Source organism: Vigna unguiculata, chromosome 8, assembly GCF_037176805.1.
Source record: "Vigna unguiculata cultivar grain cowpea cultivar isolate G323 ecotype 2 chromosome 8, ASM3717680v1, whole genome shotgun sequence".
Lineage (NCBI taxonomy): Eukaryota > Viridiplantae > Streptophyta > Magnoliopsida > Fabales > Fabaceae > Vigna > Vigna unguiculata.
Window position 1 is genome coordinate 3,886,635 of NC_140799.1, and position 72,089 is coordinate 3,958,723.

Sequence of the window (72,089 nt, forward strand, 5' to 3'; positions counted from 1 at the left end):
CATGAGATGAATGTTCCTATAGTGCCTCTCCAACTAATTTGACCTCCTCTATGGGCACTGGAACTGGAGTTGTGGCATCTCTAACATCTTCAACTACCACTCTAGCCAAATCATCCGACATTTGCACAATATGTATGGTTGATCCCCCTGGATATAATCTTCCAATGGCAACTAAACGAGGAGGGACCTCTCCAACATACAACTTACACCTAATTGAGATATTCATCTTTGTGACCTTCTCTTCATCGTCCTCTTGTACCACATTATGTTGCTGCGACATTATTTGAGATATTCACCAAACAATATTGTAACCTTTTCCAGCCCCTCGACATTATCAATGAGATAGCATCATTTTGGAATTTAGCATTTAGCATTTAGCAATTTTCCTCAAAGCATTTAGCATCTGAAATTTTGGAAGTTTGAGAATTATCAACGAATGTCTATGTAGAAGTCCAATATTGTAGCTAACCTTTGGCGTATGAATATTTGGTGTTGTTTGTTAGGTCCCCGACATCGGCAGCATCAGCGACATCAAGGTTCGTGGTGCGACGACAACGACGCTTCGTGGTGCGACGACAGCGGAGGCTCGTGGTGCGGCAACAGCGGCACTTCGTGGCGTGAAGGTGGTCGTTAGTGGCGCGAAGGTGGTGGTTCTGGTGTGGAGGCTAGTAGACCAAAATGGAAAGGGTTCGTGGTGTGGAGGCGTGTAGGCTCGTGGTGCGGTGAACGAAGAAGAAAGCAAACGGCGAACGGAGCAAAATGGCGATGATGCACTATGGAGAAAAACAGAGAAGATGAACAGTGCAAACGGATGCACAGTGAGGCGCGAGAGAGAAGAAGGGGTTCGCGGGTTTGTGCAAAAAACATTACATCGGTTATATTGCCAACTGATATAATATTTAAAAGCATCATTTTTTAATTTTAAAAAATAACATTAGATCGGTTCCCCGCTGAACCGATCTAATGTATACATGTTAGATCGGTTCCCCACACAACCGATCTAATGCAAATGAAGTTATTTTCAAAATTGCCATCGCGTGAATTGTTAGATCAGTTCCTACACAACCGATCTAATATGCCTGATCTAATAACCCATTTTTGCACTAGTGGCATGACAAACAACAAATCATGCTGACCTTTTAAGATGTTAATAGAAAAGAAATTTATAGACTACATTCAATGTGATTTGTTGTCTGCCTCCAAAAACATTTAATATCATTGGACGAAAAAGATTACATCCATGTATTTTTTGAGTATAGAAACTTACCCGGATTAAAGTTGTCATGAGAAAATTCTCAATTATAAATCAAAAGTAGTTAATGACCAATTTAGATATTAATTTACAAACATTAAAAATTATTGGTTACTATAATAGTCATTATTATAAATAAAAAATGATAATTAGGATTGATCACTAATTAATTAGAGACTAATTTAGAAACTAATTCATTTTTGTAGTCAAAACCTACGTAACTAATTTCTAGTAACCAATTTTATTTGGTAGGGGTGATCATGGATTGGATTTTTAATGATCCAACCCACATCCATTTTGGATCCAAATAATTGGATTAGATTTTCGATCCAAATCCATTTTTTCAAAAAAAGTAGATTGAAGTTTTTAAAAATCTAGATTCAAATATGTAGATCAAGTTTAAATCTAGATCTAAATATTTGGATCAAGTTTAAAATCCAAAATCCATTTTTCATAAAATAAATTCAAATTAAATTTTTTAAAACTTGTGTCCATAGGGCTGACGCTATAGAATTTGACAGATTTTTTGTCAGGGGCAACGAGGCCAAATTTCAGCATGGGATGAACTTGGATGACTTTTGAACGAATTTCGGTCGGGGACGACGTGACCAAATTTGGGTCAAGGTCGACTTGACAAAATTTCAGTCGAGATCGACTTGACTGGACTCGACTGAATTTCAGCCAGGGCCTATTTTGCCTAATACGACCAAATTTTGGCCAGAGCCGACTTGGCCAAATATGGCCACATTTGGGTCAGGGCCTGATGAGTCAAATTTTGGTCAGGGTTGACTCCACTAAATTCGTCGGTCGGGACCGACTTGACTGAACATGGCCAATTTTCGATCACAGTCGACTAAGTTGAATATAGTCAAATTTCGTTCAGGACTTACTCGACCGAATACGGCTAAATTTGGGCTAGTGCCGACTCGACCAAATTTTGGTCATGACCAACTCGACTGAATTTGGCCAAATTTAGATATCTTTCATTTTCTTTCAATTACTCTGTGTTCTTATCATAGATATAATAGTCTCACATTGCTTAAATGTGGAGACCTAATATAATTTAAATATTTTTTTCTTCTTTAAATTTTTGAGACATCTCCAAAAAAAAGGAAAAAAATTATGACAAAACACATATTTTAAAACACCCAATACCTCATATGTATAATCTAATAAAAGTATAATTTATTATATAGGAATAAAAAAATTAAGAATTAGTTAGATGTGTGAACAAGTGGTAGATGATTATACGGACGAGAGGTGTTGGGTCCTCCTAAATTTTTTAAAATTTGGTATATATATATATATATATATATATATATATATATATATATATATATATATATATATATATATATATATATAATATGATAATTAAATGAAGAGTTTTTTATTTTATTTTTTATATGCATGTCTTTAAATTTTAATAAATTTTAATAAATGTTGAAACATAAAATTAAATATAATAAAATTAAATATAATAAAAATAAATAAAAAATTGATGAAATATATATAGGAAAAATTAAGACATTTTTTTTTATATTCTCTTTTCTTAATTGTTAAGTTCGTTTTTTTTTCAACAGTAAAACTTATTATTTGTATTATTTTCTCACGGATTTTGTTTTATTTACGAAGAAAAGAAAGAAGTAAAACACAAATTTATTGTTTATACTCCTTTCCTTATATTTTTAAAAAGAATAAATATATCTTTCTTGTTTCACGTAAAATATTAATATTAATTTGACGTAAGGCCATGCTTTCGTATATCGAAAGATACAACTAATATATTCAATTATTAAAGTTTTTTATTGCATTATGATACGGACTTAGTTCATTCTCCTATGTTATTGTCATTGTGAAAAGAATATTGAAATAACTATTGCTTGTATATGTTTAAATTTTGATCTTGGATTAGTTTTTCTTAGGTTTTCATATTGATCTTCAAGTTAATTAATTAATTAAGGTTTTATCCACTAATATTAGAAGCGATCAATAATAGTAGTTGGGAGTTTTATGGCCAATAGTGTTTTTTACTAACGTAAATTAGAGTTAATATCAGTACAGTTATTTTGTAGTAAATATCAACAACATTTTTTAGTTAAAATTAGAAGTTATTTTTTGATGATCTTTACAAGATTGAATTAATGTATTTATTTTTTTATTTGTTGTAATTAGAAAATCATGTCCAGAAAAGTTTTAAAGCTTAACAAATTTGTTTTTTTATGCAAATAAAACATAATGAAAACAATTCAACCTCTTTTAATTTCTTGAAAAAATATATATTTTTCTCTTCAAATACACGGTCATAACACTTTTTTTAAAAAATCCATCAACTCTCTTCTTATCTAACTTATACCTTCATTGTCTCTTCTTGTCCACAAAACTAAAATGTATTAGATATGGTCAATCGGAATCTTGGATTCTAGAAGTATTTTTTATATATGTATTGCTGCTTTTATTAGTTCATTTTCTATATAAGATAGTTTTTTTTTTTTAAACAATAGCTCTGACAGCATGTTAAGAAGTGAAATTTAAGTTTAACTCAACTTTTATCAAATTGGCTTGTTAGGTGAGATTTGCACTCACTTATATACTATAAAATTGTCTTATCTATGGTCGACGTGGAACTTCCAACAATACTTATTAATATATATATATATATATATATATATATATATATATATATTATTGTGTTAAAAAAAATTCATATTTTCTGTCAATTTTGTTTTGAATTTTTTTTTTTGTAAAAATACTTATAAATTTTATTATGAAAAAAAATTTACAAGAAATTCCTGTCAATTTTTTTGCAAAATATTTTGTATAAAACACTTTCTGCAACAAATTTTGTAAGACATACTTGCGAATTTTATAATTTTGTAGAAAATAATTACCCACAGAAATTACCTGTCAATTAAAATTTTTAGAAAAAATAGCAGGAAAAAGTTTTTTTTTTTGCAAATTTTTTTAACAAATTTACAGGAAAATTCTCATGTAATATGAGAATTTTTAGTAGTGTAAGTTCAGTGGTGTTATATATGTTGTGGAATTTTCTTTTTGTGAAACATTGGTTGAACTTCAACATTGAAAATGATTACATCCTTCTTATGATTCAAATTTTCACACTTATAATATTATTTCTTTGACAACTTAATTAGGACTTGGTGGTAGAATATAAGATACATAATATGAACCTCAATTGTTCTCGTGTATAGAGAGAATAATTATGACGAGACTAAAGTAGCTAATTAGGGTAATTGATAGTTGTAATAAATAATGAGGCTTTATGGCAAGGTTTATTTCATAAGACTTCTTTTAGTAATATATATGTTTATTTACTTCATTAGTTGCTTTAGCTAGTTCCCTTTTATATATATATATATATATATATATATATATATATATATATATATATATATATATATATATATATATATATATATATATATATATATATTTATTTATGTTATATTGTATGCTGGAAATAAATTACATAACTTGGACTGTTAATCTAGTTAAAGATTCCATGTTATGCTTTTGCATTTTTTTTTTGTGTTTCTAAAAAATTGAAATCCCCATTAGGTTTCAGAATATGAAAAATTAGTGAAGATTTGAGTAAAATAAAATTGAAAGAGTAAAAAATATTTAAAAATAGGTTCCTGAAACATTATATTTTAAACATCCAATTTGTTTTATGAATATTTTTTTTTAATAAAGCATCTGAAAACAAAGATGTTTTTTTTTTTTCAAACATGCCCTTGATATCACAATTATGTTTGATGTCACATTATGTGTCACTTTCAGAAAGACAAAGAATATGCTGTGTCTGTAAGACGTATAGCTGGCTAAAGCTAACCTAAAAGCAAGCTTTTGTGGTCTTTGACTCTTTGTCACCTTCAATTTATCATTTTTTTAATTTTTTTTTAAATGTGTGTGGATCTTAGCCAAAAGCTAGAATTATCTTAATTTATTGCAGCCTTTATATGAATATTTAAACACTTTAATTTGTTGAATATTCTAAAATATATACAAATTTTATACACTATTAGTTATTTGGTAATGTATAAAAAAGTTTATATGTGTATTAAGTGTTGTACATAATGGTTAAATAACTAATACTTCATTAGTTGGAAATGGAAAGATAGTAGATCATCTTACATGTTAAGAGGAAATTTTAAATTAATGAATAGTCTAAAATGCATATTATTTGCTTTCAATAGTAATAGAATATAAAATATCGATTTAAAAATATATTCAATTTGGTCTTAGTTCAGAAAAAAATTAACAAAAAAACTATTATAAAGTAATATATAGCATTATACATTGATTAATATTTTTTTATCATTATGTTTTAAAAAATTATTTATTAGTTCTATTGTCAATTACTCATAACACTGTTATTAATTGTAAGAAAAAAATTATAACCCATGTTAAAGTGTGTATGGATAGAGTTAATCGGAAAGACAAGATAGAAGATGATCTCCTTAAAGAATTTAAGAAATGTAAATAAAATGAAGTAACAAAAATATGAATAAGAGGAGAAATTAATTTTATTTTACATGCTTATATTTTATTTTGCTATATTTCTTTATTACATTATATTTTCATCCAATATTTTTATTACAAAATGAGTAAAGAAAATAGGTATTACTGTAAACAAAATTTTAAGAACGGTTAAAACAGATTTTTATAGTGGTTCATAATTCGTTGCAAATCAAAAGTAATCGGCAAACCGTCGACATTTAAAATATTTATAATTTTAATTTTAATTTAATTTGTTGTTATAAGTATAAAATATAAAAGAAATTAGAAAATAAAAAAAAATAAAAAATAATAAAATTGAAGATTTCAACGTATAATATAACTTCAAATTGTATCAAATTTCAATTAATAAATATTAAATAATATAATGGGAGAAGGTTTGCCAATCAATAAAAATGGTGATAAGTGAACGACAAAAATAAATCATAAACATAAGTGAAAATGATAACACAGGAAGGTGTGAGTTCATAGAGTCTTCATCCATGTTTTTATTGGTCTCTTCATTAGCGTGGAACAACGACAAAGACAATTAGAGAATGACAACAAGATGAGAAAAGAAGCGAGAGATAATGAACATTTATATAAAAGGAGATGAGAGCACAAACAACGACGGTTCTATAACTAATCATTGTTGTTTCTCACTTTAAGAACTTTTAATGATGTTTTCCTTTTTATATTTTTTTGACTTTTACTCATAATTCTTTGTTGAACTTATATCATTTCCTTTTTTTGACTTTTAACAACGGTTCCTATAGAACCTTCGTCAAAAGATTTATCTTATTTACAAATTTGTCAGTCTATTCTTCTTTGTGTCAATGACTTCTCACTCATCATTAATAAATATTATTTTGCAAAGGGAAGTTTGATTACAAACTTCTTTCTATGTAATTTGTAATACTATTCAATAAATTAGTTCCATAAAAATTAAAGTATATTTACATAATAAAAACACACATATATATATATATAATATTTAAATTTGCAACAACTATATATTTTATATATTAAGTACAATTATGTGGAGAAAATAAACAATCATATAAGAATGTGGATTTATTTAGCAATTAAATCTACAATGAAACCATCACAAGATTAAATAATTTTATTTGGACCAAATTTAAAAACGTATAAAATAGAGTATAACATATACTTGTCTTTCATAATATATTTATTCACGTCCTATTGAAAATTAAGACCTAACCTATTTTAAACACTTCAAATTTACAGTCTTCAACTTTATAGGTTCGGATGAATTTGTTGCACAAAATTATATACTAATGTTTTTTTTTTTGACAAATTCAGTGATTTTTTTTTTGGAAATATTTACATAACTAATTAATTTTCATACATTGAATTACTAATTTTAAATTATTCAAAAAAATATAAAAAAAATTGAATAAAGTTAACTAAAATTACATGTCATTTTCTTCTGTTTTCTAATATGTGCAAGAACTTTTTCTTGATTTCTCACTATATAATGTCTTAATTTATATAATTTACACTAGATACATCTCCTTATAGAAATAAATTCTAGGTTTAATAGTTCAAGTCATATACGCTATTTCAAACTATTTGAATCAACATATAATACATCATTTCAAACATAATTATTATATATGAAATATCAATTTTCATAATTAACAATTCTAATAAATTTGGAATCTTATAAGTAAATTAAATACGTGTATATAAAATTTATTGACCAAATTTAATTTATATTTTTCCTTAATTCTTTCGAATCAAAATTTGTTAGATAAATTCTAATTCGTTGAGCAAATTTTACCTATCAATGTATCTTTGGATGAAATCTATTAAACGTTCCATCCTAAAATATATTAAAGTATTCAATTCCATTGGTAAGTCAATTTTTTTTTAAATTAATATAAATTTTACAAAAAATACCCAATTTTCAAATAATAAAAATAAATGTAAATGGACTTTTATAAAATTATAGATTAAAGTGATTGCTTCATAAAGTAATATCATTCTTTGAAATAGACTCTACATCTTATTTTCTAAATTATGACTAATTAAACAAAATTAAAACAAAAGAAATAAATTCAAATGCCAACTTTGATATATAAGTTTGAATCTGAGTCAATTAAAATAATTGGAAGATAATCCTATCATAATTTTACGTCTCCATATGTGCAAATTATTAGAGAGGAGATTGATAATGACAATTGAAACCAAGAGGGATGATCTTCATGATAGAATGTCCAAATAAAAAAGAGAAGTTGAACAAAATAACGAAATGTTGCATCTCTTAGAAAAATAATGAACTTTTAATCTCTTCTAATGTGAATTGAAATTTTATTTTCCTTAATTAGAATTCATCTTCTTATTACTATTGTATTAAATCTTAACTATGTAAAAATATTTACTTCTAATGAGGTATGCACAAATTGTGATATTGACTTTTTTGGATGACTTATTTTGAAAAATATTTATGGAAAAATAGTATCATGATGAAATGCGAAACATATCATGTTATATTATATACTTATATATATATATATATAACATTTATCAACTTTATATTATTTAAAAAAAAATTTAAAACTCATAAAAAGAAGAAAGCATCAATGATGGACTTAGTGACATAATAAGGATTTTAAAATCGATCATTAATTTCGATCATTAAATCAGTTACAATTTGATCATTGATTTTGATCACAAATTTGATCACTAATTTGGATAATTGATTTCACTCACAAATTTGATTATTGATTTCAATCACAACTTCGGTTACTAATATCGATCACAAATTTAGTCACCAATTTCGATCATTAATTCAATCACTAATTTCAATAATAGATTTTGTCATTAATCTCAATAACAAATTCAGTCACTATGAATGAATGAAGAACATTACAAAAATAGATTTTTTTAACCACTAAATTGATCATTATTTCTATTAATGACCGATTTTAGTCATTTAATGACTGAATTTCCTGTGTTTATTTTTTTCATACAAGAATTTATTAGAATTTATATTTTAATATATTTTTTTTAAAAACTAGTTACACTTACGCCACATATTTTTAAGAAGTCTACATGGTACTAGTTAAACTCATATAAGACTCGAATTTTATATGATAATAAATATACACTACAAGAAAGTTCTCAATTAGAAACCAATTTTAGAAACTAATAATAGTTCATCACTATATTGACAAATTTAGATACCAATTTATAAAATTAGAAATTATTAGTTACTAAAATACCTACTATTATAAATAAAAACTTATAATTGGTCACTACATTAGTCACTAATTAATTAGAGACTAATTTAAAAACTAATTCATTTTGGTAGCCAAAACCTAGATAGTTATTTTTAGTTTTGGTAGTTAAAATCATGGTAGCTAATTTTAAAGATCAATTTAGTTATCAATTATAATTTTTTTATTTATAATAGTGACTATTTTAATAACCAATAACTTTTAATTTTGTAAATTAGTATCTAAATTAGTCATTATAGTTACCATTAATTATTGGTTATTAAAATTTGTCACTATTTATAAGTTTTCTTGTAGTGATATATCAATTTGTGCATACCAAATACAAATGGGAACTACCTAACCAATTTTAAACCTTCTACCAAATATTTAAACTCATCTTAAACCCTATATCACAACTCAAACCAAAAGTTCACATCCAATATTCCAATACTTGTTTAAACAATTGAACTTAATATTTAAAAAATATAAACATTCATTTTAATTTAAAAAAATATTCTACCATTAATGACACATAGTCATAAGAAATTTCCCATTTCACATTGCTTCAAAGAAATAGTTCTCCTTTACTAATGTTTACTTAGAAGTTCAAAACAGAAATTAAAATTAAAATTATCTAAAAGCTCTAAGAAAAAATAATTATTCTTAAAAGACAACTACCACACTAATTCATTTTAGGTTTAGCTTATGTTTATTCTATGTTACTCTTATGCTATGATGTGTTTCAATTTCAATGAGATAACATTGTTAGATCAATCACAACATCAAATATATTGTAAGCTTTAGAGTTTAGAGTTCCATCACAATTTTATCTTCAAAAGACGTTTCAGAAGAAAAAGGTAATATTTAAATTATTTTTGATATCGACTTTTAAGATTTGTGAGATTATTGAGTGTTCCAAAACATCATATATTCCAACTTATCTTATGTCCTTTAATAAGAAAAGTAAGAGGACATATCTTAAAGTTCTCCAAAATAAGTCAAATTTTAACGCTCACAAAATTACAATAGTACAATTAATCAATGATTAAATAATGATTTTACCTTACGACTTAAATCTGGATGCTTCCTAAATGAATTTCTTATTATTTAATATACTTAACCCTCATTTATCTTTGATTAATTACGATTAGTAATAATACTTTTCGGTGTCCAAACAATTCTTCCCAATCTAACTTGTGAAGAACTCAAACTCCAAATGCTATATGCAAGTGGGAGGAAAAAATTAAAATAAAGTTAACCATGTGGGACATAGTTAACATATAATCTTATCCACTAATTACGTGATTATTGGTCAATCTTGCTCATTTATATAAAAAAAATAGACATTTTAAAATTAAATCTTAAATAAATTTCAAAACTCACACAAATTAGTTTTTGTTCAATTTATTGGCAATACCCCAATTAAAAAAAAAGAAGCTACTATAACTTTTTTTTTTCCGATGAATCAACACCCTAAAAATGTTAAGATAGTAGATTTCGAATTCCCCAAAAAATAAATCATAGGGCAAGTACTTTAAATCTCTTTAAATATTTGTTTGCCTTGAAGACTTTGTTTGAGTCTTTGAATAATATTTTCTCTACGCAACTATTTAGAAAATTAGATAAATTTTTGATTACATGACAAGTCTCTTTTGTTTTTTCTTCTTTTCTTCTTCTTAAAGACTTCCATAACATAATAATAATTAAACAAATAAGTGGATTCTGGGATACTTCCACCTTCTGAAATTTGAATTTGTCTTTTGCGTGTTAACCATGATTATGTAAGAACAACAAATATCAAAGATTGTATCTAACAAGTAATTTACTAACAAATAAAAAAGAATGTAATTTGTGGAGACTTTGAAAATCAAGTCATCAATAAATATATTTTCTAGCTCCAAAATTCTCAAAGTTGGTGTATATTAAATCCTAATAATATAGGTTATGGATTTATGTGGTGATTCATGTTTCTTAACTGTGGTGTTGTTTCCACAAGGAGAAAGATCCATAGTGTGCATAATTGCAAATATTAGCCATTGATCAAACTAAGTTATTATACATTTGTTCTTCTTGTTCTTCCAATAACTTTGGTGCTATCATCAATGGAGACCAACGCATCTTCTGACAACATCAGTTCAAACAAGTACATGGTACCTGAAAAACAGCCTTACCGAACCTGGTACCACTTTCAACCCCCACAAAATTGGATGAATGGTACTATCCTTGCCACTTTTTTAACTTGTTCATCAACTTCTACCACACATGCTTGTGTTCTAAATCACTGTTTTTCTCTGTCATCTGCATATTTTGCTGATGAAAATTGCAACTGGTTGCCTTCATCATGCAGATCCAAATGGTATGTATGTGAACTTCTCACCAATGTTAAGTTGAAATTTATCTCTTGTATCCATTAGAAATTACTTGAGGTTCATCTAAGTTTTACTTATGATATTATAATATTTGTTGTTGGACCTATTGTGCCACCCGTTGTTATTGGAAGATTTTGTTATTTATTGAATCTATCGTGTTATCCATTATTAATCACTTGTTAATGTCTAGTTCTACACCGATGTATATACTTTGATATCAATCACTCGTTAATGTCTAATCTACATTGATCTGAGGGAGAATGTTGAAAATCCTACGTCGACTAAAGATAAGACATGTTTATAACATATAAGCAAGAGCAAACCTCACCTTATAAGTCAGTTTTACATGGTTGAGTTAGACTTAAATTCAATTTATTAACTGTTAGAATTTTAAATTTATAAGAAAGAATTAAGAAATTTTCTTCTTTAAGACAGGTGCTAATGCATTACTATTTCATCTAATTGTCAACTCTTGATTCAATAAAACACATGAAATGAAGATCTTTTGACAAGTGTTGGTTTGATCGTCACAGGACCAATGTACTACAAAGGGGTTTACCACTTTTTCTATCAATTCAACCCTTATGCACCAACCTTTGGTAGTTATATGGTATGGGGTCATTCTGCATCCTATGATCTCATCAATTGGATTCATCTAAATCATGCTCTTGAACCAAGTGAATCCTATGACATCAATGGCTGCTATTCTGGCTCAATCACAACCCTCCCTGGGGAAAAACCAATCATTATGTATACAGGGAGTGATTCCAACAAACATCAAGTTCAGAACTTGGCTGTGCCAAAGAATCTATCAGACCCCTTCTTAAGGGAATGGGAGAAACACCCTCAAAACCCTATCTTGATTCCACCCAGTGGAGTTGAAGTGGATGGTTTTAGAGACCCTACAACTGCATGGAAAGGGAGTGATGGCAAGTGGAGAGTGGTTATTGGTGCCAAAAATGGTGATGAAGGGAAGGCTCTTCTCTACTACAGTGAGGATTTTGTTGATTGGAAACTGTTTCCTGATCCTATGTATGCATCAGAAAACACTGGCATGTTTGAGTGTCCAGATTTTTTTCCAGTGTACATCAGTGGCACAAAGAAAGGGGTGGATACATCTGTCAACAACAGCAGTGTTAAGCATGTCTTGAAAACCAGCTATCAGAACAAACAGCTAGAATACTATTTTCTTGGTGACTATTTCCTTGACCAGGAAAAGTTTGTTCCTGATGCTGATTTGGGAGGACCAAATCTGAACTTAATATTAGACCATGGAATGTTTTATGCTTCCAAGTCATTTTTTGACTATGCCAAAAACAGAAGGATATTGTGGGGATGGTCAAAGGAGTGTGACACTACGCAAGATGATTATGAGAAAGGATGGGCTGGTTTACAGGTACTTATTTTAGTTTTATGTTGAATCTGGTTTGCACCTGTTTATATATTGTGAATCTCTAACATATTATAAATTCATATCATGTTGATGAGTGTTCTTTTCTGTGTACTATGTAGTGTATTCCAAGGCAAGTTTGGCTTGATGAAAGTGGGAAATGGTTAATGCAGTGGCCAATTGAAGAGGTAGAAAAGCTACGTGACAAACAGATTAGCATAAAGGGAGAGAAACTTGCTGGTGGATCAATTGTTGAAGTCTCAGGTATCACTGCATCACAGGTAAGTAAACCTATGCTGCATTTTCTCACATTCTTTTTTCTTTAAACCGTGTTCAACGTCAATGATGAGTTTTTAGAACTTTACTTTTGAAGGCTGATGTAGAAGTGTTGTTTGAGGTTCCGGAAATAGAGAATGCAGAGTTTTTAGATGAAAGTGAAGTTGATCCTGAGTTACTGTGTAGTGAAGAATATGCATCAAGAAGTGGCACAATAGGGCCATTTGGTTTGTTTGCTTTAGCATCTGAGGATCAAACAGAACACACTGCAATCTTCTTCAGAATATACAAAACCTCCAATAGATATGTATGTTTGATGTGCAGTGATCAAAGCAGGTAATTTCTGACATAATTCTCTGAATTTAATCTGTGAATTATGATGCTAAGAACAAACCTTAACAGTGATTTATGGTTGAGACTTAAGATTCTGAAAGTTGTGTACACTTCACAGGTCTTCATTGCGGGAAAACGTTGATAAATCCTCGTATGGAACCATCTTTGACATAGATCCTAATCAAAAAACAATTTCACTCAGAATCTTGGTATGTTTATTGCTAATGATAAAGATTACACTTTTTGTTTCATCTTTTGCTTGCTAGTGTGATGCATATAGGTTCATATTATGCAGATTGATCGTTCCATTATTGAGAGTTTTGGGGAGAAAGGGAGAATTTGTATAACCAGTAGAGTTTATCCCTCATTGGCTATAGACAAAGATGCACATCTTCATGTATTCAACAATGGAACACAGAGTGTGGTGATCTCAGAACTGAATGCTTGGAGCATGAATAAAGCAGAATTTGTACAAGAAGAGAGCATAAAATAGAAACAGTAGCTAACAAAGATTTGAATAATCATACAACATTTTATTTTATCTGGTTGTTTCATATTGTATGTTTTCCTATTGAAACCACAATCAATTTTCTCAACAAATTTTTAATATTAAAAATTGATTTCATGATGTGGTGTGCATTTATCATATTGTATACAATGTGAAGGTGACATGTAACCAAATATGTTTAAATATACCCCACGTTATTAATAAATTTTGATAAAAAAATATTTTTTAATTTTTTAAAGTTTATAATAAACGAAACTAACAAAAATATTTGGAAGATGAAAAATAAAGTTCAACATATTTAAAGACAAAAACGTATTTTATAATTTTTTATCACCTTACCCTTTGTTTCGACAAGTTGAAAACAACAAAATAAGACTAGTAATCAAGCTCAGGATGCAAAATATTAAGAGAAAAGTTAGTAGAAAAAAGATTGTGTCAAAAATGAGTTTAGCATTTTTTGTTAGACTATATCAGTTTACCTTGTACTTTTTAAGGCTTTCTGTTTTTATATTTGGTAAAAAGAATAAAAAGAAACAAAAAGTAAAAAAAAAAAACAAGTGAAAACAATAAACGATTTACAGAAAAAATAATAAATAAAATTATCTTAAATATAGAGGAGAGTCACACAAAAATTTCCTTACAAACTCTAAAAAAAATCGTGAAACATAATAATTAATTATACCACAATTCATTTATTTATTTTCTTTATAAATAAAATGTGTCACAATCCATTATGATAAGTCATCATAGTCACATCCAGGAATGTCAACGGGGCGGGTAGGGTACGGGTAGTAGCTTCCCCGTATTCTACCCGCTGGATAAATATCTGTCCCGTATCCGTACCTATATTTGTCGACTATTCGTTATGCGGGTACCCGTCTATTTTTTTTATATCTACGGATATCCACGGGTACCCACGGGTATTTGAAAAATTATTTAAAAAATAAATATTTAATTATAAATTCAAATAAAATAAAATAAAATGCATCACTGTCATAAATTTTGAATAAAGTTCAAATAAACTCAAGTTGATACAAGTCCAAATAATTGTAAAAGTAAATTTAAAATGACGTTCAACATAATAAAAATTCTTTAATTAGTGTTTTGATCAACAAACTCACTTTCTTCAATTGATTCCTGAAAAATAAATAAAATAAACAAATAATAAAAGTCAAGTATTCTTATTTTGATTCTATCATTTGACAACAAGCATACCATAAATGTCATTGTCTATATAAGGTTTGATGTATATGCTCAATTTCAAAGAAAGGAATGAGAAGAATGTCAAGGGGTGTAAGTTTAGCGGGTACGGGTATCCATGGTACGAATACTATGATACCCGTACCCACCCCGTTAACATGCAGGTATCAAAAATATTCATACCCGCAGGTAGCGGGTATCCATTTTTAATATCCATTTTCTACATGTTGCGGGTTTTATCCGCGGATACCCGCGGGTACGGATTTTTTTTGACATCCCTAGTCACATATGAGACACTTTGTTCAGTTTACTTTTGTTTTCCTATTTTGATAATAATAAATAAAGTATTACTAATAAGATGAATAACAATGCTGATAAATATTAATAAATAATTAGAATATTTATTTTTAAAATTAAACAATTTTGAAATGTAAATTTTCAGTTCATTTGGATTAACTTCTATTTTGATTATATATATACTTTTTCATTTATTCATCTATTTCATTTGTCTCGACCCAACAAACCACTATTTTTGCTATGCTAACCGCTTTAAAGAATACTTCTTTTGTGTGTGCATGGATAATATGAGTCTATGTTTTATGTTATAATTCTTTCAATGATTAATGAGAACATTTGTTTGGGTATGTCTACTTGACAGTTAAGAAAGAAACAAAATAAAACATATAATATAATGAGTGCATTATAATGAAATGAACTAAAAAGAAAAATTCCTCATTTTTGTAATTAATAATATATATATATATATATATATATATATATATATAAAAGAATTTATTTACGAGTCTAAGTTATACCTTAAGTAAATATAAAAAAGTTGAATATCATATTAGTATAAAGACACACAAATCCATTACATTATTTAAGGGATGAGAAATCGATTGATTTAGATTAACAATACGATCCAAAAAAATCACTTATGATATAAAGTATCTATATATAACTGATGTATGATTATCCAAATCGTTCTTATCTACTACTGATATATGCTTTCGTCTTGGCCAAATTCTGCATGCTTCATGCTCCAAGCATTCAGTTCTGAAATCACCACACTCTTCCTTCCATTATTGAATGCAAAAACACGAGCATCTTTCTCAATCGCCAACGAGGGATAAACTCTACTCGTAATACAAATTCTCCCTTTCTCCCCAAAACTCTCAATAATGGACCGATCAATCTGCATAATATGAATCTATACATTTCAATTTCGCAAACACTTGATGAAACAAAACGGGTAATATTTATCAGCAGCAACAAACATACCAAACTTCTGAGTGAAATTGTTTTTTTATTAGGATCTATGTCAAAGATGGTTCCATACTTGGATTTATCAAGGTTCTCCCGCAATGAAGACCTGTGAAGTGTACACAACTCTCAAAAGCTCAAGTCTCAACCATAAATCACTATTAAGTAAATTGTTAGCATCATAATTCACAGATTAAATTCAGAGAATTATGTCAGAAATTACCTGCTTTGATCACTGCACATCAAACATACATATCTATTGGAGGTTTTGTATATTCTGAAGAAGATTGCAGTGTGTTCTGTTTGATCCTCAGATGCTAAAGCAAACAAACCAAATGGCCCTATTGTGCCACTTCTTGATGCATATTCTTCACTACACAGTAACTCAGGATCAACTTCACTTTCATCTAAAAACTCTGCATTCTCTATTTCCGGAACCTCAAACAACACTTCTACATCAGCCTTCAAAAGTATAGTTCTAAAAAATCATCATTGATGTTGAACACGGTTTAAAGAAAAAGAATGTGAGAAAATGCAGCACAAGTTTACATACCTGTGATGCTGTGATACCTGAAACTTCAAGAATTGATCCACCAACAAGTTTCTCTCCCTTTATGCTAATTTGTTTGCCACGCAGCTTTTCTACCTCTTCAATTGGCCACTGCATTAACCGGTTTCCATTTTCATCAAGCCAAACTTGCCTTGGAATACACTACATAGTACACAGAAAAGAACACTCATCAACATGATATGAATTATATCCCTCGTCGGAAGATATGTGGGTGTAAACCTTAATTCAGAAACCGGTTTTATGAGACAATTTTTATCATAATCCTAAAGTAATTAACCAAAAGAAAAAGTGTAACACAGCTAAAATTAATACCTGAAGACCAGCCCATCCTTTCTCAATGTCATCATGTCTAGTGTCAGATTCGTTCACCCACCCCCATAGTATCCTTCTGCTCTTAGCATGGTCAAAAAAAGACTTTGAGGCATAAAATTTACCATAGTCAAACCTTAAGTCCAAACTAGTTCCTGTGAATTTTACATCAGGAACAAAGTTTCCATCACCATTGGCATATTCACCAAGAAAATAATAGTCCTGATGTCTGCGTAGATAGCTTATCTTCAACACATGTCTAACACTTTGATTTTGGACAGATGTATCCACCCCATTTGTGCCATTGACGGAAACAGGAAAAAAATCTGGACACTCACAAACTCCAGTATTATCTGATGCAAAAAAAGGATTCAATTTCACTTTCCAATCTGCAAAATCCTCACTTTGGTAAAGAACTACCTTCCCTTCATCACCATTTTGAGCACCAATGACTACCCTCCATTTTCCATCCTTTCCCTGCCATGCAGTTGAAGGGTCTCTGAAATTATGAACTTCAACCCCACTTGGTGGAGTCATGACAGGGTTTTGAGGGTGTTTCACCCATTCCCTTAAGAAGGGGTCTGATAGATTCTTTGGCATAGCCATGTTTTGAACTTGATGCTTTTTATCATCAATTCCTGTGTACAGAATCACAGGTTGTTCTTTTTCTGGGATCACAGTGGCTGAGCCTGACCAACAACTGTTCACATCAAACGGCTCACTTGGCTCAATAGCATGGTTCAGATGAATCCAGTTTATGAGATCATAGGACACAGAGTGAGCCCACACCATTTTCTCACCGAAGGTTGCTGCATCAGGATTATGTTGGTAGAAAAAGTGGTAAACTCCTCTGTAGTACATTGGTGCTGCCACCACAAGTAAAATTAGCTTACACAACAAACTTTTGGAGAAGTTCAATGATATAGTGCAGAAACTGATTTAGTTTATATAAGAAGTTCAACTTTTTTAACTTGTAAAAATTTATTCAAACATGACAATGATGCTGTGTGCAATAAGAGGCAACTAAGTAACGTAAAGTGTGAGAAATTGATGAGCATACCATTTGGATCTGCACAATGAAGTCAACCATTCCCAGTGTTTTTGTCAGGAAAAAACATGTCATAAGACCAAGAGAAAAGAATTAGACACAAACATGTGCCAAAATCAAATAGACAAAAGAGTGTTTATTTAGGATAACAATACCATTCATCCAATATTGTGGTGGTTGAAAGTGGTAGCAAGTTCTGTAAGGTTGTTTCTGAGGTAGCTTGAACATGGTAGAATTGAGGTTGTGTGAGGATGCAACCTCTCCATTGATCTCCATGATGATAGAGGAAGGTCAACACAAATATTAGATGATGAGGGTACCTTATACAATGAATATTTCACTGTTTGGAGAAAGAAAAGGCATCACTGATATAAAATGAATGGTGCTGATAATAATCTGAATATTCATAGACTTTAAGAAAATTGCAACAGAGAAATTATTTTTATTCATGACTTGACTTCCGTAGTCAATGCAAATTGGTTTTATATATATACATTAATATTTTTTTAATTTACATATTATAGATCACCTAAAACACAGAAAGACTGATTAACAACTGAAAAGGAAACAACCTAGAGTTCTGTTTGGTCCTGCTAACTACATGTTTCGGTTAAACTATATTATTGCACTTTGATTAGTAGAAGAAACTAAGGGAAGAAAAAAAAGATAAATGATTTAGTAGAAGCATTATTAATTTAACATGGTAAATATTTTAAAATAAAGGATAAGAGAGTAAAATATGAGAATAATCCTATGATAAAATAAAAATGTGATAATTTAAAAGTTTATTTCATATATACATCATAGTAAGCTAAATAATGATAGAATATAATAGAAATCAAGTTTAAATGAGCAGTTTTCATTAAAATTGCATATAACATAACATTTGATATCAATTATAGAAATTATAAAAAAAAAACTAAATTATACAGAATTGTATTTTATTTATATTACTAAAAACATTACATGAGATTTTAAACTACGATAAATATTTTAAAAAAGGTAATAGTAATTTAATTTAAATATTTAAAAATAATGTAATTTAATTAGTTACTGTAATTTAATAATTAATTTAATTTTAGTATATCCTTCTTTGTTTCAATTTTGCGTATAATAGGGCTCTACAAAGTTGGATTTACTGAGGTACAATATCTAATGCACGATCGCACTTTTGGTTTCAAAACCCATATTTTTTTTTCATTGTTTTTAACTTTATCAGCTAGTAATGAGCTTCGAAATTAATAATTAAAAATATGGAAAATTTGATTCAAATGAAGTAAATTTTAATATCGTGATAAAGAGGTAGATTTTAAACCTAATTTAATTTTACAAAATCAGAAGACAAATTTTACTTTACACTTAGTTATATACTACAAAATTTTATTATCTCTAGAACTTTCAACACAAATAAATTATATAATAGAATTATATAGAAATAGATTAATTTGGTCATATGATTTAAAACAGAAAACACCTCAATCACTTATAAAATTACATCAAATCTGTTTCAATATAACGAATTAAGTGAAATTTTAGTAATTCAAATTTAACTATATGACTCAAGAAAAAAAAATTCAACTTGACTTAATTTCTACTCAAATGACCTATAATTTTTATTTGATCAAAGTTTATTTGTAAGAATAAAATTGTCCTAAACTTTCTTAAAGCATTTCAAAGTAAATCAAATTAAATTAACAATCAAAATTAACTCAAAGACTCATTAATAAAGTGGTATATGAACTAGCCTACTAAAAAAATAAAAATAAAAAAGTACAACAAGAAAGGGTTTACATGACTATCTAAAATTAACAAATGATTTCTAAACTTAAAATACACTTCCTAAATAGTTAGAACACATAAAAAATAGTAAAATAAACATGAGAAAAGAAATGCAAAAATGAAAAGTGAACAACAAAACTTTTTACCCCACATTGGATTCTAGATTCTCCTTTGAGTAAATTAAATCACTACAAGAAAATTACATATTAGCGAGGGAATAATCCCTAGCGAATCCCTAGCTAATCTCTCGCAAAACGATTCAACGAGGGATTAACGAGGAAATAGCGAAGACACTATGTCGTAGCTAAAATATAGGTAGCTAAGTAGCTAGAGAACCACTTTGTCGCTAATCCCTAGCTAATCTCTAGCTAATCCCTAGCAAATTGGTTGTAGCTAAACCCTAGCAAATTAATTGTAGCTAATCCCTAGCTAATCCTTAACAAATCGGTTGTAGCTAAACCTTAGCTAATCCCTAGCAAATCGATTGTAGCTAATTCCTAGCTAATCCCTAGCAAATTGGTTGTAGCTAATCCTTGGCTAATCCCTAGCAAATCCCTAGCAAATTGGTTGTAGCTAAACCTTAGCTAATCCCTAGCAAATTGGTTGTAGCTAAATCCTAGCTAATTCCTAGCAAATTGATTGTAGCTAATCTATAGCAAATCGGTTGTAGCTAATTCCTAGTTAATCCTTAGCAAAGTTGTTGTAGCTAATCCCTAGCAAATTGATTGTAGCTATTCCCTAGCTAATCCCTAGCAAATAGGTTGTAGCTAATCCCCCGCTAATCCCTAGCAAACTAGTTGTAGCTATTCCCTAGCTAATCCCTAGCAAACTTATCCCTAGCTAATGCCTACCTAAGCCCTCGCCAATTCAACAATTTAATCCCTAGAAAAATAGTAGCGAATTGCATCAATCCAAAATATTCCATTCTTTTACTTGTACCTTATGAAATGCATTTTGACATAAATATAACATTAAGTATAAATCTTGTCAAACATTTTATATGAAACATGTCAAATGTTACTACATTCAAAATAATAAAAGTGATGAACATAATGAAAGTAGTCTTCACAATTGTCAACATACATCATTAAAATACGTGTTTAGAAACAAAAAAAAAACATCATCATCTTCATATTTTCTTCTCGCCATGTTTCATGACAGACGATGGTGAAGATATCTTTAATGCAGGAAATATTTGTGTCTTGAAAAACTCCATGTGTGTTTGCATTTGTGTATGCATTTGTTGTTGTAAAAGCTTTTGCATTTCTACTTGTGCTTGCATTTGTGCTTGGAATTGTGCTTGAAATTGTGCATGCATATCTGCTTGTGCTTTCAACTAAGCTTGTACCTGTTGTGCATGTGCCTCTATTTGTGCTTGTAACTCTATCTGTAGTTGCTTTTGAGATTCAGTTTGTAAATGTAACTGTGTCTGCAATTCTTGTTGCATTTGAGACATTTGTGTAGCTATTGTCGTGATTTCTTCTGTTGGAGGTGCATGATTTGGATTTGTGGAAGGACCTACAACTGATGACGATGAACCATTCACACTGATGATGGCAAGTTCCAAGCTATGACCAATACCATGAATTCTACCTTTCTTATTTTCACCTCCCATTTTCATCCATACTTCAGAATCAACTTTAGGATGCTTTGATACATCTTCTCCATATTTTTCTACCATAGCACTTTCATATGATTCCTATATATAGTAAATCAATCATTTTGTAATATAAGATCTTATGCAGAAAGAAAGAGGATCAGATCTTGGCAAGCACAAAAATGCCACGAATGGAACCAATGAGATAAGTTCTGCCCCAATAAAAACAAAGAGCAAGGGTCAAGGAAAATATCAAAAGGATGATTTTAACTGGGATAGTTTAAGAATAGAAGCATAAGCTAAGGCTGGGAAAAGAGAAAAGACAGCAAACACCATGGATTCTTTGGATTGGGATGCTGTGAGATGTGTAGATGTCAATGAAATTGCCCAGACCATCAAAGAACGGGGTATGAACAACATGCTTACAGAACATATTCAAGTAGAATAAAATACCATGAAATACTTATAACTTTCTTGAGACAGACACCCTATGAATGCAGCTTATAGTACATGATACACTATGCAGAATTTCCTGAATAGACTGGTTGAAGAACATGGAAGCATTGACCTTGAATGGCTGAGAGACGTTCCACCAGACAAAGCAAAGTAAGTCCAGTGGTTAATTAAACTTCCTAATAAAGTACTATTTCTTGTACAATAAAGTTAGCATTTATTTAATCTTGTTGGTGAAACCAACATCTTGAACTCTCTCATTTCACTAGTAAAACACACACAAGTGATGATACTTTTTTTCCAGTAAGGCAATATATCCATAATAAAATTGATTTACACATACAGAGAATACTTGCTCAGTGTAAAAGGATTGGGATTGAAAAGTGTGGAATGTGTGCGACTTTTAACACTGCATCATCTTGCCTTCCCGGTAAGTTTAAAGAAATTTGTGCAATTACTGGAATATGGAATAAATCTGATAAATTATTGACATATAACACATGTAGACACAAATGTAGACATCTCTCAGCTTGTGCTCAACTGTACCTGACAGTAGCTTACAAGCTGCAGAAAAATGATAGTGTTTCCTCTAAGCATTTACTACAAGTCTAATAAATCATGAATTGTCTGAACCATACTAACCTACTATATCGCTGCAATCTGAACTACCGACGAAACTAAACTTGAACTTGATAATATTGCTGCAACCTCCCAAACCTGGTTCTCTTCAAAATAGTTAATCGATTAGAAAACTTTTTTTCTCCAAACCAACTTCGAAGAAGGTGAACGAGAAATGACAGAGGTCGAGATAATAAACCTGATTTAGGAACCAAACTCGACGTCGTTGCAACCTCTTCGAGTTCTCTTCCGAGCTTCTCGGTACTATCTTCACTTCCGAGCTTCTCGGTACTCTCTCCAAGCTGAAATCAAAACCCTAATGTTTGCACTTCTTCATTATACGAAATCTGAAAGCCTTCGATGCGAGAGCTTTCGGTGCCTGCGAGTCACTATACGAAATCCGACAGCCTTCGATGTGAGCTTCTTATGCGAGCTTCTGATGCTTACAAGTCTCCGACCGTTCAACCAAAAGGACATGAATGTTTGAACAGTGACATCCGAGAAGCAATGTTTAAAGTTTCAACCAAATAGAATTAAGTTTTAAGTTGTATACTTTATGTTTTTAATTCGTTTTTAAAGTTTCATACGAATATATTCATTCTATATTCTGTATCATTTTCATTTATTTATAGTATTTATAGTATTTATAGTATTTATATTATATATTATATATATATATATATATATATATAATATTATATAAAATATATATTTTTTAAAGTTAAGTGTTTAATTAAATCAAGTTAAATATTCATATTTTATAAATAAAATAGGTACATACAATTTATTTTTATTTATAATATATCCTAAATAATTTATTTCATATTTAAAATTTTTTAAACAATAAAACAAACTGTACCATAAATATAATAATATATAATAATATGTGACAATATAAATTAATTATTAATTTAATAATTCTTTTATTCAAATAAATTAATATAAAATATAAAAAAATAGCATAAAAGGTAATAAATAATTATCAAAATAATAGCTAATCATTTCATTTTTCATATAATTAATAAGAATTGTTTTAATACCTTTTGTAATAATATTTAAATGGAAAAAAATATTGTGTTAGTTAAATGGTAGTTATTATTTAAAATAAAATAATATATATATATATATATATATATATATAATAAAAATAATTTACAAATAAGGGATTAATTTATATAATAATAAAATATATTTTTGAAGATTTTTAAATACATTGATAGTTTTTAAAAATTTCTTTAATAAATTTATTTTTTATAAAATAATTTGTATATTATTATTTTTAATTAGAAATTCTATTTACTAGTTTTGGATTAGCAATAAAATCATTTTACAATTAAAATCATAGTTAATTAGCTTCAACTTAATTATCATATTATGTTGTATCTAATCCCTAACTATTAGCTACAACTTAGCTGCTATATTATGTTGTGTCTAATCCCTAACTAATTAGCTTCAGTTTAACTACCATATTATGTTGTGTCTAATCCCTAACTAATTAGCTACAACTTAGCTACAATATCTATGTTGTGTATAATCTCTAACTAATTAGTTACAATTTAGCTACCATATTTATGTTGTGTTTAATCCCTAACTAATTAGCTACAACTTAGCTACCATATTTATGTTATGTTTAATTCCTAACTAATTAACTACAACTTAGTTACCATATATATGTTATGTCTAAGCCCTAACTAAATAGTTACAACTTAGCTACCATATTTATGTTGTGTTTAATCCCTTACTAATTAGCTACAACTTAACTACCATATTTATGTTATGTTTAATTCCTAACTAATTAGCTACAACTTAGTTACCATATATATGTTATGTCTAATCCCTAACTAATTAGCAACAACTTAGCTACCATATTTATGTTGTGTTTAATCCCTAACTAATTAGCTACAACTTACCTACCATATTATGTTGTATCTAGTCCCTCACTAATTAGCTACAACTTTGCTACAATATTTATTTGTTGCTAATTTGTCTCTAATTAGCGAGAGATTAGCGAGTAAAATTTTCCCTCACTAATTTCTCTCGCAAATCAGCAAATTTCTTGTAGTGAATCAAGTATAGTAAGAAATAAGGAAAATAGAAAAACCAATAATTGTAAATTGAAGAATGAAAAATAAAAGTAAAAGTAAAAATAGTGAACTAAAGATATAATATTTTTTGCTACCCATGGTTATATGATGATTTTAGTTTTTATATTTATTAACTAAAGAGCTATTTTGTGAAATTTATTTCACTAAACAAAGTGACATCTTGATGAGTTATTATATGCTTGCTAATAGTAGAAACTTCTTGGAGTGTTTAATTAAGAAAATTCAACATGTGTTCAATAGATTCTCAAGTAGTACAACATTTTCGTTGAGTAAATTAAACTTCCGTTTAGTGATTTTCTTTGTCAAAATTATTAATCTTCGTAGTTATTTCTCTAAGTGAATTTTGTTTTTGCGTTGTGAATTCTTCAAAGTATATCAAATGATCCTCTTTTGTGGTTTTTGTTAAACGATTCCATGTTTTGTGATTGTGTTCAGAAAGCATTGTTAATCATTCTAATTTGTAGATTCAAAAATTCATAATAATTAAGTTTTACCTGGACGAAGCATTTCAGAAATTGAAATATATTATATTTTAGATTTCTTTCATTTTCTAACTAACTTATTCGGATAAAGAAATTAAAATAACTTACATTTCAATTTCTTATTTGGATAAAATAATTGAATTTCTTGTCAGATAAAATTTCATTTTAACAATATTTATTTTAGGTTTAATTATGTTTTGAGTTCATGAAAAATTTGGAAACGGACTTGATGACCCAAAATAGATTGGGCCGACCCAACGACCCAACCGGGCCGAGTCGGTTGAGAAACCCAAATGGGCTAGGCTGGGTCGGCCCGACGATCCAGACAGGCCTGATCAGCCTGACGATCTATACGAGTCGGTAATGCCCCGTCAAGTTCGTCGACCCAGCCCGACCCGACCCATGTAAGTCGTTGGCCCGACTTGACCCCACTAGGTCGTCAGAACCGCAAGTTTGTGTCGTTAGGCCAGCCCGACCCAACAAGGTCGTCGGGCCCATCTAGGCCATCAGGTCGGTCAGGCTTGTCGTGTCAACGAGTTGGTCGGGTCGTTGGGCCTATTAGACATGCTTGGGTTGTCAGGCCTGCCTGATACCTCTAGGTCGTCTGGCCTGCCCGACTTGTTTGGGTCGTTGGGCCTGCCCGACCCGTTTGTGTCGTCAAGCCCTCTAATCCATATGGACAACCTAGCCCGTCATGGTTGTCGAGCTTGTCAGGTTCGTTTGGGGTTGAGTATAGAGTGTGAGGTTGAGTGAGAAGAATTTCAAATTTCACCTTTTTTAGGGTATTTGAATTTTTTCTAATTTAGCTAATTGAAATACTTCAAAAAAATGCATGCATTTTAAATGCTTTTCAATTTCTCTATCTAAACAAAACATTTCATTACAAAGAATTTCAAAATTTTCAAATAGATGAATCACCCTCTTGAATTGTCTCATCCAAACACACCCTTACCATGTGTTTGGATGGAGCATTTCAACAATGCTTAGAAATTGAAATGCTTTGTATTTGAATTGCTTGTAATTAAATTCCATTCTTTTTTTAAATAACTTGTTTGGATGAGGAAATTAAAATACCTTACATTTCAATTTCTTGTTTGAAAAAAAAATGAATTTATTGTGAGATAAAATTTAATTTTAACAATATTTATTTTACGCTTAATTATGTTTTGAGTTCATGATAAATTTGGAAACATGCTCGACAACCCAGATTGGTCGGCCAGACCCAACTACGCAACCAGATTGGTTAGACCCGACGACCCACCCAAGCTGGACCGATTGGGAAGCCCAGACAGGCTGGGTGGCCCGATGATCTAGAGGCCTGACGGCCCATACTGCACGATTGTGCCGTCAAGTTCATTAATATGGCCTGGTCCAACCCGTCTAGGTCATTGGCCCAATGCTCCAGATGGGTCCGATGACCCGAACGGGCCCGACGATCAAGACGGGCCTGACGGGCCTGAAGACCTGGATGGGCCCGACGAGCTGGACAAGCCCGACAATCCAGACGTGTCCAAATACCTGGACGAGTTCAACGACTCGGACAGGCCCGTACACCCAGACGGGCCCGAAGACCCGAACGAGTCTGACGACTAGGATGGGCCCGAGGACCCGGACAGGGGTGAGGACTTGGACAGGCCCGACGACTCAGATTGGCCCGACGACTTCGACACGTCCAACGACTTGGACAGGCCCGACGGCCTAGACGGGCCCGAGACTCGAACGTGCCCGACAACTCGTACGAGCCCTTTCAAACCGTCGGGTCCGTTCGGGTCGTCGGACCCGTTCGGATAGTCTAGCTCGTACGAGTCGTCGGGCCCGTTTGGATTATTGGGACCGTCCGGGTCATTGGGCTCGTTCGGGTCATCGTTCCCGTCTTGGTCGTTGGGCCTGTCCGGGTCGTCGGGCCCGTCCGGGTCGTCGGGCCCGTCCGGGTCGTTGGGCTCGTCCGGGTTGTTTGGCCCGTCTAGGTCGTCAGGCCCGTCTGGGTCATCGGGCATGTCTAGATCATTGGGCTCGTTTGGGTCGTCAAACATGTCTAGGTCATCGGGCTCGTTTGGGTCGTCGGACCCGTCCGGGTTGTCGGGCACGTCTAGTCGTCGTGCACGTCCGGATCGTCTAGAATGTGAGGTTGAGTGAGAAGAATTTCAAATTCCACCTATTTTGAGGATATTTGAATTTTTACTAATTTAACTAATTGAAATCCTTCTAAAAAATGCTTGCATTTGAAATGCTTTTTAGTTTCTCTATCCAAACAAAGCATTTCATTACAAAAAAATCTAAATTCTTCAAAAAAATGAATTGCTTCATTGAAATACTCATTCAAACACACTCTCAAGAATTTAATCGAGAATTTTGAGTTTAAAGTCTAAAAAAAAGTAGTGCAATTAAAAGTTTATGAAAAGTAATGATTAATTTCTTAGTATTATTTCCTTAATTCATTATGCATCACTGGTTTCTAGGTCTATCTGTAACTACAAAACATTTTCTAAATGAGTTTTTAAACATTATTCTATGTCCAAATTGCGCATTATACTTGATCCACCTATGAATTAAAACAATTGTGTAAACCTAAATTCAATTTATGATACAATTTAAATATTTTAAACAGACAAATCCAATTATTTCTAAAGAATTGAAATCTAAATATTTAAAACCACATAAAATCAAATCCCAATCAATAAACCTAGTAAATTTTAAAGTCATAATAAAAGCAATAAAGTTAAGAAGAAAACAAAATAGCACACCCTTATTTGATAAGTTCACACCTGTTACATTCAACCTCAAGGCCCAGTAACACCAATCTATTTAAGCTTTCAATACTCCTTAACTTATCATAAATATCCTGTGTAAAACACGGGTATTAAATTAAACATGCCATTAAAAAATAACACAATTTAAATATAATTATCACTTATAAATTATTTTATAGACTAATTTGCTTCCCAAAAGCACAGGTCCTTATAATTTTATATTAGTTATAAAACCTTTTTATTCAATAGAGAATATTTTGCATTACATGATATTATATTTATAGTAAATTTATCAATTTTAAAATATTTACTTATAACTATATGCTTAGTTTAAGTTGTATATTTTTTTCCTACCACTTAACTATCTATAATGATAAGATTAGACTGGTTCGATTCCGTCCCTTATTAAAGTTATGATCAAATTAAATTTAAATTTAAATTAAATGTTTCTATCAAAATTTTGTATTAAATAAGAAAATGATAAACCCAACCTATACTCACATTATCCTCAATTAATAAAACAAACTTGTTTGCTTAAATAAATTTGGAGCATTTGAACTGTCACAGTTTTGTTCTTAAAAAACATCTTAGAGGACGAAGAGAGGTAGGAGTATTTAAACTTCGCTTGACCTTTGACCTCAATTTCTAAGCGATGTGAAATTTATTGGGTGTATCGGAACAATATCGATCATTCTCATACTTAAGATATCACAAATTAAGGAATTATTTCTCTGCATTTTTTTTCTCATATTTTCCTTCCAATAATTCTAGAAATAATGACTAAAAAACATTTCCATTTATTTATAAAGGGAAATACAAGTAGTGCAATTCAACAATAACTGAGAATACAAATTTTATAAGGCAAGTTGTTCGACAAGTTTTGAAATCAAATATAAAACAAATGATTGTGTGTTGTCTTGATCTTTCACTTGATGCAAATCAATGAAACAGACCCTTAACAAAATAACATGGCCTCTTCCAATGATTCGGTTTTGTCTTAGGAATTAGCCAAAAGAAAAATATTTCTCAGAAGACTTGGACTTTAAATTCCTTTTAATATTTTCCATTAGAACTCATATTATGGGTCTCTGTCTAAGTCATCTTTCACATGATAATAATGAACTCAAAAGAATATTTGTTCAGGAAAACCTTCACCATATAAGCTCACAAATTATAACATATAGATTATGACATTTTCCCATTCACATGCAAGCCAACTGTGTTGTGTGATTCTTTCTGATTTTTGTATTCTTGATTAATACTCTAATTTCTATTCAACACCTTCAATAATACCTGAAACAAACACATGTTAACTTTTGAAAAGGTGTATTCTCTTTTTACTTTGTGTTGTAGGAAAAAAAAAATTATGAAAAAAAAAATTATGAGAAAGAGAGCACTATATCTAACATAGCACGTGTTAATGGCTTCGGCCACATGTTATCCATAGTATCATCATTTCACTCATTTGTTAGGTGATGAACATGTTGGTATAAGCTTTATGATTTTGTACGCAATTTAATCTTGTATCAATAAAAAGATAAAGAAACATTGCATCATATTATTAATATTTTTTGTGTTCTAAAACATACATGTTTTGTATTGATTAAGAGCTGTAGCGGAATAGTCGTTTGGTATAATGACCTTCCTCAACCAAATTAACAGATTTTGTTGAAAGTCCCACATCGACTAGAAATAAGACAATTTCATAATAATATATAAGTTACGTACACGATGAATCACATCAACAAATAAAATTTCTAACAGAACATTTGGTGATTTTTACATGTCAAACCCTCTTGGTATAGGTTTAGCCATAACATAAGCATATGCATGCATGGTTGCATTATGAAGTCTGTGATTTGTTCCCTGTCCCGTCTGATACGAGTTTCCAATATCAGTCCCTTTTGCTTTATGACCAACAATTGGAGAGAATCTGATAAGAGTTTAATTTCTTTTCACCTTCACTATTCCACTCTTAACCAATTAAAAACATAACTTTGATCACACTTATTCCAAATGTCAACAATAAAGAGTGAATTAGATATTTTCTCATATTTTATCATAAGCAAACCATTGTTATTAAATCAGAAATAAATGGTGAAAAAGCATATCATCTTCTTATAAAGAAAAAACCCATTATACATGAGTCATCTTAGCAAAACCATATGATATATTTTTAAATTCTAAAAGCATCTAGGATGGTTTGATATTTTATATTATGAAATTCAAGACTCCAATGAATGCCTTACTAGTAACCCAGGTAACTTTAAAAACTGATTGGTTTTGGATTTGTCTCTTTCAACAAAGTGACAGATCACAGTGAATAAATATAATAGTCCTTTTCTTGTGTATATATATATACCTTATCAAACTAAAACTCATAGTTAAGTCCTTTTGCTCTTTTGACATTCTCCTTCTCCCTCATGCTTGCATCATGAAGATCATTGCAGAGCTACTGTTATTTGTTGCAGTTCCTTTTCTGCTCAACAATGGAAATGGAATTCAAGCATTCTCCACACATAGCATCAATTCCAGAGCAACTGCAAAGCAACCTTATCGAACTTCTTATCACTTTCAACCCCAAGAGAATTGGATGAATGGTATTGTTATCCCCTCCAAGTTTTTGTGAATCCAATTTTACTATTTCAGCATTAATACTTCGTAGGAATACCAGTTTACTGTTCAATTCTGTTTCTTTTGTTGAACCATTGATAAGTCTAATCCTTTTCTTCTCTCATTTGATATGTTTCTGCGGACATAATTGGACATGGATGTGCTCATTTTGCAGATCCCAATGGTAAGCGCTTGAATTTATAGAACTATCTTTTGTTCTTTTTGTGAAATTGGATCAAATTGTTCTGTTTAAATAGACTTCACTATAAGAACTTACGGAACAAAAATAAGTCAACTTCTGCAGAAATCGTCTTCTAGTTTCTCACTTGTTCTGTGGATGTCTGGCGTTAATGTTGATTTAATCTCTCAGGGCCTATGTACTACAAAGGTGTTTACCACCTTTTCTATCAGCATAACCCTGAAGCAGCAACCTTTGGTGATAGGATTGTGTGGGGTCACTCAGTATCCTATGATCTCATCAATTGGATTCATCTGAATAATGCTATTGAACCAAGTGGAGCATATGATATTAACAGCTGTTGGTCAGGCTCAGCCACTATAATCCCTGGGAAAGAAGAGCCTATGATTTTGTACACAGGAATTGATGATAAGAAACATCAAGTTCAGAACCTAGCTGTGCCAAAGAATCTATCAGACATCTTCTTAAGGGAATGGGTGAAACACTCTGAGAACCCTGTGATGACTCCACCAAGTGGAGTTGAAGTTGATAATTTCAGAGACCCTTCAACTGCTTGGCAGGGAAAGGATGGGAAATGGAGGGTAGTGGTTGGTGCCCAAAATGGTGATGAAGGGAAGGCAATTCTCTACCAAAGTGAGGATTTTGTGAATTGGAAAGTGGATCCTAATCCCTTTTATGCATCACAAAATACTGGGGTTTGTGAGTGTCCAGACTTTTTTCCTGTGTACGTGAATGGCAGCACAAATGGGGTGGATACATCTGTGCAAAATCCAAGTGTCAGACATGTCTTGAAGATAAGCTACCTAAGCAAGCTGCATGATTACTATTTTCTTGGTAAATATGCATCTGATCAGGGAAACTTCATTCCTGATGTAAGGTTTACAGGGACTAGTTCAGACTTGAGGTATGACTATGGTAAATTCTATGCTTCCAAGTCATTTTTTGACCATGCCAAGAACAGGAGAATATTGTGGGGATGGGTGAACGAATCTGACTCCACACAAGATGACATTCAGAAAGGATGGGCTGGTCTACAGGTATTCTAGTTTTTTCAGCTGCCCTATTGTTTTCATTTATCAGATTCAATCCAAAGAGATATATTTGACAGATATGTAGAATTTTATGTTAGTTTGTTACCTTAATCATTGTTCAATATAATCCAAATAACATCATTATGAACTTTGACATCTTAGTTATGCAGACATCAGATGTAATCATAGATAGATTAGTGTGTATGTTCATAATACAAACAATTCCTGTCATACTAAAGTTTCTAAAGATTTTCTTAACATGTAGACAATTCCAAGGCAAGTTTGGCTTGATAAGAGTGGGAAGCGATTGGTTCAGTGGCCACTTGAAGAGCTAGAACAACTACGTGGCAAGCACATAAGAATAACGGGGGAGAATCTTGTGCATGGATCAAATCTTGAAGTCTCAGGTATCACTGCATCACAGGTAAGTAAATAGACTCTATATTTTCACTGATAAATTTCAGACCAAGCACATCAATGGTGAGTGCTTTCAATTTTGAACTTTTGAAGGCCGATGTAGAAGTGTTGTTTGAGGTACCTGAGCTAGAAAAGGCTGAGTTTCTTGATCCAAATGGAGTTGATCCCCAACTACTTTGTAGCCAAGAATATGCAGCAAGAAGTGGCACAATAGGGCCATTTGGTTTGTTAGCTTTGGCTTCAAAGGATCTCAAAGAACACACTGCAATCTTCTTCAGAATTTATAGAACACCCAATACATATGTATGCCTCATGTGCAGTGACCAAAGCAGGTTGCTTCTGAATTCTAACATTCCCTCAACATAGTTTTTTGTTCATATACATGTAAATTGTGATTGAGACAGATTTTTGTTTACACATTGATACAGGTCCTCATTGAGGCATGACCTTGACAAAACCACATATGGAACTATCTTTGACATAGATTCAAATCTAAAAACGATTTCACTAAGAAGCTTGGTATGTCTATTTCTGAAAAGCATTACTCACTCTTCTTTGTTTTAGATATGCTTGATGTGTTGTTGTTATGCAGATTGACCACTCCATTATTGAGAGTTTTGGTGATGAAGGGAGAGTTTGTATCACTAGCAGAGTTTATCCATCATTGGCTATAGAGAAAGATGCTCATCTTTATGCATTTAACTATGGAAGCCAGAGTGTGGTGGTCTCAGAACTGAACGCTTGGAGCATGAAACAAGCAGAGATTGGGTATGAGGGAAACATAAGCTATACCTGAGAAGGGTTAGAAGATTTTTGACACTGTTGGATGTGTGTCTTAGTGTTGTTTTTCCCTCTACATTGGTCCCTCTATGATTGTCATATCTAGGATATAACTATGTTGTCTATTGTTATTTTAGAACGACATGTAATGTGTGAAATTTGAAATCTCTGTTATGTTTTTCTTTGTTCTTTCTCTCAAAATATGTGAATGAATATCGATTTTGATGGTTTAAAACATATTAAAAAAACTTTTAAAATATCATTATTAATATATTTTTGTTAATGCAGGACAACGCTAACATATCTAATAAAAATTATGGACTCATAACTTTGTAGGGATCAATAGATTCAACCAAAAAATTCTAAATTTTAAATCTTAAACTCTAAACACTGCTACAAATTATCATACTACATGAAAATTTTCTTGCAAATTTGTTAAAAAGATTTGTAAGAAAAGATTTTTTCCTACTATTTTTTCTAAGAATTTTAATTGGCAAGTAATTCTTTCGTAGGTAATTATTTCCTACAAAATTATAAAATTCACAAATATTTCTTACAAAATTTGTTGCAAAAAGTGTTTTATACAAAATATTTTGTAAAAAATAGGCAGTAATTTCCTGCAATTTTTTTTTTCATAATAAAATTTATAAGTATTTTCTAAAAAAAAATTCAAAACAAAATTAGCAGAAAATATAAGTTTTTTTTAGTAGTGAAACCTTAAACTTTGCATCTCAATTTAATGTATAGGTAGTCATTTTCATAAAAATAAATTATTTAACACTTTTTATTATCATTTGACGATCCTTTACAAGAGCAAAATTGTCCTAACAAAATTGATCTTTTATATTTTTAAAGGAAAAGAGAGAGAAAAAGGTAATGAATGATAGGATTAAATAGAAGTAAAAAAATTGTTTGTGTCAAAGTACCATTGTCCCGTAATATGGGCTACGTGTTTTATAACATCATTTCTATTAGGCTTTTTTTTTCCTTCCCCCCATTATTACTACTTGCACTTCATTTTAACAACTAAAAGACCAAAATACTCTCACTTGCCATCGTTACTGCTCTAGCCATTGTGTCTTATTTTTGATGCAGAGAGAGAAAGAGAGGGAGAGAATAAAAATATAGGTTGTTAAGCTTGGTGGAGATTATATAGTTTTGTAGTTTTTTTTTTTCTTTACAAATCGTCTAATCTGAGCTTGTTTTAAAAAGCTTGTTTTGAAAAGCTTATTCTGAAAAACATTTCATATGTTCTGGAAATTGAAAAATTTATTCTAAAAAACCTTTCAGGCCTGAAAATCTTGTTCAACAAATACTATTCAAGAAAACTTGTTCTCGAAAGGTTGTTTCCAAAAAATTCCAAAATAGATAATCCAAAAATCACTATCGAAATATGTCATGAATGGTAAATGGGTCATTTTAAAAATTATGGAGGTGCATATAATAATTATGGAGCTACCTAAAGCAAAGCCTTATATTACTATTTACATTTAGATTGGCTTAAACTAATTGATCTATTAAGTGTATCATAGTGTGAACAAAAAAACTAATGTGACTTTAATGACTGAAAATCAAATTGGTCCTTTATGGGATAATTTGAACCCTAATTGGTTAAGATGTTAATCACGAAAATGGTCTTAATAAGAAACAATTTTCTCCTCTTGGGATTGTAAGAGAGAAAACGACAATTTTGTAAAGAATAAATGGTTTGGTTGAGAAAGGTTAATTAAACCAATTGTTCATGATCATTATTAGATTCAATTGCAATTAGTTATTAAACCCTTTTATAGATAATTTGTGTTTTAGTTAAGGATCTTCGTATTGGTTTGAATAGACTTGAGAATCCAAACTAATTAAATTGAATTGGATAACTACTTTAAATGGATTCAACATGAACCACATTAATAAAATTTGATGTTGATAACTTGTACCAAATTTTGAAATTTCCAAATCCAAGAAAACCATGTCAAACCAACAATCCTTATTAGAATTAATTGTTTGCCTTTTGGTTTGTGTGTCAAAGTGTGGGTATTCTTGGTTTAGGGTTATGAGACTGCTTCAGTCTAATTGTTCAATTGCTTAAGACATTTGTGATGATGGAGGTTATCTTATTTTATTTTTGTTTCGTGTTATGTATGATTGTGAAAAATTTGTGAGCATTTTTATTTTTCATATTTAATTTGATGATCATGATTACTGAGGAAGCAATACATGAGAACATGTTAACTTTTAAGTAGAAGACATTTTATATAGCGAGTTAGAAGGATCGAACTAAAAAGTGAATTTTTTATGACGGGTCCTGAAGAATATATATATATATATATTGAAAATGAAAACTTTTAATGTTAGCTGTATAATAATGGGTCGGAAACTGGTATAGAAAGTATTTTCTGTGTTAGTATTTTGTATGTTAAATATAATGCTATTAGAGGAATAAAAAAGTAACAGAGAAAAAGATCATCCTTTGTAGAGTATTTTTAGTGCAACAACAAAAGTTGTTAGCATAATTTTGAAACTGCATTGATACAAAAACAAACTACAACATACAATTACGGCTGTTTGATATAAAACATTTATAAAAGGAAGTTTTTAATGAAAAAAATAAAGACTTGTATAGATAAAACAGATCCAGGTGCGGCGGAATTGGACAACAAATCTAGGAGTGTCAATTTAGATTTTGAGATATAATTTACTAATTAAAAAAAAATTATATTTTTACTTAAACTATTTTCGTACCACAATTTACACTTCTCAACTTTTAATTTTCATAATTGATTAAATTCATGCAAAATAGATATTCTAATTTTTATTCCAATTCAAGATTATTCAACTAATTCATTGTATGTAGAGAAAAACATAAAATTCCAACATTTTATAATGTAAGGTTATACTAGTTTAAAAAAATATATAATTAGAGTTCATGCCAATTACATAACAAAAAATCCCTTAAATCAAGTTTGTTTTCATACTAATTTAGGGAAAACTTAATTTAAAAGAAATATAGTAATGAGAGAATCATAAATTCAACATACATAAATCATACTAGGATACTGATTTAGGAGATCTTGTAAGTATGAGTTATTCGATCTCTATGTTCTCTAATCTTCATTTCTCAATCTGTCTTTTTTTACTTTTACACTTTATTAATGGTTTGCTGTGAAAAAATTTTATGATCAAATACAAAACCTTAATTTTTTATTAACCAAGGTCCATACAATTAGTTTTTATTTTATTTTTTAAAAATATATAAATAATATATATATTTATATATATATATATATATAATTTAATCAAAATAATATAATAACATATAAATATAAATTTTAAAATTATTTAAATATATATAAAAATTAAAATTAAAAACCTTGGGGAGCCATGGCTCCCCTCGGTCATATGCATGGTCCGCCATTGTCCAGGTGATACATATATATTAAAGTAAATTCTACATGAAAGAGATAAATAAAGCTTCGAAGTACTTCAAATATTTGTACATCTAATAGATGATCTCGCGAGATCTCATTTCACATTGTGAAGATAGACTCCAGGACAAATAGTGCTTATTTATACATCTAATAAAGTTTTTCCTAGTAAACTACCAAATTTTTGTTGTACAATCAAGAATGATTTTGTTTATTTAGTCAATATAATGATGTTACATATTTAGACTCAATCTTAAGAGAAGATTAACTAGTAACCATAAGTGATTTTATAGACACTACAAGAATGTCACTGTTTAGCTTCCAAAAATGGTGTCGGCCATAATGGAGACGCAAAAGGGCGTGGGCTAAACCTACGCACAACCCACTCTATAGTATTTATAAAAAAAAAAAGAGTAATTGTTTTTATCGTCGGCTTGGTCGACGCATAATCTAAAAATCAATTGTCGGTTGGCCGACGCATCTGAATTCAATAATTGGCGTTAGTTGGCCTACACATACATCTTTTAAATAAATAAAAGAACAAATCTTTAATTAGGTTATGTTTCGAGGTAAAGTTTTTCCCTTTCTCAATTTCATTTTGTCTCCACCATTTTGTTTGTCTAACATAAACCCGTTGCCCCCTCTTCCGCAACATAGTATGCCACAACCATTGCATCATTTCTTAGAGTTTTGCGTCTCTTTTCTACAATGAGTGAGAGAAGGTTTGGAATTGGTTAAGCGGAATCAAGGGGTTCCTGTAAAGGAAAGTTCGTTCCCCAATCTACCATAAACAGTGTTTGTGACTGTGAGTTTGCTTCTGCATTCACTGTAAGGGCTTCTTCAAGTCATTCTGCACTCTTCCATGACCTATTGCACACTGCATTGGTCCAAGATCATCGCCTATGCGCTCACCTTCAAAGCCCCTTCCAGCAACACTCTCGCTTCTCCGTTCTAGTCACCCCACAAGCCAACAAGGGGAGCAAAGAGATTTCAATTTCCATTTTCAATTCCCAATAACTCTTTATCCTTCTCTTTCTTAGTTTTGGGTTTTTCCTATTAGGGTTTCTTTGCTTTGTGTGTTGGGATGATTAAATTCAATTGATTTTGTGTCATTCTTGCTTTCTCTATCTACCTGATGCACGTTCTGGGAGGCTTTGTTGATGTTTAAGACATGTTTTTCAACCATCGGCGGACCTACTTAGGGACTAGGGGGAGCCATGGCTCCCCCAAACTTTTAATTTTATTATATATATATATATATATATATATATATATATATATATATATATATATATATATATATATATTTAAATATTTAAAATTTATATTATTATATTATTTTTATTAAGTTATATATATATATATATATATATTATATTTAGTGTTTAAAAAGTAAAATAAAAATTAATTTGATGGATTAATAACTGGATTAAAGAGATTAAAGTTCTATATCTGGTTATAAGGTTTTTCAAAACAAGTCATCAAAAAAGTGTGAAATAAAAATTAGAATACTCATTCACGTGAATTCAATAAATTAGAAAGATTAAAAATTGAAAAATTTGAATTGCATGGTTTAAGTAAATGAAATAATTTTTTTTAATTAAGAAAATTATATATAAAAAATATAATTTGGCACCCCTAAATATTTTCTCCAAGTTCCGCCACTGTTTTCAACCGCAGTTCTTTAATTTGAACACCAAGAGTGAAAGCTGTATTGTCCAGTGAAGATTCAGAACTGGTTGGTGTTGATCATTAAGCATTTTAAGTGGAGGTAAATAACTTTTGGAGAGTTAAAATATTGAACTTGAGGTGCGTAACTAAGTTGAGTTTTGAATAGCATATTATTTTGACTTTTGAATAGCATATTACTGATATGGAAACTTGTAAAATATTGCGTTGAATTCTTTCCATTTGCGTCGTATTGACTGACGAAAACTATTTGAATTTCTTTTTCGTTTTAATTATTCGTGGGCTTGACCCACGCATGGGAAACTATTATTATATTTGTTATTTATTTTCTTCGGTTTAGCCGACGAGAAATACGCAGAAATCATGCGTTCCCATTTAGCCGACGCAAATGTTTGCATCCAGGAAATGGACGTGGGTCATGTTGTCGTCGCTGGACCGACGCCATGTGCATATTATCGTCGGCTTTTTAGTTGTAGCGTAGGTTTTTGATCAACAAAAAAATAAAAGATTCTTGTAGTGAGACTTGTTGTAAGTTATAAATGACAGTGTAATTTGTAATTTGTAATTTGTGATTAATTTGTAATTTTTATTAATCTTGTTAAGAATTTTTGTAACAATAAAATGACTATTTTAATGTAAGCTCTACAAATTTCTTAAAACAGTTCTTCTATTACATTTTCTCCATTTCAACATATTCATATTTGTGAGGTTTGTACTTAAATAATATTTTATTAATAAAAAGTTATGAGAAATTCTTTTTGAGCTGTATTATAATCTTCTATATATATATATATATATATATATATATATATATATATATATATATTTGGATTTTGATGTTTGCAAATAAAAAAAAAAGTATATGAATTATATCAATTTTATCTTCTCAAGTTTTAAGTTAATTTGATTGAATTTAAATTATAGGAGTTTTGAAACAACAAGTAACAAAAGTTTTGAAAACTTCTTAAGTATTAAGTTATAACTTTTACGTTGTCTTAAAAAAACCCTTTAAATTTTCTTTTTTTCTTTATTTTGTTGCTTACTATATGTGAGAATGGTAAAAAGGGAGCAAAAGCAAAATCTAACTGAAGCATTAAGGAACTTGTGAGTTTATGATGAGATAAACGGCCACTTTCGTCTAATTAATATGCTTAAGTGAGTTCATTTTATGCAGAAAGCACAGAATAGAGTTAATGTTGAATTGTTGTTTGAAAAAAAAAAGGAATAATTTGGGAGATTCTTGTGATGTTAGGTTAAAAGATTCTTAAAGGGACCCAGCAGTGTTGTTAATGAATGGCATGGCATGCATGTCTGGTCTGGTTTTTGCATTAAAGAAAGCCTTAAACTTTGGACAATGAAACTTCCACTACCTCACTCTACCATTCTTTTCTTTTCTCTTTGGATTGTCGTCACAATGCCGTCTTTTCCCAACCTAAAGGAAATAAACTAATAGGGTCCCACTCGGTGGGAAGTGGAATTAGAACCCTTTCTTGGTCATGCCCTAATTATCACCTCCAACACTTCCCTCACTCTCCCAAATGGGTAAAGATCCTTCCCACCTTCAATATTTTAATTCCTTTCTTATGTTCCATGATACTTCTAAAATTTTAATGTGAATTCAATAGTTCGATGAAGTCGATATTGAATAACTTGTTCGAGATCTTAAGTTGACTAGAGATAAGGTGATTTCATTGTATATAAGTGAGTAAATCTCACCTTGCAAGTCGATTTTGTGATTTGAGTTAAACTTAAATTCATTTCTTAATAAACTGAGTACAAACCTCACCTTCTTAGTCAATTTTGTGAGATTAAGTTAAATTTAAAGTTCATTTCTTAATATGACTGAGTAAGTAAAAATAAGAATTAATTTATTATATTTATTTGAGTCTTTATTATTGCTAGCAAAAAAACAACAACAGATAACTGAATGTCAAAACTACTCTATGTATTTATTATGATTGACCTTCTATTTTTTGGTAACGATCTCTATTATATAAGGAAGATTAATCGTGATTTATGTTATTTTTAGGAGATACCAATAAAATTATTCCCAACCACCTATATTTAGTTGATCCTTCATATTTTCACAAGGAGTCTCTAATGAAGATATGTGGGCGATACTTTCGAACCCATATTATTTTTATGGCTCGATATTTTTCTAATCGGTCGTCACTTACTCGTAATTTTTGTTAATTTCTTTCTCTACTATTTAAAAGATTTATCTTTGAGATTATTCAGTGGGTTGTTCATATTTTTACAAAGAGACTCTAATGAAAATATATGTAAGTACTTATAGACCTATATTATCTTTATGGTTTGATATTTTTTTGAGTCGTATGACATAATCTTTTAAATAACCATCATCCATGTAGACAACAATCTACATGTAATATTTAGCTGACAATGAACAATTTAATTATAGACAACAATCTAAATGTAATAACATTAATTATGTTTTAATTTTATTTGAGAATGATTTTAAATTATGTTTTATTGTGATAGAAAATATTTGTCTCTAAATTCATGTTAGAAATATATAATGATTAATTGGTAATGCTAGATTATTTTTATAAGATAAAATCCGAACTAAAATGAACTTATATTCTTAATGATTCTTTATTTAGCTTCTTTAAAATATTAGGTTTCAAAATTTTAGATTAAAAGATGTGATTGAGAAATAAATTATATTAAAATTGATCAAAAATATTCTCTCATAAAAAGTTAACACCAACAAAATCAAATATTTCGTATTAATAATAAACCTACAAAATTGAGATTAAGTTTGGTTGAGTGTTTAAATGGTTATAACTTAAACTTAGTTTAAGTGGTACATAATTTGTTACACTTTGTTTCCTGTGAAAGATATGACTTGGGAAAAGGAGGGTGTTGAAAGAGAAGTTAGATAATAGTTTATTTCAAATTAAATGTATAAGAAGGGCACAATTTCAGGAAGAGAGAAATGATATTATTTTCCTCATAAAAAATATTAAATTATCAATACATCAATTAATATGTTATAATTATTGATCATAATCCTCAATTTTGTTGTTTGTTGTGTTTTTTCACTTTAAAAAATAATATTACAATTTATTGTAAATATTACATAATTGATGATTATGAAAGGTTTTTTTTTTCAAAATATTTAAAATACAATATAATAAATCAATTTTGGTATGATTTATGTACTTTACTTCAATTGATTATGAGGATTTAAACCTATCAAAGATAGAACACAAAAACAAGAGAGCACAAAGATAAGTTATGCACCAGTTTTGTTTTTTTTTTTAAAGAAATAAGTTTAAAGTGTACAAATAAAAAAAATGATAAAAATTAGAATGTAATGAATCAAAATAAGGAAAGATAAGTTTTGCACATAGAGAATTTTTTTTTCAAGTTAAAATCATCAATTATGAATTATAAATAATTTATTATAATAATATATGTCAAATAAGATTATAATATATATATATATATATATATATTTAAATATCTTTTTTTCATCCTCTGTACAAATAATTTCATTTTTTTCTTTTTCTTTTTCTTTTCACTCCCACACTTATAATCTTACGATCACAAAGCACTAAAATGTAATAATTAAGAATATTCTTACTATTATTTTGGTTTAAATAACATTCTTTTCCACTTTTCAAGACAAAATTTTAGAAGATTGGGTGATTGAGAGCTAAAAAAAATTTAAGGGTGGGCAAACAATCCAATTTTTATGATCCAATCCACTTTTTCTCTGATCAATCCATTTAATATTTATTTTATTAAGAATTCAATCTATTTAAAATTCATTTTATTGAATCTGGATTTCAATATGATCTACATTTTATATATTTAAAATGGATAATCCAAAATATTCAATCCAAATTCTCAATTTATATTTTTTGTTAGGTTAGGCTAAAGGTCGAGACGGACTAGTCCAAATTTAGTCGTATTTGACTGAGTTGGCATAACTCAATACGAAATTTGGTGGAATTTGGCCGAATTCAGTTAAGTTGCTCCCGATTGAAATTTGGCCCAGTCGGTCCTAGACAAAATTTGGAAGTATTCGGTCGAGTTGACCCCAACCCAAATTTGATTGCATTGGGCTGAGTTGACCCAGACAAAATTTGACCGTATTCGACCGAGATGACCGTGACCAAAATTTGACCATATTCAGCCTAGTTGGCTCCTGTCAAAATTCGGTCGAATTCAATCGAGTTGGCCCCGATTGTGATTTGGCCGAGTCGGCCCTGACCCAAATTTGGTCGTATTCGGGTAAGACGGCTTAGGATGAAATTTGGCGGTATTCAAATGAGTTGGTCACGATCGAAATTTGGTCATATTCAACCAAGTCGGCCACCACCAAAATTCAGTCGAATTCAATCTAGTTGGCTCCGGTCAAAATTCAGTCGTGTTGGCCTCGACCAAAATTTGGCCAAGTTGATTCTAGCTCGAATTTGGTCGTATTCGGTAGAGTCGATAGAGTCGATCACGACCGAAATTTGGTCGTATTTAGGCGAGTCGGTCCCGACCTAAATTTAGTCGAATTCAGTCAAGTTGGCCATGACCAAAATTTGGTCGAGTCGGCCCTAACCCAAATTTGTATTCAGCTGAGTCGGTCGTGAATTAAAACTGGTCATATTCAGTCGAGTCGATCCTGACCGACGAATTTAGTAGAGTCAATCCTTACCGAAATCTGTCTGATCAGGCCTTGACCCAAATGTGGCCATATTTGGCCAAGTCGACTCTGGCCAAAATTTGGTCGTATTAAGAAAAATCTGTCGTGGCCGAAATTCAACCGAATCCAGTCATGTCGATGTCGATTGAAATTTTGTCGAGTTGGCATTGGCCCAAATTTGGTCACGTCGTCCCCGACCAAAATTCGTTCGAATTTGGCCGAGTCAACCCTAGTCAAATTCGGCCGAGTCGACCCAGGCAAAATTTGGCCGAATTCCACCAGGTCGAGCTCGACCAAAATTCGGTTGGTTCTGACCGAAAGTTTGTCGAGTTCGTCCCATGCTGAAATTTGGCCTCATTGACCCCGACAAAAAATCTGTCAAATTTTATGGTGTCAACCCTATGAACACAAGTTTTAAAAAATTCTATTTAAATTTATTTTATGAAAAATAGATTTTGGATTTTGAACTTGATCCAAATATTTGGATCTGGATTTAAACTTGATCCAAATATTTGGATTTGAATTCTAAAAAAATCCAATCTATTTTTTCTGAAAAAATGAATCTGAAAAAAAAATTTAATCCAATTATTTGGATCCAAAATAAATATGAATTATATCATTAAAAATCCAAAATCCATGATATCCCTAACAAAATTAAGAAACTAACACGTACAAAATAAATGTCTGGTCTAAAAGATTATATAATAATTACTCGATTAAGCCAAACACTATTTATGAAGTGAAAAAAAATGTAAAAGAAATAGGCTATTATTTGATGTGAAAAATCCAGTACAATATACTGATAGAATTAACATCACGATAATGCTATTGCTGTCATATTAAAAAAAAGTGGAGTCTTTTAAATAATAAAAATAGCTTAAAGTGTTAGTTTCGTAGTACTTTTGAGTGCAACAAACAGACTCATAAATGATTAACAAATACAGAGAAAGCACGAAGCTACTTGGCTGTACTCCAGCTTCTAAGATGCTTTGGCTATCAATAAATCAGCACTAATAAATTAAAGTGCTTTTTGTTTATAGTACTGTGTACACACTGCAACTCATAGTGCTAACCTTTTTCATTTTGTTTCTATTTGAGGTTTTTAGGGTTTGGTTCAAACAGCAACATTGAATTCAAAGTTGATATTTTGATTCTTTATATTTATATATATATACATGTTGCTGCTCATGCTGATGATGATGATGCTGATGGTGATCATGTGGGTGATATACCCTTTAGACTATTGAATTAAGAGGTTGGCTTAGGTTTTATGAGGATGTAGTCATGCATGGCATCACACACCACCACCCATCAATGCTGTTGTCTCTTGGCATGATGACAGTAATTCAAGTTTGTCCTTGCACCCTGTTTTAGCTTTGAATCTATCTGGGCTTTTTACCTTTTCTGAATTCTAGATTCAATAACAATTATTATTAAAATATCTCCAACAGTGCCCCCACAAAAAAACTATTCTTTATTGTTTTTTTCACAACTTCCATTGCACAAGAAAAACCAAGATAATTTTTTATATTAGGTTTATGGTTACACCACCTTGGCTTTGGTAAAAGTAAATAAATATACACATACACATCAATTCTGTGAAAGATTAAAAAGGGCAAAAGCAATTGATACCAAACTAGTCAAAGAAGGAAGGAAGAATATGAAGCAGAAATTGGGGTTGCAATTCCATCTCCCTTTTTCTGCAAATGATTCTCTTCTAGTTTAGCATAATTAACTCATCAAACTGAGAGAAGAAGGGTTTATATTATCTCACAACATGGAATTTGATTCTATGATGTTCACAATGGTGTGAAGGAAAAATGGAAAAAAAAAAGGAAAAAAAAAAGAGACGTGTTGGATTTAAACTTTATATATTTTCTTCACAATAATTGGAGGTGCTTGTGTCTACTGATAAAGAACATGTAAAAAGTTTATCTTTTTCATAGCCTTCTTTCTTCATTCATTCATCATCTTCGTCATCTTTTCCAAAGTACTTTGTGAACTCCCTTTCTTCTCCAACTGTTTAACCCTCAAAGGGGACAACAAGTCAAGAAGAACCCTAAAAAAATCCTCTTTTGAATGGCCATGATGGTCGCTATCATTGTCAAAAATAGACATAAAATAAAATCCCCTTAGGTTGATCTCTATGGAAAAAAAGAAGAAAATACTAAACTCTCGGTAAGTAGTAATTAATTACCAGTGTGTTGTTAATTAATTTCTGATTAATGAAAGATAAGTAGTGTGAAAAAAAAAAATGATTAGGTAAGAGTTATGAATAAGATGGATGAAGCAAAAGTGAGAAAACCATGGCCTCTGATTGCATGATAATAATTGAGGAAAAAAGGAACCCGTGATTATGTATAATCGATAATCGAACCACACTGAGTAGTTGTAGAAGAAGAAGAACAACAACAACCATTGAACCCAACCCAACCACACATCCTTGTCGCTCTCACCACACAACACAGATGCTCTCTCCGAACACGTGTCACTCACACCTCGCGAGTACCCTCCACCCCCAACAAACCATACTCGCAGATCTATTCCCACATCAAAATAATCAAACTTTCTTTCCACAAACTTTTCTTCTCCGTATCCATCAAAACCCATTCTTTTTCATCAACCTTGTTAACAACACTTCTATTCATGCAGTAAAAGATCAAGTGTTCAACAGACATTTAAGAAAGTGAGATTCTTTCTATCAGTCCCAAAAACCAACCTGAATTTCTGCGAAGTCAAACTGAACCAGCATGTGTCTGGGAAATTCCAGAAAAAAATTAGTCTCGGTTTTCCATGTTGTTAATATAAGGAAATGTTAGCACTCATTTGGTTAGAGAATTGAAATACATAACAGAGAAGGAAGAGAGAAACTGGTGAATTGATTGAGAGAGATTTCATTTAACATAGAGAGGAGGACTAAAAATTATACAATTAGTTTTTTTTTTTTTTTCTTTTCTGAAGGTAAATAATTTTTATATATTTATATATATATATATATGGTGGTGATTATGAAAAATATATTATTGACGGTGGTGGTGGTGGGTGGTGGTCATACCCAGAGGGCGCCGACTTGGACGAGTTTGGGGACGAGGTGGCCGCTGACGTGGAGGGCGACGAGGGACTCGAGGCCGCCGACGGAGGCGCCGCCGATGAAGACGGCGGGAGTGCGGGTGGCGTCCGGGAGGGCCGTTATCTCGTGGTCGTCCAATTCGATGACGGTGGGGTTGACTCCGATGGTGGCGAGGAGCTTCTTCATGACGTGGCACATGCAGCAGGAGGAGCGCGTGAAGATGATCACCGGATGCTCCGATATGAGCCGCTGGATACGCGCCTCCGTGGATTCCTCGACGTCGATGGAGAGCGAGGAGGAGGACGATGAGGTGGTGGAGGAGTTGGTTGTGGCCGGCGTGGGAGTGGTGAGGTCGAGGCGTACGACGTCGTTTGAGCAGCGGCGGAGGCCTTGCATCGTGTGAAAGGAGAAAGAAGTGAGAGTGAATGAACTGAAATGAAAGGTTGAAGTGGTGGAGTTTTTATTTATAATAATAGTGAATAAAATTAATTAATTAAAAAGAAGAAAAAAAAAAAAAGAGTTGCTTTGTGGTTGCTTACATCACCATCTATACTTGTGTTGTGTGCTACTATTATTAGTTTTTTTTTATTTTATTTAATTTATCAACTCTATTTCTCTCTGCCACTCTCTGCTTCCTTGCTCTGCATGTTTTCTCCATTGGCTTCCCATCTTCATCTCTCTTCCTCTGGTTTGTTAAATAAAGTTTTTTTTGTCTCCACTTGGATCATATTTTTTCATCAAATTAGGAGCAAAAATAATGTTAATAAATAATAAAAATTATATTACTATTGTTTTTTATTTCCTCTGTTAATCAGGAGATTTCATGAATTTATCGGAAATATAATCTGAGAACTCTGTCCCTTCTCTTATTTTGACTTTTTTTTTCTTAATGTATTTTTTCGGTGAAATTCCAATTTCCAGAAAAATAGCAAACTTGTTTTGTCTTCTTCGTAACCCACTTGTTGCACTTTCTTAAGTGCTACTGCACACATTAATACAGGGAGGATTAATTTACACATCATTAATTAAAAAGATAAAAAAAACTTTAAGCTCACTAATTCTCAATTTGACAGATTTAATTGCAGTTTCTAAATTATAAATATAATTTTCTATTATGAAAATTGATCTTATAAAATTACAATTGCATCACTAACTGTTATCGATAAAAGAAACTAAAAATAATAATAAATACGTATTTTAAACAACCATATTAACTATGTAAATTTCTTTAACATTAAAGAAAATCTTTTAGAAATTCTGAATAGTTTATGGAATTGAAGAGCTGAACAAAACAAACTTGAATAAGTTAATGAACTGAATCAGCTACTATTTTTAGTTTTTTTCTTTTTTCGGGCAGATTAAGTGAGTTATTCTAGTGAATCTATTGGATTGTCACTCTGTTAATCATTGACAAAGTGTTCATATATTTTAAATCAACTGATTAATTATATTGGCCATTATAAATTATTTACAAAATGTAAACAATTTAACTCACCTTTAAACTCAATAAATCACAACTTCTCTCAATATATTAAAAATAGGTTATTTAAATTAATTTTCATTAACTTACTTAGGTACTAGTTAAATAATCTAAGTGCCTACACTTTATTTTTTCATTTATTTATTATATTCATATTTGTTTTTTTATCCCTATTTATTTTTCATTTCCCTTCGTCAAAATCATGTTTAATCTCAATTATTCTTATTCCACCAATTTATTCTCATCCCAAATATTTTTATCATCGTTATGAAACAAAGCAGTAGTGAAAAAAAACACACAATTATTTACTTTCCTTTTAAATTAATGAAATTTTCAAAAGCTAACGATGAAATACCCAGCATAAGAATAAAAACGCTGAAATCATAATATTTGTTTATTTTATGTATTCATATATATAAAGAAAAAGGAAAAGAGATACACGCGCTCTGAGGTGCGTGGGGCGTAGAAGAAGGAAAGGGTTGGGGAATAGGAGAAATTTGGCGGTGAAATAGCTATGAACGGTCACATGGATGAAAAGGAGGATGACGTCACTTTGACTTGGACGTGGAACCGTAAGATTGAACCCTGACGTAATCAAAAGTTATGTGTAGTAAAAAATAATACTGGTAAGAGAAGTGAGTTAGATAAGTGCTTTTATATTTAATTTTTTAACTCAAAATCACTTTAAAAAAACTCTTAGAATTTTAACGAAGTAATTATAAATATTACCTTTGTATTACTTATTAATGTTATTATATGAATGTCTTGAATAACACTGATTTAATTTTTGAGCTTATTAATTAATTTATAAAGAAGCTCTGATGACGTGGACGAGAGAGGAAGGGTAAGATCCACAGAGATGACATAATCATGGAGAGAATTAGGACTTTGGTTGTCACGGTGACGTTCCGGGAGTGACACGTGGCTTACCTTTTAGTTTCTTTGAGACAGGAAGTGTTGTTGTGGGACAGCATGCAGGGGAATGCAACCAATAAGAGGAAGGCACGTGGCGTGGGTTTTAGTTTGGGTGGTGGTGAGGGTGAGGTTATGGGATGTGGTCCCCAGTGAGCATGATGTGATGAATGTTAGGGAGAGAGTGATGGGAGAAGGTGGACCGTTGATGGTGCTAAATAAGTAAATGTGGTGTCTGCCATATGCTTTCTCATGACCATGTCTTGCGTCACCCTTCTCCTCATGTACCCTTTTACTCTTTTTCTCCACACTTTTTAAATATTAAAAAAAAAAAACTTTATTATCTTTACTTTTTCTCTAAAAATAAATTATTTATGCAAATGTTTTTGTTTAATATTACACGTAAATTAGAGTTCAGTTCATTTATTTTACTTATTATTTATTTTTATATATTTTTTAATTCATTAAAGCTTAAGATTTGTGAGATTTGTTTTGTTACCGTGTTAATTGTTTGATTCAAGAAATAGGATTGAGTGCGTTTTGATTATGTGTCAAAATGACGTATAATTAATCTTTTAACGCGAAATTAATAAGTGTTTGATTTTCAAATTAATTAAAAAGTAAAAAATTTATATTAAATAAAAAATAATTAATTTTTCTTCTGCGTGAAATTAATTCTTCGACGTTAAACCAAATATACCGTGAACCCAGATTTTTGAAGAACAAGAATTCAATTTTTACCTTAGGTCATATGAAATAAGCGCTTTTTTTTTTTTCTTTTCCAAACGTGGGTTTACATGTTGAGTCGAAGGGAATCACGTAATATCCTCTCTCACGTGTGGTGTAGTGGTATTATATGAACATGCATTTCTTAAACTATGGTTCAATAATTGACTTTTGCATGCGTGGAAACTTTAGGTTAAAATCTTCGGCTACTGAGTTCAACCATAATAATGGTAATGGAGATGTGGTCATATTCAAAACAGAATATGCTACCAATTACCTTAGATGCAACCAACACGGACGTGCCTTTCCTCTGTTTAACACAAACTTTTTATATGACTTAGTTTAATTTCCAATTCAATTAAGACAAAATTATTTTTAAAATATAAACATTCCTTTCTCAATATAATTCAAAATATCCATGTTTTAATTCTCAATTTATATAATTACATACATCTTACTTATTAAATGTGGACACCACAAACAATTATATAGCTAGCGCATTCAATGCTCAGATAAAGTTTATTTTCTAGGAATGACAAAATAATGCAGATAATAAATATATGTATCTATTACTCGCTTGGATAAGTTAAAATCGAAATATATTTATGATTGCGAAGGTTTATATAACCATAAAGCATGAGATCATAACAAAGATTATAAATTTTTAGATTCTTCTATTTATACAAACATTAGGTATATATCATCAAGTACACGTCATGAAGATAAAATTAATTCTTTTTGTTAATATTTCATCAAACTTCAAAATTTACAAAATTTATCATTTTCTCTATATTTCATTAAACTTAAATCATTTAAGTTAAAACAAAAACTAAAAGAATTTTCATTAGTTTTATCTTTGTTACTAAACACATTAATAAGAACATTCTCCCATCTAAAAGTGGGTAATAAGAATATCATCTCCTTTAACACCACCTTGGTTTTAATCAAAATAAATGTTTCTCGTGTATCAACAAATGCTGGCTGAAAAAAAATTAATTATATTAATTTTTACTTTAATGGTGTTGTGGTGTTGAAGTTTTGTATTAATTTTTAATTTGATGAAATGTGGTGATAACACACATAACAATGAAATTTTTTAATTAGATTAGCTTTTAGTTAGGTTTATGCTTAATTTAAGTTGAATTCATTTACTCAAGAAGGTGGAGAGGCGATACAAAAAAAAAAAAAAAAACGTAGATTTATACGATTTTGTACATGATCTGACCGATTTTATTATGTCATGATTATGCATGAAATCTAACTCGTAAACAATGTAAAATTGTAAGATCTTACGATTTTGCGATTTAAATCTCGATTTTGATTATCTAGACTACACATATCATGGTATCTAACTTGCAAAAACTCACTACCCACTAATAATTATTAGTAAATTTTATTTAAGTATTTTTTAATTCAAGTGATCAAAACAAAATTATCAATTAATGAAGAAGATATTAATCATAGAAGAATCCTTTAAAATTAGATTTCATATATTTTTATTTTTTTTATTTAGACCTATGACATTGAGATTATTTTGTAAAAGATTAATCTTTTAAAATTGATATTTTCATACAACTTTTAAACTTTCCTTTTAGAAAGAATAAGTTTATTTCTATTAATATTTTATTAAGTAATTTGATCTGAGTTATACTTAAAAATTAGTTTTTTAAAATCAATTTATATTTTAAAGATTTGTTTTTAGATAATTTCACTTAAAACTTAAAAAATATATATATAAAATTATATGTTGGTATCTATGGTGTTCGGAATGCAGATATAAAAAGATTCACAAATATTTTTTCACAAATATCTAACAAGTAGAAGAACATGGAACGAAATGAATTGTTTTACGCAAGATAGGTAGCGGATAGGCATGACCCATATCTAACTCGACCCATTGTTATTCTTACTATTTCCACATCAATTTAACTACCTATATAAATCAATTACAGCTACATAAATTAGTACAATGATACTAACTACAGTTACAAGTTTATATCAATCATACATACATTAGTGTATATATAATTATAGTAATATACTACAAGAAAATCTTTGAATAATAATAAATTTTAGTAACAACATATAATTAGTAGTTATAGTGACCAATTTATAAACTAAAAATGATTGATAACTAAAATAGTTTCAAAAGTTTGTCATTGATATCTAAATTGATTATTAAAATAGTTTCTCTTACGAATTTGTTTCTAACATTAACTATTAAAGTTTTAACTATAAAAAAAATTGGTCTCTAAATTGATTTTTATTTAGAAAATTGGTCTTTGAACATATTTTTATTCACTAAAATTGGTCATTATTTATAGATTTTCTTGTAATAATATATTTAAAGTTCTTACACTCTAATCCATTTATTGGTACTACTCTAGGTTTTTTAAGAATATCTTAAACACTTACCCAATATCTTAATCTTAATATACAATTATGAGTTTAGGTTAGCTTATCTTACCATAATTAATGTACTCTTACAAAAATTTACTCCAACAACAGAAGATCTAGGAAAGTCCGAAGTTTGATTTAAACCCCAAAACACATAGACAAATACTACTCTTAGTACGATAGAATGATGAGATGAACTCTTACAGGCTGAAGGAATTATTAAGTATTTTTAATGCATCATGATAATAGATTTGGGTAACATAAAACTACAATGCCATTGATTGAGACACACTATTTCTCTTAGCAACTCTTGATGAGATGAATATCACTCTAAACCCAAATCAACACAAAAAAAAAATATTTTTTTAATAATATCCACACAAAGTAACGATAAAAAAAAAAAAATCAGCACAAGATCTTCATCCTCATAAATATCGAAAGATAACCCTCTTTAATTTGACCACGCAAGTTTCAATTTGAATCGAAACACTCAAACTAATGTACTTAACATTTGTTTCGATGAGTTAAAAAACAAAACTAGTTTCACACTTGAATTGACTTTAAAATGAGAATTAAAGAGAAAAAAAAAGGAAATGTTGAATGTGATGATTTAATCTAAATTATGAAAGTTGTTCGGAAAAAAAATAGAGTTGTTTAAAGCAAGATGTTAACGTTGATTGGATGAGATGATTCTGAGATGAGTGGGAATAAGTGACGTTGTGTGAGAGAGGATTCAATAATGCAAGATGGATATTAATAGAATAAGAGTGGACCAAAAAGCTTGGGAGTTCTTATTTGTGACTGAAATTTCCATGGCCTTCGTGTGTGGAAGCGCCACTCACGGGGTCACCCTCATCACCATGCACGCACTATTATTACGCATTTTTTTATTCACATTTTATTTATTCTACTTCACACATACCACCCACTCACTTTCTTACCTTCTGCTTTTTCTAAACAACAACTTTACACCCACGTGAACCTTAATTTAAGATTCCTCACTCTCTACACACACTTTATTAAATCTTGGCTTCGGAAATTCATGCTCATTTTCTTATTTATTACATCTTCATCTACCTCTCAACTCTTAACTACAATCATTTTGGTACTAGGGTAACATAATTCGTTCATGCATCTTAGTGGTGGCAGAGAAGGAAAAAGGGAATTCTTAAGTGAAACATGGTGCTATAGAACTTGGAGAGTGAAGACTTGCATTATTCATTTTTACTTAATATAAGACTTACATACTTTTATTGAAATGTGAGTCTAACTTATATTAAGAGTTTGTCGAAAAATAAATTTTAAGTTTCACTCAGTTTCATAAAATCAATTTGTAAAATGAAATGTATATTTACTTATATTTATTTGGGTTAAGTATGTTTTTATATTCTAAACTTTGATGCACAATTGAAATTCATCCATGATTAAAAAAATTCAAAAAAATTCAAAAAAATGTGGAGCTGACACGTGACACATCTTTAACACCGTTAATTATATACTAACAGAATGGACACATTTTCAAAAATATGGACCTAATTGAGACTAGAAAAAATCTTAATACTTATTTAAAATTTTTCAATAAAAACATGGATCAAGGGAGTATTTTTACTTTTATAAAACTAAAATATAAAATAAAATTTATACGGAATTAAATTTGATTTGTTGGTTGTGTTTGAGGTGGTTGACTAAGGTTGATAGGGAGAGAGACACATGGGTGACGCAGGGTGAAGTGAGCGTGTCATGTCATTGGTGGGGACAATCTGACTTCATCTTCTAAATCTCTGTCGCCTCATCCCATCACTCTTTCTTCTTTCTTATTTCTTATGGAATTCCACTCTTCTACCTTCTTTACTATTTACATAGAATCAGAAAGGTAAGTAACAAGGAAAGAAAAGGAACCAGATTGTGTTTTCTTCTCTCAACTTTTACAACCATGTTTTACACCATACAAAACAAACTTACAAAATTAATGTATTCAAGAATGTATGAACATAATAAACTTTTAATCCTAACTTTTTATGTAATAATTTTAACCAAGCTTAATTTTATTATTTATTATTATTTACATTTTAATTTAATTATTTTCTATTACATTAATTAAATTTATTTTTTATTGTTTTTTCTCAATACAAACAATCTCCTTTATTAAAAAGGGAAGTTAAAAATAGCTACTTTTTGAATGGGTAAGATGACAAAAATAAATATGCAAAGGAGACAATGTGGATCGTTGTGTCATGTGTTTGGCTTCTTTTGTATAAGACACTTATGAACTACTATATCTGACTCCTCTTCCATAATTGCGACCTTGCAACACCTTGATTAGCACCACTTCAAAAAAATTTTAAAAATTTCACAAAGTTGTTCATAAATTTTTCTTCAGTGTCTCATAAAATGATAAAAATTAATAACATGTTAAAGAAATAGAGATTATTACTAACTATTGCAGAAAACAAACTATAAAAAAAAATAGTATAGAATAAAATACCGATAATGATAACAATAGTCAACATAAGGATACTTGTTGTATAATAAGAAAAGTTCTATCTATTCATTATTTTCAAATGTAACCCAATTATTTATATTAAATGGAAATGGTAATTTATTATTCTTTTTACTTTTACAAGTGTTAAGGAAGAAACAAATAGTTCATATATATAGTGGGATGATGTGCCCACAAATTTTTGTTAATTAAACTTTTAAACTTTATGATTAAGGGTTATGTACTTAGAAGGCTAATTAGACTTTATGGGAAAAGGAAAGGCAAAAAAAAAAAAAAAGTTACTTTGGTTGGTTCCTCTAATGGTGCATGTAGTGAATGTATGAAGGTGAAGTAAATGGAAAACACTTGTCCATTACTTGTTTCTAAAACCCTCACTTCTTCTTTTGCTTATCTAAAAAAGCTTCCCTTTTCTCTAAGATTCTCCTTTTATAAATTATTCTAAGTATATGCAATACAACAAAACAAATATAGTATATAAAGTTACCTAATTTTTATTACATAACAACACACATATTTTCACACAAAACAATAATTGTACTTTGGTCGTGTCATGATAATTGATACACACTTGTTGTACATGGGTTAACCAACAATGAACATGTGTGGTGTTTTTGCCTTTAAGTTTCTGAAACATATCTCCATAATCATAGTAACATTGAATTCGAGATTCATGTTCCATTTTTTTTTTGTGGGATGAGAATTGGACCCATAAATGAATTTAATTATTTTTATGAAAATTTTTTGCCTTTTTGGGTGGACAGAAAAAGTAAAGGTGAGAAGCACCAAAGGAAATGGTTAGCATGAAAAGGGTCATGCCATGCCTTAATTAGTTGAACTTACTATCACAGTCACACAATGGGTGGAAGTGGAGGATTTTCATCTCTTTCAGTGTTCTTCAAAGTGCTAACACTAGCATCAGATTCTTAATTTGACCAAACTTTAACTTATTCCACAACCTCACTCTTCTGCATTTTTTTTCTTCTTCTTCAAATTAATATTAATATCATTTATTAAAAGAATAAATTTCAGTTATTATTAACTCGATTTATGCCGAGAATTTAATTGTAAGTCTAAGTTTTATATTAGATAAAGATGAAAAAGTTGAAATTTTCATAAGATGAAAATTAGGAGTGACAATATGAGCTTGTCCTGGCGGGCCAGCTTACTAGTCCGTAAAAAAAAATGTGGGGTGGGTCAGGATATTTGACCAACTAGCTTGCAAAAGCTTGACCCGCAAAAAGTCCACAGTCTGTGCGGGCTGACTTATGGTTCGCATAAAAAAAATTGCACTTGTGTATATCAGTTACTCTTCTGAACTTTCGTATGGATGTTCCAAATTTTTGTATGAATGGAAAATACAAGTATTATGTATTCTTGAATGTGCTAAAATTTGAAGAATGCATCGTATAAGTCTACGAATATGAATATGATGAAAATGTTGAATTATCAATTTATCTTCCAATTCTCCAAAGTTTTTGCTTAATTTTGTGAACTTGTTAAAATTTTCTATTTGTTGAACATTGAAAGTTTTATGATGAGATTTTCTTAAAAAGAAATTGATAACACATTGTAGGAGTAAAATAGTGATAAAAAAGAAGTGAATTTTTGTATTTGTGAAGAAAAAGAAAGATTGAGTGGAAGGCAAAAATAATGTTAAATGAGTGTAAAAAAATTTGCATGTCAAAGTATCATTATTCTTGTATTATGATTTTGAGTTAGATGTGATATCAATTCTTAACATAGATTTATCTAATGTTTTATTGGTGTTATATTTTCCTTAAAAGATCTAAGAATTCATAAATAATTAATTTGAGAGAATAACATTTAATCTATTTTTCACCATTGTGTTAGTTACTTTTTAAATATACCCTCCACATGACTTGCTTTATTATATTATATGAACAAGGAATAATGATAAAAGAAGGTACATTTCTTGTTGTGAAAGGTTCATACATGCATGGAAGGTACTAAAATAAATATATGATGGGAGAAATTAACCTTGGGAGAAAATATTATATTTTATATTTGTTTATGATCATTGTTTAATCTGTAAGGAATATAATTATAATAAGTTTGATTTAAAAATAATTAATAAATTTAGTTACATCACCGGATTGAATGAATGAAACAACAACTAAGTGTGAACACATTTTTACTTACTTCATAGGCTACCCCATTTTAAAAAGCATTATCTTTGTGCTGAATATAAAATTTGAGTTATGCACATGAAAAAAAATAATGGCACCACAAAATAAAAAATCGTTCTCTCGATCTACTCCATCGTAGTTTATTGTTCTTCAGCTTAGTTTTTTGTGTCAACTTGTCACATATCATTAGAAAAATTCTGTGTAAAATAATAAAACAATGTTTTCGTGTGAACATGACATGATGGATCCAACGTTGGATCATGTGGATGTATATTTGGGTTTTTATTTGAAATGTTCGGAATAAGCCCACTTAATTTTAAAAAAATAGCTTTATTGGAGTGTTGGACACTACTATTGGCACCTCCCACCTTTCTTATTCAAACTCTCCACTAAGTTAAAAGACGTATCTACCCTCATTACCTCTATCCCTCACAAAGCTCATTATAAGAAAAGAATATACCATAGACGAATGAGGAATAATTTTGTTTTATGTTTATTTTCTAGAATTAAGTTAGAATCATACACAGATTATAAATTACTTACACCATCATAAAAATAATTATAGTTTTGATCTGTAAAAGATTTCAAATAAAAGGTGTTTACAGTTTTAATGAATATCATTTTTTTAATTTTAAAATAATTATAAAGTTATTTTAATTTTAAAATAAGGTATATAAAGGTGTTTACAGTTTTTAATTCTATTATCATATGCTATTGGGATATCTTCTTATACTTTTTTTACTTATTTCCGTCTGACAAAAAAGTAATATATTATTGAGAAAGTAGCATTATTTTTTAAATTTTTTAATAAACTACATATTTTCATTGCTTTTAAATTCTATGAAAATTTTGTAAACATCGTTGTCGTAAGAGGGAAATACATTACTTTAACCAGATAATTTTATTAAATATTTCATATAAAATAGTAATTATTACTTATTTTTCTTTTCTACCCCTCTTTATATGTGGATTCATTTCCTTTCCCCCAATAAAATCTCTTCTCACTTTCTATATACTTTTTTTCTTTATATGTAAAGAAAATTTTGAAACCCAAACATTAATATTTTCCTCTTTCCAGATGTTGACAAGTGGCCTTGACAATTTCTTCATGTCCCAAAAACGACCTTATATTTATTAAAAAACATGAAAAAAATGCATAAAATTTATCAAACACAAATAAGCATTAAGAAAATATTTATAATAAAAATAGCAAATTTTATAATAATCACATTTATCCCTATTTTTAATTTACTTATAATATAAAAACCTGTATACTAATACGGATAATTACCAAACAAAAAAAAAAAATTAATGATCCCTCTCTAGAATTTTCCAGCACAATCCAAACATGTTCTCTCTCTAGCATCTTCCTCCCACAACAAACCTACCAACTAGTCTAAGCTCATAACTCAACTTTCCTGCAATATCTAATGATTCCATGGCAACCTTTTGTAGCATGCATCTTATCCCTATGCAGTCACAAAGTTAAACACATTCTTCACTTCAACATAATCATAAAAAACAACCATTGTTTAGTCCTCTCGTGCTTGTGTTACTCAAAACTTTCATCATTTTCTTCTGTCTTCTTGTGTATGAAACATGGATGGAATTGTGGTGAAGGAGGAAGAAACAGTGACAGGTGGTGGTGGTGGTTCATCATCATCATCATCTTCGCCTTTGAGCTTTACTCCACAACCAATGGAAGGGTTGAACGAAGTGGGTACCCCACCATTTTTGACAAAGATCTATGACATGGTGGAAGATCATTCCACAGATTCTGTTGTTTCATGGAGCACTTCTTGCAATAGCTTTGTTGTCTGGGATTCTCACAACTTTTCTACTAACATTCTTCCTCGTTACTTCAAGCACAACAATTTCTCCAGCTTCATTCGCCAGCTCAACACCTATGTAAGTAGTAAGTACTATATGATGTTTGTGATTCCTTTTGGTTTCCGATTGTATCCGGTTTTGTTTTTGAGTTGTATCAGGTCACTGTTTTGTTCGTGAACAGGTTTTCCTTCACTTCTACTGGTTTAATATGTTCAGCTCTTTTTGTGGTGAAGAATCTTGTTGATTTTCTTTTATATTTTTGATGAAGACAAGTTTTTTTTTTTTTTTTTTTTTTTGAGATTTAAGAGAAATGTTTACATTAGGTCCTGAATTCAATTTTCTGACAAAACTTGTGGGATGTTAAACAATTCTATACTCACATGTTTCTGGTGATTTCCATAACAGTATCATGTAATTGTATAAAGTGTTTGATAAGGATCTAGGTAGACTGCTCTGGAACACCATTCCTAAACAATCTTAAAACGTTGTTAGGTTGATCTGATAATATCTTTGAATTCTTCCCTTTGTTGTGTCTGGAAATGAACACAGGGGTTTAGGAAAGTTGATCCTGACAGATGGGAGTTTGCAAATGAAGGATTTTTGGCAGGACAGAGACACTTACTGAAGGCTATAAAGAGAAGAAGAAGAGTGTCACAGAGCATGCAAGAAAGAGGAGTTGGAGGAGCATGTGTTGAAGTGGGAGAGTTTGGACCAGAAGGTGAGTTGGAGAGGTTGAAAAGAGATAGCAACATTCTGATGGCAGAAATTGTGAGGTTGAGGCACCAAGAGCGGAACTCAAGGGACCAATTGAGTGCCATGGAAACCAGATTGCAAGCCACAGAGAAGAAACAGCACAAGATGATGCTATTCCTTGCCAAAGCACTAAAAAATCCATCTTTCATGCAACAATTAGTCCACAAGACCCCCCAAATGTTGGATGCTGAAATCAATAGGAAAAGGAGACTAATTGCTGGCCAGAGTTTGGAGAATCTGCAACAAGATGATCCTGTAACATTGATGGACTATTCAAATCAACAAGATTTGGCAACTATGGAACCTGAGATGAACACTTTTTTCTCACCTGCTTTTGATAGTGAACTTGGTCATGAAATCAAAGAGTCTGCACTGGATTCTGATATAACAGCTGGTCAGAGTTATTTTGGTGACACAATATTAGAGGACTTGCTCATTGAAGACTTGGTTTCTGGGGATCCAAAGGATGAAGTTATCATTGGTGATTGTTCCCAGATTGGTGTTCCAGTGGAGGATTTGGTAGCATACCCTGACGATTGGAATCATATGAACCATTCAGGATCAGAACCATAGGGATGAAAGTACTGTTATCATCAACTTCATTCACACTGCATCATGGTGGTACAGTTTGGTAATGTTGTGAACTATTTCTGGTTTTTGTTGCAGTTTGATGTGATGTTTGATGATTGATATGAACTGGTTTTTATGCAGCAGGGAAGGTGGTAGTTGCAAGAGAAGCCAACAGATACTAGATGCAGCTCTTGTTCAGATCATTTTTACTAAGATTTTTATGAACATTCATTGTGTTAATGCTACAAATCATTTCACTGTTATTTGGATGACCTATTCTTTGTTTTCATTTTATGTTATGCAGGAGAGATCAATTGGAGGTGCTTGATCGATGTGGTGCAAAGAGTTTACTGAGAATTGGAATTATCATTCTGCTACATAAGATTAATGGAATGAGTTTCATTGTTGAAGAAGGTCAAAATTATTATCTAGTTCTTGTAAAATTATATATTCTGTCCCATAAGACATGAAATACACTTTACTATATAAACATGTGTCTAAAAAATATAGTGTTTTTTCTTGGCATTCTTCTATCTAAGTGAACAAGTTAAGAGTGGGTTCAGCACTTTATTTGTCTTTTTCTTTGTTTATTTTACATTTTATTTAGTTTTGTTGAAAATAAAAATGAAAGAAACATAAAAATATGTGACAGAAAGTTTTGGAGTTTTGGTCGAAACCAGTTAGAAGTAAAAAATAGATTAAACATTGCATTTTTAATACTATTTTGCACATTTTTGTCATTGGTTAAAATTTAATAAGAAAGTATAAAATCAATGTATTCTTTAAACAAGAAAGAACATCGATGAAACTTGTTTATAGTTTTCAATCATAATAAACAATTTTAATTAAAAAGGAGACAAAATGGTAACATTATAAAAGAAGGGTTAAGTTAAATATTTTTTTGATTTTTTAATTAATTTAGTATTTTTTTTATTTATCAATTTAAATATGTATGAATTTAGTTTTTTTAATCAAATTTTATCAATTTAGTTTTTTTAATTAAATTTATTTAAAATGTTAAATAAATTTAACAAAATTTGATAAAAAAAATATATTTACATATTTTTATACATTTTTAAAGATGAATGATTAGTTTAATATAAAATTTAAAAAAAAATTAATTTCAAAATAAAATTTCAGAAAAAATTAATTTCAAAATTTACTTAAAAAATAAAAACATATTTAACCATAAAATCAAATAACAAAATAATGTCTGGTTCTTATTAGCGTTAATACAGCCTATTACTAATTATCTTTTCACTATTTCTTATATGATATCTTTGATGTCACAATCTGAAATTATTCAACACTGGTGAATTTTTTAATTTCATACCTGGTGAAAATTATGATAAAATTCTACGCTTATCACACCAATTTATTGTAGAATGATTCAGAACAAATTTATTACAAAAGTGTCTACTACAGTAACTACAAAGAATATATATATATATATATATATATATATATATATATATATATATATATATATATATATATATATATATATATATATATAACCGTTAGAAGTAATTTAGGGAAAAAATAAGCAAAAAATACTCATAAATAATAACGTTGTTTAACAAAAGCGTTTATGTTTAATTTTTTTTTTCATTTTTTATGTCATGTAATAGTAATTGAAGATTTGGTTGTTGTGCTGCAAAAGAAGTTTATTGAGAGTTGCAGTTACCATTCTTCTTGTAAAATTGTCATTCTACTCCACAAGCATGAAGTATACTTTATTATATACATGTATTAGAAAAAAAAAATAGTTTAGCATTATTCAGTATAAATGAATAAGTTAGGAGAAAGTTTAACACTTATTTATTTTAGAATTTATTAGTAATTTAGTTCTATATTTAAGTCTTTAAATAAATTTGATCCCTATATTAATTTTTTATACAATTAAGTTTTAATATTTGTTTAATAGAGTTAATTTTTTTAGTTAAATTGACAGAGGTGACCATGTGCTAGTATAATAAAAAGCTTATTTGATTGCTATATTTAAATTAGAGATGATTACTTTCTTTTAAGAGACTATATTGACTATATTTAATAAATATTATTGAATTAAGTCAAAAATAAATATATGAACAAAAATAAATAAAAATCTAAATATAAAATTAAATTACTAATTAATCTTTTTTTTTATTTCTCTTATATTTTTTTATATTTTGTTTAGTTGACTTGAAAATAGGAGAGAAACATGGATATTTTTGGAGTTTTGATTGAAACTGATAAGAAAAAAAATTGTTTAAATAAATACATTTTTAATACTTTTTACGCCTGTTATATTATTGGTTAAAATTTAATAAAAACGAATATAAAATCAAAAAAATTCTTAATAGTTTTCAATCAAAATAAATACTTTTAATTAGAAAATAGAAAAAAGGGGTAATTAATAGAAATAAATAAAAACTAAAATAAACAAAAAATGTATTATAGAAAATACCAATGGTTGTGAAAGTAAACACGACAGGAGAATAAGAGAAACATCACTGCCAATTATCCTTTCGAAAAGAAAAATGAACATCTTCTTCATTTCCTCTATGCTAATCAAAAACCTCACATAGAAAAGATTGAATTGGAAAATTCATTAGTTTGAGACTAAGAATGAAAAAGAGAGACAGGATCTTGGTGTGATGTGAGTAATAAGATCTTGATTTGAAACAGTGGTTGACATTCTTTTGTTATTATGAACAATCAACCACGTTAATTTTGATATGTGTCGCTTATTATGTGGTTTTTTAACAATGTCGTAGTCATGTTTTAAATTTTGATATTTAAAAAAATATATCATTTATTAATCTACATCTTGACTTTGATACATTGTAAGTAACTGATCAGAGAGGATCACACCTAGGAGATACAATATCAATGAGCATGAGTTCAACCCACACATAAGGGATTGACACCACTCTTAATCCAAAACCTTAAGATGATGGGTTTATGGGCTTTGATCCTTGTATGGGCTCAACTTTCTTATTTTTACTAAATGTGGGACTTAGATTCACACTTGAATTTCCAAGAGTTCCAATACTCATGACCAATGTCTCTAACAAAGCCATGATAAGGTTAACCCCTCTAACTCCCTGAATATGATTATTTTTCATACCATATTGTGTGTCATATATATAGAGTCTCCTTCAACTCATACCACCTAGATGGCCTACCATATGCGAGTTAGACACTAGTTAAGTTTAGGATAGTTTCACCTCTCATTCGATACACTTTGATACCCAACCAGTAGTATTTTTCCATGAAAATAACTATTGGACTTAATCATACATCACTACTTCAAGAAAAAAATTATAACTTTTAATCGTTTAATACAAGTTTAAACTCAAAGAGATGTCGCCCAGTGGGAGTAAAAGTACAAAAACTGTTCTTCCCAAAATTTATTCGACCACGTCCAACGGCAAGTCCCACCCAGGAAAGCAGTGTCAGAGGACCTTTGCTTGATTCGACTTCAGCCTTGATCACCCAACGATATCCACTAAACCAGTTTTAAAATAATTTCAGATCTTAAGATTACCACGTGCTATTACAAGATATTATATTTACTCAAATATATGTATCTACATTACATGCAAACAAGTCACTCCTATGATCATCACAAATTCTTTCTCAATTTTTTCATAACAACTTATTTTCCCTAACCTTGTGTTTGGATGAAGCATTTCAAGAATGTTGAGAAATTGAAATACATTGTATTTGAATTGCTTGCAATTAAATTTCCTTCATTTTCTAAATAACTTGTTTGGATAAAGAAATTAAAATACCTTACATTTCAATTTCTTGTTTGGATAAAATAATTGAATTTCTTGTGAGATAAAATTTCATTTTAAACATATTTATTTTAGGCTTAATTATTTTTTGATTTCATGATAAATTTGAAAACGGGTTCGACAACCCAAATGGGTCAGTTCGACTCGACGACTCAGCCTGGCCGAGAAACCCAAACAGGCTAGGTTGGGTTGGCTCGACGATCTAGACAAGCCTGATTAGCCTAACGGCTTATAAAGGCCAGTCATGCCCGTTAAGTTCGCCGACCCAGACCGACCCAACCCATCTAGGTCACTGGCATAACTTGGTCCCACTAGGTCGTCGGGCTCGTCCGACCCATCTGGGTTGTCGAGCCCGTTTGTGCCATCGGGCATACCTAACAAGTCTGTGTCGTTGGGTCGGCCCGACTTGACAAGGTCGTTAGCTCGGTCGGTATCGTCCAGATTGTTGGACTAGTCGGGCATGTCTAGGTCTTTGGACTGGTCAGGCCCGTATAGGTCTTTGGACTGTTTGTGCCCTTCTAGGTCGTCGGGCCAATCAGGCCCGACTAGGTCATCGGTCGGTCAGGCTTGTCGGGTCAACGAGTCAATCGGGTCGTTGGGCCTACCTGACACATCTGGTCATTGGGCCCCCTGGGCGGTGTAGGTTGTCGAGCTTGACCGACTTGTTTTAGCTGTCAAGCCCGCCCGACCCATATGTTTCATCAGGTCACCCTGGTCCGTCTGGGTCGTTGGGGCCTGCCTGAACTATATGGGTCGTTTGGATTATTTGGCCAGCCTAACCTGTTATGGTTGTCAGGTTTGTCGTGTCCGTTTGGGGTTGAGTCCAAAGTGTTTGGGTTATCGGGCCTGCTTGGTTCGTTTTGGTAGTTGGACCCGCCTGACCCGTCTGTGTCGTCAGGCCTGCTCGGTCTGTCTGGATCGTCTAGTCGACCCAACCCCTATGGATCATCGGACTAGCCCAGTCTATTTAGGTCATCTAGGTCGTCTAGGTCCAATTGACATTTCTAATATTGAACAATGAGTAATCCCAAAAATTGTGAAATTTCAATTTCCTTCCTTTTTGAGTGAATTTCAAATTCTAGTATTTTAGTGATTTGAAATATCTTCTTAAAATTTTTCAATTTCAACTTCCTTTTAATTTTCCCATACAAACAAGTCATTTTATTATAAATAAATTCAAATTCTCCAAATAAATGAATTACTCTCTAAAATTGCTTTATCCAAACACACTTTAAAGAGTTATCATAAATTCATAACATTCACATAATCTTTTTTCTTACAATCACTCACAATTTACCATTATTTCAATCCCATTTGTCAATCCTCTCATATCCACATTAAAGTCACATTCCAAAACACATAAATCCCACATTTATTTTCAATGCAAAAACCCAACATTTCAAGAAGAAATTAACTATTCATTCACACCAAGGTTTAAAAAAAGAAAATTTATAGATGATTATCTCTTCTTATCTTAAAGAAGAAGTCTACTGAAGTACTCCTTAGGCACCCCACACTACTCAAACTTGCCTTATATACAACAAAACCTACTGAAAATTAGATTCAGATTTCATGACTACCAAGGGATGATGATTCGTTTGAAACACAACAAGATCACATGCAAATCTAAGAATTTTGTATGTATTGAAAATCAGGATTGACTCCTAACAAAATGAAATGAACAAATTGCATTTACCTATAGACGGTTAAAAATATATTGTATGATTTGTTGTAAAAGTCTTGCTTCCACTTTATTAATATTCAAAAGATGAGGAAGAATTAGATTCTAAGAGGAGTATAGAAGAAAACAAAAGGAACTCATGAAAAAAAATATAGAAAGTTGTTATCATTCTTAAAGGAGTTCATTCCTATAAATTTTAACTTTTTAATCAAATAAGTAAAAAAATAATTTACATATTTATTAAATTCTCACATCAATAAAAAATTATATATATATATATATATATATATATATATATATATATATATATATATAATATAAAATTTATGTTCTTATACCCAATTAAGATTAGAAGTGCTTCGGAAACTTTTTTATTAAAATTAGAAGAGCTTCGGACAAAAAATTATTTAGGGTATAATGTAATATGTATCTCAAATATTATTAGAATATATTTTCTTATTGGCATCAAAATTATTAAGAAAAGAAGGTATATAATTGAGCATTTGTCATTGGAAAATTCATTATTTTCGCCCATAATGTTTTGTTTAAATACGTCCACAATCATTGAATTAATTCAATTTTTTAATATTACTTTTGGTACTTAGGTTTCAAGTAAAGCAATAATGCTGAAGTATTTGGCTCTTGATTCAATGAATTGGTTATTTTTTTACTATTAATATCATTTACTTGAAGTGCGTATAGTTCTATTCTCTCTACCATTGGTTAAAATATTTAGTTGTCTTCCAACTATGATTACATATCCAACCTCACCAATTATTAAAGATATATGATAAAACTAAATATTCAAGCTAACTACTAAAAGATAAGTACATTGATTTTTAGTTAACAAATTTAAATAAATGAAATTTTGAAAATTTTATCTATATTTGTGTAATTCAATTCGTATAAAAAATAAACTTGTGTATATAAATAATTTCAATAAATTTATTGTTAAAAATTGGTTTTAAACCTAATTTAATTCTACAAAATCAGTTTATAACATGAGATTTGTACTTCATATATATATATATATATATATTAGAATTATTTTATTTAGATCTTTATCTTTCGCTACCAATTTAAATATTTAGTAGTAGTATATTGAGAAAACAATTGACGATAGCAAAACTTTGGTTGTAGCAAGAAGAATTAATAATTAGTGTCGACCACCAAAGTAAAGCACGAAATGTTATGGAAATCATTGTCTTTGCAATTTGATTGAGGAGAAACATTAACCCGTTCATGTCATTTTCCAAGTCATTGACTCATACGAAGGAAAAATAATTGTTAAACATTACAAAATGCATCAAATTGTGTTGCCGTGAATCGTTAAAAAAGCTCCAATTCTATGCCTCTCATCATAGAAAATTGAACTCATCGTTAGGATCCAAACAATCATCAAATTAGGTTACATTTTTGTCAAAAACAATTCGTGGAATAAACAAAGTTAATATAAGTCCTTCAAGATATGAAGGATCGAGAATTTTTCACATAAATAGTACACTATTCCATTTTTTTTTCTTCAAATATATTGGAGGTTCTATTTATAAAATAGCACGTTTTACAGAATTGAGTTTTCTCGAAACCGAATTTTGATTGTGTTTCCAGTGTATTATAGTCAAATAGAAAGTTAGAACGTACTAATATAAAAATATTAGGATGAGAAAAAGAAAATACATATTCAAGTTAATATAAAATTATTAGGATGAGAAAAAAAAATACATATTCATATAAATTCTGTGACAAATATTAAATAATATCAAATGAATATATTTAATGGATATATTGTCATGAAATATTTTTTTAGACATTAATAAAAATTAGTTTTAATTTGAATACCTTTTATTCTTTTATAATTTTTAAATGGTTAAATATGGTTTTAGTCTCATCACTTTTAGTGAAAATTAAAATTAGTCATTCCTTCAAACTTTTACTAATTTTAATATCCTTAAATATAGAAATATATGAATTTAATTCTTTTAATCAAATTTGGTTAAGTTTATTTGACATTTTAAATATTAGTTGAGAAATATATTTGAAATATACAATAATTATTTAATAATTAATTTCTTTTTATTAATAATTTTATTTGGTCACTTGATTTTTTTAAAATATTTAAATAAAATTCATTAATAATGATTAATGTATGAGTCAGGTACCATAATATTTATATTTGTTTCATTAACAAATGAGTAATCGAAATACTTACAATATCTATTATATTTTACAAATTTTACTCGTAAATACTTGTGAATATTTTGTCATCTTTAATGATAAGAATCAATGTAAATATTATGATATCTAACATGAATTTTAAAAAAATTATACGTAATTTTTTATGTATTATTTTTTATGTATCATGACTACTATTAATGGGTTTTTCAAGGAGATCCATAATAGTACTGAGACTTGAATCTGACACCCATCAAATATTGATATTAATTTTAATCTAAACTCTTATTGTAATGAGTTAATGAGTCTTCTTTGTAAATTTTTCAATTTTGTAAGATTTAGATTCATAACAATGTGTCATTTAGATTCACAATAATGTATCATAGTACTTTTAACTATGTTGAATTTTCAAATGAAAAAAGTTGATAATTAGATAACTTTTGTACCATGGTTGATTTTTTATAAGTGCATTGTGTTTATTTTTAATGAATAGCCAATGTTTACAACCCCACCTCTCAACCTTTGCAACTTAGCTGCCTAGTGTAGGGTTGAACCACTTCATTGATTCTCCATATACAATATTGTTTTATTGCCTAACCTTTCCATTTGAAGATCTTGACATGTTTGACTTTTGGAGTTGAATTTGGCATTGGTTTCAAAATAGGGATTGTTCTTCTCATTATAGATGTGATATTATATACAAATGTATTTGGACCACTATTAAAAGTATATTTTCACTAAACATATTCCCAAATTATGTTTGTTTTGATGATGAAAAGCATTCTTGAAATAATTAATTTCATGTCACAAGAGATAAGTTTTAATGAGAAAAAAAATTATGAAACTGCACAAGAATAAAAAAACATTACAAAGTTCTCAAATTATAATCGGAGAGTATGATAACATCGTTGTTAAGAATTCAAGTGTGAGTCTAAGTCCCACATTGACCAGAATTGAGAAAGTAGAGCACCATATAAAAATTAAGGCCCATAAACCCATTGCCTTAAGGTTTTGGGTTGAGAGTGGTGTTAGTATCTTATGTGGTTAGGCTCAGATCTCATTAGTATTTTTTAATGAAAATAATAAAGTCACTCATAATTTTTCCATTAACCACAATATTATTTTTATATTAACCATATAATCTTATATTTTTAATACAAGTAAACAAGATGACAATGCATTTCTTAGTTAAAAAAAAATGATAAAGACTTAGTACACAACGATCAAAACAATTTAATAAAAACTCAATTAAAAATACGATAAATTTTAAAACTAATTAAATTATTTTTCAATGGTAAAAGCAAAGTAGTTTTTAGATTTTTTTTTTTTACAGATTTCTACTATTATCCTAAATACACAACTTATTTGAGAGTTATATCATAAAAGAGATGAACTTTTAAGATTTGAAGTTTCGAATGTGGTGGTTGACTTACATAAACCTTGAAGCAATTAAGAAGTCTTAGGACAAGAATGACACAAATATTCCACCATCTTATGCTTTATGTTTCTATTGGTTACAGTGGTGCTGGAATGTTCAATATGGATTCCACTACAAATTCTCCATGTGCTCACGGAATTTTCGGCTCGATACAGACACACCCTATTCAATACATTTTCTTCCCTTCTACAATATCCTCCCAAGTCAATGTCAATAATAATAAAAAAAAAATTATGATTTAAATATTTTTTTAGTTTATAAACAAGTACACAAGATTAAAATTTATTTTTTTTCCATATTTGATAATTTTGATCTCTAAATTTAAAAATTGAATACTTAGTCCTTTTAATTTAATGGTATGAAAACTTTTCATGTGTTAGACAATATTTTAATCTAACTTTTAAACTGAAATGTGTCAAACGAAATAAAATAGATGAGATGAGTATGAACCAACACATCAAATCAATGAGACGTTGTCAAAAAAATCTCATGTAGTGGACTTAAAAAGATTATATTTATTTATTTTTAAAATTTAAAAATTAAATTGTATCAAAGTTTGGAACAAAAATAAATTTTAATTTTGCGTACAAGTTTAAAAACTAAAAATATATTTCAAACAAATTACAAATTATAAATTTGAAATAGATTATTTTAATTAAGGCTTAAATACTTTTTTGATCCTCATTCTCGTAGTGTTTGTTGCGGATGGTCATCGTTTTGACAGAATGTTTAAAATAGTCCTCATTTCTACATAATGTTTAAAATAGTCCGTTTAAATCATTAACGGAGCATTGTACATGGTGTTACAGAAAATGAGCAAATAAACATTCTATAGAAATGGAGAAAATAAGGACCATTTTAAACATTCTACAGAAATGAGGACTATTTTAAACATTTTGTTAAAATGAGGACTATCCGCAATAAACACTACGAAAATAAAGACAAAAAAGGTATTTAAGCCTTTAATTAACTAACTCGTGCATTTGAGATTTGAATGGTTTGAGTTTTATTTAAAATTTGTATTTAACCTATACTTTAAAATTTATATGCTTTATATTTGGTTATCATTGCATTCTATATTATAAGAGTGTGATAGGGAGGTTACAATATAGACCTCATAATCAACATTATAAAGGGCACTCCTATTGTGAAAATCCTAAAAAGACAAAACTTGTGGTTTTGCTTGATTCAGTATCTTCACAAAAAATGTTATCTTCAACGGGGTCCACTAAAATGTTGAAGAAATGAAATTTGTGATTACTTATAAACTTCGGTGTTAGGTTATGATTCTTCTTAATACCATTTCATTCTCTTTTTATAGCTTACAAATGCAACAAATTTATCTAATAGATTTATTTTAAAAAATATTTTATGCTATTAGGAATTGAAAATGAGTTGAAATTGTCACCTTAAATAAAATTGAGTAAGATGAATTAGGTTTTGAGTTAAATAATGTAATGTTACGATATCTTATATAAGATAGACACAATTCATTAATAACAAATATTTTGTGTTTAGCATGAAAAAACTTAACCACTAAATGGATGAAAAAAGAGCATAACAATATATTTGTATCAGATAAGGAATTAAAAGAAAAATGACATATTTAGATGAGAAAATTAAAAATGAAGAATTTTAAGAAAGTATTTTAAATAAATAAAATAATAAAATTTGAAATTTATTAAAAAAAGAAAAAAATTAAAATTTCTCAAATTACTTATTAATTATGATAAAAAAGAATTCATAAGTTTAGATGAGTCAGACAAAAAATTTAGACAAGTCAATTTAGATTGAAGGTTGAGTTGAATTGATCTGATCCAGACAAAAAATAGGGTCTTATCATTTTGTTGTCAAAAGATATAAAACGTTTCTTGTGAGTGATTTATATTTTAGTTTAATGATAAATAAATTTTCTTTATCTCTTAAAAAAATACTTTAAAAATGTGGCAGTAAGAAAAGAAATGAAGGTAAGTTTTTTCAAATATAAATGTAAATTTTATACTTAAATTAAAAGTAAGTTTCTTTCTTTCAAGAACCTAGCATGAGAAAAATTCAATCAAATATTTAAGGTAATTTTTAATTTTTAAGAACGTTATCGTATTTAATTTTTTGTTTTTTCTTTCAAATTTTGTATATTATTATTATAAGCCTATCTTTTATTTGATTATGTTATGATAATTTTTATTGCTTTTAGTGAATATACAATTTATTTATTTTTTCCGACGATTGAATAATTATTGTAAAGTACGACTTTGTCCATATATGTATATATAATAATTTAAAAACGGATAAATTAATATTACTAAAGAACAAGATATCAGAGATCCATTTTATTTGTTAAAAGACATCATATTTCATAGACAAAACAAAGCATCTTTTTAGGATTCTTAAAAGTCAAATTCTGATTGGGGGACAAGGTTTGGACAATAGATTTTAATCCTATCCAAAAAGATACATGTAGATTCTCACCAAAAAAGTCCTCATGTTATTTCTAAATTAAGTCAAAACTAATATATATTATAATAAAAGTTATTTAAATGAAGAGTTAAATATGTTTTTGTTTATTTAATTTTAAGTGAATTTTAGAATTAGTTTATTTTAAAATTTTATATTAATTTAGTCTTTTATCTTTCGAAATATGTGGATTTATTTTTTTTAATCAAATTTTGTTAAGTTTATTTAATATTTCAAGCGTATTTGAGTCAACATTAAAATAAAAATGTGTCAAAGAGTATAAATAATTTAAATTCAATTCTAAGATAAGTATAAAATATTAAATAAATTTAACAAAATTTGATTAAATGAACTGGTCACAAAAATAATCAGAAATTAAATTAAATATCATCACTTTCTTTCTCATTGTTTTGGTTGTTTATGACCTCAGGAATCCACTATGGGATTATTCTGGTGAATTAATTCACCCTTAATATCCATTTTTCAATTCTCAGATTTTCTAAATCATTGTCACAACCATTAACTTTCGTCGGCAACTTAATCATATATATCACCTGACATTTCATGGACCAACTTCAATTTTCTTACTTAATCATTAGATTTCTGCTTTTATCACATTAGTTGGACTATCTAATAACAAAAAAATTATGTCAAATGAGATATCAAAACATGATATTACTCACTTCATTCAAAGGAGTCATTCAAATTAGTAAAAAGTAATATTAACTAAATGATTATAATAATGTGATCATCAAGAAAAGTAAATCTTCTACTATTAGAATATTATAAAGGAGGTTTTAGAGATATTAAAATAGATTCAAGTTTATACATTAATTTGAGTTTAACTCTTAATTCTTGTTTAATAGACTAAATGAATTTGAATCTAAAAAAGAAAAAAGAATTGATGGGTATCTCAAATAAATATTTTTAAATTAAAATAAATTCAATTTATAATATATAAGTGAATTTAAATTTCACTTTATAAATTTTTATGTACTATTAACTTAAATTTATAGTTTTTTCTTAACATAATATTATACCTATGAGTCAGTTTTCTCAGGTTAATTTAAGTTTAAAATTTCCTTTTTAATATAATAACGGTATCTTGATTATTGATTTAGCAAATATAATTTTTATATCGAAATTATTTTCAATAAAAATTCCGACAAGTCATTCTAATGTATATGTAATTTTTACATTTAATTTATTAAGATGTAGTGAAAGAAGTTGAATCATAAAATTTGTGATTGATAATAAAATAAGTCAATTGAATTATGTAACTTTTACTAGTAAATCA

The 72,089-nt window shown here is 29.7% G+C and overlaps 5 protein-coding genes and 1 pseudogene across 10 annotated transcripts; 3 read left to right on the forward strand and 3 right to left on the reverse strand.

The window, feature by feature from the left end:
• Positions 1-11,048: 11,048 nt before the first annotated feature.
• LOC114193425 (fructan 6-exohydrolase-like) lies at positions 11,049-13,963 on the forward strand. The gene is made up of 7 exons (XM_028083217.2): positions 11,049-11,226; positions 11,360-11,368; positions 11,915-12,777; positions 12,894-13,052; positions 13,145-13,383; positions 13,499-13,589; positions 13,676-13,963. Exons 1-7 carry the CDS (start codon positions 11,115-11,117, stop codon positions 13,871-13,873), a joined length of 1,671 nt encoding a protein of 556 aa, XP_027939018.1. The 5' UTR covers positions 11,049-11,114; the 3' UTR covers positions 13,874-13,963.
• A 1,941-nt stretch (positions 13,964-15,904) lies between these two features.
• On the reverse strand, positions 15,905-18,649 carry LOC114193411 (beta-fructofuranosidase, insoluble isoenzyme CWINV3-like). Its single transcript, XM_028083191.2, has 7 exons — positions 18,435-18,649; positions 18,292-18,300; positions 17,235-18,097; positions 16,905-17,063; positions 16,575-16,813; positions 16,370-16,460; positions 15,905-16,283 (listed from the first exon to the last, which is right to left on the reverse strand). Exons 1-7 carry the CDS (start codon positions 18,553-18,555, stop codon positions 16,083-16,085), a joined length of 1,683 nt encoding a protein of 560 aa, XP_027938992.1. The 5' UTR covers positions 18,556-18,649; the 3' UTR covers positions 15,905-16,082.
• Positions 18,650-21,187: 2,538 nt separating this feature from the next.
• On the reverse strand, positions 21,188-21,751 carry LOC146884032 (uncharacterized; annotated as a pseudogene).
• An 8,686-nt stretch (positions 21,752-30,437) lies between these two features.
• On the forward strand, positions 30,438-33,288 carry LOC114195259 (beta-fructofuranosidase, insoluble isoenzyme CWINV1-like). Its single transcript, XM_028085662.2, has 7 exons — positions 30,438-30,663; positions 30,852-30,860; positions 31,047-31,912; positions 32,172-32,330; positions 32,417-32,655; positions 32,752-32,842; positions 32,916-33,288. The coding sequence occupies exons 1-7, from the start codon at positions 30,498-30,500 to the stop codon at positions 33,117-33,119; spliced, it is 1,734 nt and encodes a 577-aa protein (XP_027941463.2). The 5' UTR covers positions 30,438-30,497; the 3' UTR covers positions 33,120-33,288.
• An 11,443-nt stretch (positions 33,289-44,731) lies between these two features.
• Positions 44,732-46,399, reverse strand: LOC114193428 (glutaredoxin-C6-like). Of its 4 annotated transcripts, XM_085665427.1 has the most exons (3): positions 45,933-46,399; positions 45,597-45,633; positions 44,732-44,972 (listed from the first exon to the last, which is right to left on the reverse strand). In XM_085665427.1, exons 1-2 carry the CDS (start codon positions 46,341-46,343, stop codon positions 45,613-45,615), a joined length of 432 nt encoding a protein of 143 aa, XP_085521553.1. In that variant the 5' UTR covers positions 46,344-46,399; the 3' UTR covers positions 44,732-44,972; positions 45,597-45,612. The 4 variants fall into 4 exon arrangements, with proteins under 4 accessions (XP_085521553.1, XP_027939023.2, XP_027939024.2 ...); XM_028083222.2 differs by lacking the exon at positions 45,597-45,633; XM_028083223.2 differs by lacking the exon at positions 44,732-44,972 and having other exon boundaries at positions 45,174-45,633; positions 45,933-46,398.
• Positions 46,400-57,446: 11,047 nt separating this feature from the next.
• On the forward strand, positions 57,447-59,827 carry LOC114193339 (heat shock factor protein HSF30-like). Of its 3 annotated transcripts, none has more exons than XR_014984025.1 (3): positions 57,448-58,017; positions 58,489-59,323; positions 59,404-59,827. XR_014984025.1 is itself a non-coding variant. In XM_085665347.1 (2 exons), exons 1-2 carry the CDS (start codon positions 57,709-57,711, stop codon positions 59,263-59,265), a joined length of 1,086 nt encoding a protein of 361 aa, XP_085521473.1. In that variant the 5' UTR covers positions 57,447-57,708; the 3' UTR covers positions 59,266-59,827. The 3 variants fall into 3 exon arrangements, 1 of the variants encoding a protein (XP_085521473.1); XR_014984024.1 differs by having other exon boundaries at positions 57,449-58,017; positions 59,407-59,827; XM_085665347.1 differs by having other exon boundaries at positions 57,447-58,017; positions 58,489-59,827.
• Positions 59,828-72,089: the final 12,262 nt, after the last annotated feature.

Coding starts and splice junctions, on each gene's coding strand:
- LOC114193425 (XM_028083217.2), top strand. CDS start 11,115: ATGGAGACCAACGCATCTTCTGACAACATCAGTTCAAACAAGTACATG. Junction 12,778..12,893: donor AAGGATGGGCTGGTTTACAG/GTACTTATTTTA, acceptor TGTACTATGTAG/TGTATTCCAAGGCAAGTTTG. Junction 13,053..13,144: donor CAGGTATCACTGCATCACAG/GTAAGTAAACCT, acceptor TTACTTTTGAAG/GCTGATGTAGAAGTGTTGTT.
- LOC114193411 (XM_028083191.2), bottom strand. CDS start 18,555: ATGGAGATCAATGGAGAGGTTGCATCCTCACACAACCTCAATTCTACC. Junction 16,814..16,904: donor CAGGTATCACAGCATCACAG/GTATGTAAACTT, acceptor ATACTTTTGAAG/GCTGATGTAGAAGTGTTGTT. Junction 16,461..16,574: donor ATGTGCAGTGATCAAAGCAG/GTAATTTCTGAC, acceptor TACACTTCACAG/GTCTTCATTGCGGGAGAACC.
- LOC114195259 (XM_028085662.2), top strand. CDS start 30,498: ATGAAGATCATTGCAGAGCTACTGTTATTTGTTGCAGTTCCTTTTCTG. Junction 31,913..32,171: donor AAGGATGGGCTGGTCTACAG/GTATTCTAGTTT, acceptor CTTAACATGTAG/ACAATTCCAAGGCAAGTTTG. Junction 32,331..32,416: donor CAGGTATCACTGCATCACAG/GTAAGTAAATAG, acceptor GAACTTTTGAAG/GCCGATGTAGAAGTGTTGTT.
- LOC114193428 (XM_028083222.2), bottom strand. CDS start 46,343: ATGCAAGGCCTCCGCCGCTGCTCAAACGACGTCGTACGCCTCGACCTC. Junction 44,973..45,932: donor TCCAAGTCGGCGCCCTCTGG/GTATGACCACCA, acceptor TGACAATGATAG/CGACCATCATGGCCATTCAA.
- LOC114193339 (XM_085665347.1), top strand. CDS start 57,709: ATGGATGGAATTGTGGTGAAGGAGGAAGAAACAGTGACAGGTGGTGGT. Junction 58,018..58,488: donor TTCGCCAGCTCAACACCTAT/GTAAGTAGTAAG, acceptor AAATGAACACAG/GGGTTTAGGAAAGTTGATCC.